Source organism: Ixodes scapularis, unplaced genomic scaffold (assembly GCF_016920785.2).
Source record: "Ixodes scapularis isolate PalLabHiFi unplaced genomic scaffold, ASM1692078v2 ptg001934l_1___fragment_3__unscaffolded, whole genome shotgun sequence".
Taxonomy (NCBI): Eukaryota; Metazoa; Arthropoda; class Arachnida; order Ixodida; family Ixodidae; genus Ixodes; species Ixodes scapularis.
The window spans coordinates 173,597-245,685 of record NW_024610211.1 but is presented as its reverse complement, the minus strand read 5'-3'; the positions used below and the strand labels follow the sequence as shown (position 1 = coordinate 245,685).

The 72,089-nt window shown below is 46.3% G+C and overlaps 1 protein-coding gene and 1 pseudogene across 1 annotated transcript; both read left to right on the top strand.

The window, feature by feature from the left end:
• The first annotated feature begins 4,124 nt into the window (after positions 1-4,124).
• On the top strand, positions 4,125-5,272 carry LOC120836527 (annotated as a pseudogene).
• A 33,768-nt stretch (positions 5,273-39,040) lies between these two features.
• On the top strand, positions 39,041-40,111 carry LOC120836519. The gene has a single exon (XM_040205472.2). The coding sequence runs from the start codon at positions 39,057-39,059 to the stop codon at positions 40,008-40,010; it is 954 nt and encodes a 317-aa protein (XP_040061406.2). The 5' UTR covers positions 39,041-39,056; the 3' UTR covers positions 40,011-40,111.
• The last annotated feature ends 31,978 nt before the right edge of the window (positions 40,112-72,089 follow it).

The following is a 72,089-nucleotide window of genomic DNA, read 5'->3' as shown; positions in this document are numbered from 1 at the left end:
TACCCCCTCATATTTTTTTCTATTGTTAAACTTCTGTTTTATGGCCCAGTGGCTTGGTGTAAATCATATCCCTTTTTGTGTTATACGTATATTCAGATTTTTTTTAGAATGGTGAAATGACTGTGGTGTTGCATATTGTCACGAATGACAAGTGATGAGGTATGAAATAACTGAGTAAACTAAACGTTTAATCGGGCGAACTTGTGCCGAAAATAAAGAAGGGAACAAAAGATAACAGTAGAGCGTCGCGGGCGTCGAAGTCGGCGAAAGAGCAGAGTCGAACGCTGGGGCGAAAACTGACTCGACAAGGTTGCGGGTGGCCTCTTATCTATAGTGAGTCACTATCTCGAAGATTCGGCGGAGAAGGTTCGAGCGTAGCGCGCTCGGGGCGAGAATGAACACGCACTTTCTAGAACAACAAATATCAGGGATGAACGATAGAAGGTATGTCCGCAGCAAGAATAAACAAGAATCTTCTACAAGTCCGTGACCCTGCGCGCGGCAATATTTTGATTATTTAATATCTTTGTAATGCATACATAACATTGTTTTTTGGTTAAATGTTCTCTGTTTTCATGTAATTTTATTGGTTTGTTTCATATTCAAAGGTGCCAGCCAATAAGAAGGGTGGAAGGTTGTTTCAGGCTTCAGAAAGTATCATTACTATAATTATTATAGTTTGATAGACCAGTGCTGGAAAAAAACTTCTTTTGAGATTTACATTTGAACAATGATTCAAAAGTCCCTACAAGGTTTTTTAAAACGTTTAATTATTCCTTAAAGGAACATATTTTTCAATATAAAATTGTATGTCAGGTTTGGAAAATAAAAGAATTCAAACAATTGCCACCTAAACATTTTGCCTCCATGATAGGCATTTTAAATATATATATATATATATATATATATATATATATATATATATATATATATATATATATATATATATATATATATATATATATATATATATATATATATATATGTATACATATATATATAGTACAGTTTTGGATGTAATTCCTTAATGTTTTAAGCTTAATACATTGTTTATATGAAGTGTCCCTGTGCTTGGGAAGTGCCAACCTTTTGTTGTCATCACAAAAATAAGATAAAATATTTAAAATATTTTTATAGGGTGTGTATGTTCTCCAAATGCAGCACATAAAAAATAATCGCGGCAATGGTACTTTATAAATATATGTATAATTGTACCCCAATAGTTTTTTTGCTTTTTTTTACATAAGTTTAATTTTGGGGTTTCTAAAGTATAGAGCGAGTAGAGCGACTCATCGGTCACTCGACCAACACGGGAAAATGTGCCGCCAGCGTTTGCCTGCTACAATAAAGGGAAAAAAGAACGAATTGAACAACACAAGACTACGAATTATGTTACCTTTAGCCGATTACTGTCCAGGAATGCAAATATTGTTGTAACGTTTGCTGCTGTTGCACGCGCGGAACGAGCGCGAGGCAACATTACTTAAGTAAGCTTATCACTGCATGAATCTGAAACCGAAACTGATCGGGAGCATGGCGTGTGGTGTTACTTTAGCCGATCGCTATCACATTATGTTGCCCTTCGAAGCGCTAGATTAAGAGAGGTGTCCAGCCTGCAAATTTAAACACATAGACCACTTGTATACCAGTAATACTTGCAAGCACTTTTCGTATTCATCTAGTAAACAGTGGCAGTCACTTCCCTAATCCTTGTCAGAATATGGTAGTGCATATATACGAATCGGGTCGGTAAAGTCGTTTTGTGGGAGTTGTTTGTGCCATGCTGCACTGTTGCAATGTGTGTGTGTGTGTGTTCTTGTATGTGTAGTAGGTAGTATTTTTTGTGCCATCTAGTGGTTACTACTATACTTCCTAGCTGGCGCAAGCTGCCACTTGATTCCATAAGCTAAGTGTCCAGTCCTGTAGCTACTGAATTACAAACGCTGGCCTGCCTGGCCTGCGATCCAGAAGCCTTCCTACGTCCTGCTTCTCATTTCGATAACAATCGTAATAATTGTGCCACTGAGCCACCTAAATGCTCCTTTTCTGTCCAAGAGCTGCGAAGTGCAGGCACACACCCGCACAAATGGATAGCCACGCCGATAAAGGTAAACCCAAACTAGAAAAGAAAAAGAAAATAGCGGTAGCGTTGGTGCGAGTTGAACGCCTCTCGTCGGTGTGGACGAAGGCACCCAGTGATTCATCACCGCATACGACAAGCATACGTTGTGTTCAATAAAGTCAGCATGCCCATTCCTCGTGTAACGATTTTTTTTTTTTTTTAGCGTTCTCCGCCGGTGGTAAAAATAGTCAATCTAGTGAGATGCCGTCGGGGGAAATTGCAGCAATTCCGTCACACACACTGCCGTTTTTACAGGAAATTGGTACGATACCGGTGTCTGCGGACGGACGTTTAGAGCGTCTGAAGGCGCTTGGAATACGTCGAATAGACGTATGCGCTCTTTTCTCTCACTCTGCCGAAAAGCCGTGCTCTTCACTAGGCCTCACCGGGGAATTCGAGCCTCGCTAACCGGCCGCCATGTTGCTTTAGGGGGTGGTCAAACATGACTACCTGCTTTTTGACTGCGTGTGGTTTCGACATTTTTACCCTGGGGGTCGTTATATTTGGGACAACTTTTTACCACCTCAAAGGTAGTCACATATGACTACCTTTTTCCTTAGAGTGTATAATAAAGCCCAACATTGGAGCATGTAAACACCCACAAAAGGCCATAGTACCTTCCTTTAGAGGGTAAAAGATATTCCAAGTGTGCACTTAACCTGTAATAAGGTGGTGTACTGGGCCAGTTTGTTGCTGTTATACATGATGGGGAAAACAGCTCAGAAAGTGCGGACTACGAAAAATAAACACGACAGGACAGCACTGTCCTGTCGTATTTGTTCTTCGTAGTCCACGTTTTTTGAGCTGTTTTTCTCATCGTGTACATTTAACCCCAAAGTGGATCACAGTTCCCCCCATAAGGGGGTAAAAGTTGAAAATAGGGGCGTGTACTATTTCCCCCAAAATGGGGCCACTGTTCCCTCTCTATGGAGCGAAAACCAGCCCCCTATAGCAGGTGCTGTTGCCTCCAAAGGGAGGTAAAAGCAGCCCCCTCAAATATGTCGTCTTACCTCTCAAGGGGGATGAAGTTTTTCCTAAAGGAAATAAAAGCTCACCTTGAAAGGATGCACTTTTAACCCTAAAAGGAACTAAGGTTCCCTCCAAAAGGAAGCAGTGTTGCACTCTAACCCAGGGGCTAAGTTTGCACCCTCGTTGATGAGGTAACGTTCCCTCCAAAAGGGGTTTCCCTGTGTGGAAGTCGGTTACCCCCTTAAGGAGGGCACTGCAGTACCCTTTTTTTTTTAAAGAGTGTGAGAGATAGAGCTAGGCCCAAAAGCACACCGCAGGGTTCAGCAATGTCCCCTTTTCTGTTCAATGTTGCGATCATGGCTTATCGAAAATCTTAGAATAGATCAACGCCCTCAACTACAGTCTCTACGCTGACGATGTTACTCTATGGGTGACAAGCGGCAGTGGTGCTCAAATAGAAGAAATGCTATAGCGAGCAGTGGAGGCATTCAGGCGCTACGCGACGGAGAGGGAACTCAGTTGCTCGTCGCAGAAATCAGAGCTCCTGTTGGTGTATCCCACCACTAGAAAGCAGTACGGAGGGGCACTGAGCACTACCAAAGAAGCGAGCAGGGGCCCGATACCCGTCATGGAACAAGTCAAGGTACTAGGACTCCAGGTGCACGCGGAGGCAGAATCAAAGATACACTAGAGGCGCTGGGACCTAGCACACAACAAACAATTCGGCTGATCAAAAGAATTAATTGCCAATAGACGTTACGGTGAAAGGGAGGCCGGCCTAATTCGCATAGTGTAGACCGTCATCATTAGCTGAGTCGTCTATGTGGAGCCGTATCTAAAATTCGGGACCGCCGAAAACCTCGAAATTGAAGGACTGATGCGGAAGGCTTGCAAGCAAGCAATCGGCGTCCCCATCACAACACCCAACGACAAGCCTTTAGAGTCAGAGATACATAACACTTTAGATAAAATCGTACAAGCGCACACCGTTGCACAATATGACAGACTAGCGCAGAGGCCCATGGCTTGACACATTCTAAACAAACTTAACATCCACTACGAATCACAACACGGAGCTAAGGGAGGCATACTAAAGAGTTTCAGGAGGGAACTCAAAATTCGTCCACTGCCCAAGAATATGCAACCGGAATATCATAATTACAGACGGCCGGAGGCAAGAGCTCGCAACATCGAGCGAAGAGACAAGACTTAGAAGACGTGGTCTACGTAGATGCCGTGGAATAACGAAATTGCAAGGGAATGTTCGTCGAAGTGGTAGGCGCGGGCGAAGAGCGCCTCGTAAGCGGGACCATGGCGAGGGACAACCCCAAGGCAGCGAGGAGGTGGCCATTGCACGAGCGGTGGCCTCCACCAAAGCTAAAATTATTATAAGCGACTCAAAGATCGCCATCCACAATTTCGAAAAGGGGCGCATCTCGTCAAAGGCCCAGAAAAGTTTAAGAACTTGCGGTGACCATTACCAACAGCGGCCACACGGGACGATCCAAATTATTTGGTCACCCGCGCACTCCACGCTCCGAGGCAACGAGGCGGCTCACACAGTAGCTCGAGGTCTTACACGCCAAGCCACTGAGCCCGCCCAACCGGGAAGGCGAGGCGACCGCGTAGTCACTTATCGAGAAATTACGAATCACTGTCGGCTGGGACGGGCTTTGCGCACTCACCGGCTCCTCCTCAATAACTAAGGAGCAGGCAGTTGCCTGGCGCCTCCAGCAAACCCATGTACCCAAACCCAGCGTCCTGTATCCGGTTCTACCAACACCACTAGGAGAGAAGACCTCTGCACCTTCATCACAGTCAGATCGATCGAGGCTTGAGATTGAGCACGAGTGCTGTGTCAGTATTCGGCTAGGGCTCGTGTCCAATCACCGCATCGAAGGTCGGGCTCGGGCCCAATAGCCGAGTTAGCGCCATCCGACTCTGATGACGTTTCATGAAGGATGGTATTGGCTCTAAAGGGGCAATATGAAAATACGTGCAAAATTTGTAAGAATAGGGCGGATCTGCCAGATGTCTACGGGCATGCTCTTGGGCGGCACCGCCATCGATGGCCGCAAAATCGAAGACCGCGAGCAGTGGGAGGCCCCAATGATCAGCTCAGATACCTCCCGGCTAGCCGAAGAAGCCGCCGAGGTCCAGGGGATCTCGGCCGTCTTCTAGGACGGCGGTGGATGAGGCGTCTGCACCCGTCACCCCACTGACAGTGCTGAAAAAAAAAACAAAAAAACTTTCAGCCTTTTCAATTTGGTGAAGAAGGAAGAGCAGCGGGGTTGTACTATGTGCCGCCATCTATGAGCGATGGCGGCAAGCAGACAACTGGCAAGCCGGTTGTCTGCTTGCCGTCGTCGTTGACAGATGGCGGTAGCTATCCAAAGGGTTGTGTGGTAAGTTATTTGACCACGGACACGAAACCAAGGAAACTAGCCCTTAACAGCTCCGCTGTAATAAAATAGTATTCTTCCTTTTCCCTGCCATTTGGCAGGGACGCTAGGTACTTTCATGTCCCCATGAAGCATGTCGCGTGACATAAAAACCCCTCTTGACCGCAACCGCGGCCGCAGCCTCGGGATGAGAAAGCCGGCCATGTGTTTTCGCATTTACCTGAACGTGCCATCTACAAATAACAAAATGGTACTACGTCCGTTCCCAGGAATCGAACCTGGGCACTTTTCATGGGAGCCAAGCACGATAAGAGTTCGGCCACCCCCTTTTTGTTTCTTATTTTTATGAAAACACGTTTTTTTTTTAATGCATAATGTCAAAAATACCCGGAGACTGTACGACATACAATGCAAGCTTTCAAAAAAAACAAAAAAAAAACAAAGGGAAACAATACAATATCTACAGTCTACAAATCCAAACAAAACCAACACTCGGGACCATACGGGAACAAAACTCCAGTAAGCAACTGGCAGTCCTCACTCATTGGTGTTGCATAACCCACGCATTTCAAGCCGAGCCTTCAGAGTCTCCCAACACTCTAGACCCTCATGCGCTGTAGCCGCTACGAGTGAACCGGCATTAGAAAAAAATATAAAAAATGCCTCCACGCAGGTTTCCCTCCTTCGACAAGAATGAGGTGATCCGTCCTTGACCGCCACAGTGCATCAAGGCCTAGGTTGTCAGAACCTCAAAAGCTCTATCACCTTCTTCGCGTGACCCATACTCAAGGAAGATCGCACTTCGCCATGAAACATACAGATCCACTCTTATTACCGCACGCTGTAGTGCATAAAAGTGCAATAAAGGATAACATGTTCCAGCGCTTTCGGAAAAGGACAGAGAGCTCATCCGGTACGGGTACCGCTCGGCAACGGACGCGCTTGCCCGGAGACGCGCGTGGCAATATTTCGAATGCGAGCGGCTCGTTGCAAATTGCAATACAGCCTGGAATACGACTCAACCGAGCACACGCGCACACGCGAGCTGAGGGCAGGACAAATCACTCCCTCAGAAAAAAACAAAACAGAAACAATAACATATTGGGTTGCTTTTTAGATAAATATTGCTGTATTATGTTGTCTCTCCGCGAAAAAAATGAACACTTTTCGACTATTCTTACTTGTTTTTATCGCCTACAAAAGCGTACACATTTTGTATCAGCAACGTTTGCAATTACAACGTGATGTCGCTTTTTCATTGGTCGCATGCCGTCCTGGCTGCTGGAACCATGCTCCTTCCGTCACCGAAGACGACATCGGTGTTTTCAATCTTTGATTGAATTTTTATTAGGAAAATCGGCCGCGAATCGTTATGATTTATGGGTTTCTAGGATGCTTAGAGTCAACAGAGAGAGTTTTCGCCACATTCAGGCAATCTCAGAAACCTCCTGAAGGCACCTTTCAAAGACGAGAGCCGTCTTCGCCAGCACCTCTTAGACACCTTTCATGCCTGCGCGTCACGTTACATGACGTCACGTCCCGGTGGCCTATGATAGGAAACAAACCCCATGCGAACTCTGACGCGACACTCGCATCCAATCAGTGCCCGTGCAGGCCTCCCGGACGTGACGTCATTTAACGTGACGGGCAGGCGTGGAAGCTGTCTATACTCTGTTTCATACTTACTGTGCAACGCTGTCACAGCTACTGGCGCGAGCGCGTGGCTTCATCTATGGTTTCGTTTGCGCGAGAACGCGTGCAAATGATCAACGAGATTAAGACCCACGCTCGCGCCAATAGTTTTGACAGCGTTGCACGCTAAGTATGAAACAGAGTCTAGGAAGTGCTGGTTTCGCGCTCTCTAATATAAGGTACCGAAGGCAAAAGGGCAAGGCACCAGGCATTGTGGTGTTGTCAAATGCCACAATATAGTCTTAAACAGAAAGAAGAACGTGTGTCCTAAAACGTTTGATTCTTCTCTCCTGAGGGGAATTCAGAAAGATCACCGGATGGTGTGAATAGACCTAGTGCTAAATTAAAAAAGCATCAAGAATAATGCAGTGAATGGTGTTCCACGCGAAGTAAATAACCACGATAAAGCGTTGACGAACGCGGGTGCAAGATGCCATTTGTTTTAGGCATTTGCTTTATAAAAGTTACTACTGCTGACGCCAGCACGTGCAGCGCGTGGAACGCTATTCTCTGCAATCTCCTTTAGGCCTGGGTAATGGACCTTTTCCGAGAAGCGTTCTGCGCACGCGCGAGCGCCCGATGCCAAGCGGCGGAAGTCGGAACGAAAAATCGAGGACATTCGGAAGGAGGCTGTATATCAGTGAGTAGAACACGTAACTGTAGCATATATATAATTGTGTTACACAAAAAAAGAACGTCGACGGAAAGGAAAACACGACGTTTGGGTGGACGCCACGGATGCCCCTCTTTAAAGTCGCGTTGGGCAGGTGCCGCTGCTTTGAGAGCGAAGAAACTGGTAGCGTAGCTCCCATTATCGATTGGTAGCGCAGGTAGGTCACTTCCACGATTTTTAGTTCGTGCAGCCACCGCCTGGTGCCGTCGGTATGTGGAAAAGGTCCATTTAGCAATATGTATGTTAGAAGTGTGCAGTGAATTCCCTTGATGTGTTGGCGTTTGTCTTGCAAGTAGCGTCAAATGCGTCAGTGCAAGAGGCCCGTGTTTCGAGCGGCCCTCGTGCACGTCTCTTGCGTGTTTCCACAACAGTGGTTGGCGGTATTCGTAAGCTTGTAATGGTGTATCCACACGAAGGAGGAATCCGCCACTTTGCTCCACGGAGCGCGCATCATGTGAGACACACGTCATCCTAGGCACTAGAATATTCCTGGGTCGACCAAGTGGAGCGTGCTGGGAAAGGAAGGCAACATAAAAAGGACGGGAACAGGACACATATCACAAAGGTAAATATATGAATATTTATTACTGGAATTCGGAATTAACCTTCTTTTCTCAAAGCTATGTAGAGAGAAGTAATATTGAAGTCCTTTCCTAGTGCAGAAATCCTAGAATATCGAGAATAACTGGGCCTCAGCAACAAACCAAACAAGAAATTGCACAAGAAAGCTTATTTCTAGTCAAAAGCAACTCTGCTCAAAATTATTATTCTGGGGTTCCACAGAAATAAAAGGGCGACAGTATATTGATGGGAGTGTAAAACGCTCGGTTACTCATAACAGTATGAGTGGGTATACGCAGATCCGTTAATTACAATTCTCCAACTTTGACGGTAGCAGATGTGCGCAAACAGAAAGAGGCATCACGGTTTGCAGTAGAAGTTCTCGATTTTTGTATTTATTTGGCCCTCTCAAAATGTTTGCAAACAGATTAGTGGTGGTCATGTTCACGTCCCGTTTCGGTCTTCGGACGGCCTTACTTACAGTCGTGGTCCGGCTATACATGTGCTCTGATTGTTGCCTCCGGGCCTTGAAAGTAGAAAAAAAAAGAACGAATTGACGTCAATTGCATAAAAAAAAAAATAAAACGCAGCATGCTTGGAGCAGTCGGTACTCGGAGTTTGCAAAAGCACTTGCCCGAGTTCAAGAAGCGTGTGCGACTGCGCAACATTACACAATTGAAACAATATAGAATTTTTATCTTTGTTAAAAAAACTCTGACTTCCAAGAGTGAGCGTAACAATAAAAAAAAGCTGTTTTAACCTTGAGGCGAATGTCGCAAAGTTTGATGACTAAGTACTGCACATCGCATTGTTAACAACGCCAGCAATGCAATCCATGCTGTCTTGCACTTGCGAGACGCGCTTGGCAGTCGACAAATGTTATTTTCCCTTGAGTATATCTCTTCTAGCCCGGAGCCCTGGAACGCAACCAACCTTCCATTGCGAAAATTCACCTCCCTAAAAAAACACGAAAAAGCAACAAATATATTGAACATTTAAAGCCAGAATAGTATTGCTGCTCGCCAATGCAACGAAACACTTCGGGCCATAAGACTTTGCTACATACATTATATGCACACGGTGTGCAAGATATTGCCTCAGTGATGATCGAGAACTTTCTCAAACATCTTTATCAATGAGTCGTAGTAGGTAGACAGCGCTCTAGCCCGAAGACACTTACGTCAGGGGTGCCACAGGGAAGCATCCTCGGACCTTTTTTTTTTAGCCTGTGCATAAATGATATAGGAAATATATACGGCTGCGCAGATTTTATAGTATGCGCAGACGACACCAGTTTGCCTATTTCGGGTTAAGTTGCTCATCAAGTTGTGTGCGTACGACGAATAGCCAGCTACAGAAGATAACCGCTAGGACGATTTCCAACTATTTAGTAATTAATGCAGATAAGACGAAGGCGGCATTATTTCGTTCTGGAAATCCATCTTGTTCATTTACTCATGTGCTCTATCTCGGAGAACACAATGTCGATTTTGTGCCAAATGTAAAGGTTCTTGGTGTTATATTTTACGGCTATATGAGCTGGGACGCCAAAGTGCAATGTATATCGGGCAGACTTTCAAAAGTTTGAGGCATTGCGTATAAATATCGACCTATACCACTTCTTTGAGTCATAATACTTTTTTTATAGCTCCCTGTTTTACTCGTGCTATGAATATTTCTTTTCGTATGGCAAAACACAACGGCAACAAATATGCAGCGCTTAAAAGTTTTGCACAAAAAAAATCCTTCGAATTATGTGCAGTGCGGAAATTAATATTAACACGTTAACATATCAACAGAAAAAACTTGGTATACAATCAATTACAGAACATTTAAAATATAAACTGCTTACGTATCATGTGTTTTTAAGCCAAACACCACTTGGTTTTGTTATCCATCGCTAATATAAAATAAAGGCTGTCTGCATCTTCCAGCCGGCGGGATGATGTTTGGGCAACTACTCGATCAATAACAGGCTACGGTGTCCGTGTTCTCCAGTTTTTGCTGTCAAATGTACTAAACACTGTTCAGACATGTGGAATAGATTTCCTAAGTTTTAACAGAAACGATATTAGATCCTTCTGCCTTTAATAATTAAGTACGTTTATTTGAACAGGATAATCCTCGTGTAGGGGAATATTTTATGGTTTATGGTATGTGCCGTTGTTTGGCTCTGGCTCTGTCTTGTCGCCGGCAGCGGTCGGAGTAAAAGGGAGTATGAAAAACACGTCGACACACACACAAAAAGTAAACGCTTGAGCTCACGGGGAACCCTGTGAAGACTTGTAAAGTAATCCATTACAAGTAACGGATTACTTGTAATTCGTTACTTTTTCAAGTCATTTTGTAATTCCCACGTTGCTCTCTTAAGGGCATTAATTTGTAATGTAACTTCGTTACAAATATTTGTAAAAGATTACTTTAATTACTAGTTACTTTTAAAAAAATATATGAGCACACTATAGAAACTGAAGCAATATGAGCAGAATAAAGATAGTAAGTTTAACAAAAGAATAAGCAAAAACGAGACACGATTTTTTTTTTTTTTTGTATGACTCGTCACTAGAACCACTAGAAAAACGTACAGGGCATATGAAAATATGCGAAAAACTAACATCAAGGGGACAACGCCGAGTAAACGGTGTTTCCTTGATCTCTTAGCGGAGGTAGACGCTGCTGCTGAGCATGCGCGCCGCTAGCTTTGTCTGCAGAATTCTAGGGATCATTTTCTGTCGCCTTAAAGGGACACTGACACATCAAAATCATATATATATATTTTTTATTATCCGAAACGATTGAAAACGATGCGGGGACATTATTCTCAAAATTCAAAACTTGGGAATTCAGTATTTGTGAAGTAAAAAAAAAAAAAAAAAAAAACAATTTCCAAAGGCCGAATTTGAAGTTCCCGCGCGATCCGCGTCGGTGCGTTGACGTCATATATTGTGGAGTCCTGAGAGTCTACTTTGTTTCACGACTCCGTGCTGTCGCCATCGCGACCCAAAGCGAGAAGGAAAGGAGCGAGCGCCGGCGGACTGAAAAAGAAAAAAACGGTTTTGAGCGGATTCGCCTGTTTTCCGACGGAGGATACAAATCCAGTCTGTCTATGCTGGAAAAAGAGATGAAGAAACTTCATCGTGACGTCGCCGGTGGGAGGAGCCTAATCTCAATCGGCGGCGAACTCAACTGGCAGGGAAATTTATCGCGGAGCGTTGATGACGTCGACGGAGAGTGGCGATTGAGTTAAAACTTTATCGCGATTTTTTGGAAGAGACGAAGAAGAAGTGATTCGAAGTCGGTTGCGTTTTTGAGCCTCGCTCTTCTGGATCAACATTTTAATATTATAAGACGGCCTAAAACATTCGAACTTCATTCGAACGTTGCCTACTCCTGTCCACGGTGAGGTCTGCCGCACTGGGGCTTGCCCTGGTGCCCGTGAATCGACCATGGCCACGTCTACTGGGCCAACGCCACCTTCGCCACATTCCAGTCATCGCGCCTCCACTGACCAGTACAGTCTGCCTTCGTCCGTCTGTGGCAGCTCAATCGCTGAATCACAACAGGACACACCCATGAATAGCACAGAGGACATCACTCCAGGTCAGCAATGCGCTACAACCTCTTCGCGGCGAGTCATTGTGCCATCCAGTGACATAGAACTCTCCGATTTTGACGACTTGGATTGGACTGATGTCGCCAGGAAAAAGCGAAAAAAGAGCAGCCCTAATTCCAGCCCAAGCGCTGAAACAGTCCGCAGTACTGCAGTAGTACCTGAAGGACTTACTGTTATATTTACGCCAGTCGAACAGGACCAAGTTATTACGTCGCTGAGCAGCCTGAGACTCTCCAATACTCTGGCGAAGACGTTCCCGGAATGCATCCTGGAGATCAGGTACAACAGCCGCCTCAATCTCGTTGCCGTGGACGTGAGAAACGGACAGACAACACGAGGATTGCTACGCTGCACAGAGCTCTGCGGAATCAAAGTCAGAGCATACGAGCCTCTCCCCAGACAATGCGCCACAGGTGTAATCAAAGATGTGGACACTACGCTGACTGACGAGGAGATCACCAACAACTTAAGATCTCCTGAAAACAGAGTTCCACGTTTGCGACGGCTAGGTAAAAGTTCGGCAATTAAGATCTCTTTCTGCGGATCTTCGCTGCCAAGCTTCGTCTACCTTTGTCTTGTTCGGCATCCAGTTACTCCATTCCAAGAGAAACCTGTCCAGTGCCGCAAGTGCTGCCGCTACGGACACCGTGAGACCTCCTGCAAGCATAGACCCGTGTGCAAGCGCTGCGGTAACACGCACGAGGACAGGGACTCCTGCACTGCTCAAAAGAAGTGCGTAAACTGCGGAGCCGCTCACTCTGCTACATCAACATCCTGTACTAAATGGCAGCAAGAAAAAAAGACGAGGAATTATGCCAAGGAACATGCAGTCGATTATTATAGTGCCAAAGCTGCAGTTCAAGCATCCGACTGGCCCGAATTGCCCAGAAAAAAGTGAAGGGTCTTCTTCAACAACGCAAGACACCTTGACTAGCAAAACTGAAAACCAGCGGCCTGAGAGACCGACCTATGCTACACTAATCAAGCTTCCCAGAAAGGACAAACCAAAGGCACCTCTGACTAAAGAAGGGCCCAGTTCAAACGGAGCAAATCCACTCGAGGATCCGAAAACTACAGGGAGCGCGCCCACCGATCCAAGACAGCGCAGAACAACAAAACGGAGGACTCTGTCCGTTTCAACAGACACAGCTCCAAGCAAGGGGTGGGTCTTGAACCTTCAAGCAGCAGCAAACTTCGCCTGCAGGTTCTTGGAATCTGTTGATGCAGAATGGGCCCGTAGCATTTTTACACTTCTTCAACTGGCCCTTCCCCTTATTCGATCCTTGTAAATGGCGACCTGTAGTACCCCTGCATCCACCACACCACGGTCTTCTTCAGACCTCACGGTATGGCAGTGGAATTGCCGAAGTTTCCGAAAAAAACGCTGCAGTTTCATCCAGTATATCCAATCGCACACTCCCCCACCCGACATCATCTTTCTGCAAGAGCCTCGTACCCTTCCCAATCTTCCTGGATATGTCACATATGTGGCACATAATGATCCTGATAAAGACCACCTTGTGGCAACCCTAGTCAAGCGCGTTCATACCGCCGTCGACTTAACCTTCGACAGCCAGGCCGTTCCACATGTATTACTTGAACTCCTTCCTGCAAATCCACGCACGCGTAACACCCAATCCCTCCGTCTACTCAATGTCTACAGCCTCCCTCAAGATCGTCATGCACGGTTTGACAAGTTGTTTGAAGCCGCACGCTGCAAGGGTTGCGCCACATTCATTGGAGGCGATTTTAACGCTCCACATCCGACTTGGGGTTACCCTCGCGACACACCTAAAGGCCGAAAGCTCCATACTCTGATTCACCAACAGAATCTCACTTTACTTACTGATTCATCGACACCCACACGTCTTGGAACCAGCGTTGCACGAGACACGTGCCCAGACCTTACCATGTACCGTGGCACTAAACCCTGCACCTGGCAGAACCTTGAGGAACAGCTCGGCAGTGACCATTCGATTCTTGAAACCCGTATCCACACTAAAGACTTCTCAGGGGAAGCACGCCACATTCGTATCACAGACTGGCCTGCCTTTCGCGCATCGTCCTCCTCTTATACCTCCTCCAACACACTCATCGATTGGGTGCAAGCACTGCAAACCCGGCTAAACCGACACACGCGCACCCTTACTACCACTCCAGAAGCACCGGATATAGACTCCCACCTACTCCATCTGTGGGAAGCACGTCGTAGCCTAACCAAACGGTGGCGACGTCAACGCCGAAACAAGAAGCTAAAACTACGTATTGCTCAACTCACTGTTGATGCTGCAGACTATGCTGCCAACCTTACTGGTGAAAACTGGCACGCGCTATGTGACAATCTCAATGGCACGCTCGGTACCGCACGAACGTGGTCCCTACTCCGTCACCTCATACAGCCCGGTCAAGCCAAATCGGACAGGGCCAAGGGCATTCATAAACTTCTACGCGCCACTAACCTAACAGACGCCCAATGCCTCACTCAGCTACGACAACGCTACCTTCCCCCTCCTGACGCTCCACGTTACGCGGACTACATGGGTCCCCCCAACACACTCCCTTATCTTAACGCACCGATCGCAGCAATTGAGATTCGCGCTGCACTGACCGACATCCGCCGCAACACATCCCCTGGTCCTGACCAGGTCCGCTACTCTCTTCTCTACAACCTCTCTGATTCGGACACCACGCAGCTTACTACCTACTTGCACGAGGTGTGGGAGTCGGGTACCCTTCCCAAGGAGTGGAAGGAAGCAACAGTGGTTTTGATTCCCAAGCCTGGCAAACCCCTCTCCTTGGAGAATTTGCGCCCGATTTCTCTTACCTCGTGTCTGGGCAAACTGCTTGAGAAGGTTGTACAGCTTCGCCTCCACAAATTTCTTGCGGACACATCAGCTCTTCCTGACACCCTTTATGGCTACCGTAGCGGCATTTCTACCCAGGACGTACTGCTCCTTCTCCAACATGATGTTTTAGACTCGCCGAGCACTGCCCAATATCGCGCCGTCCTTGCCGCAGATCTTAAAGGGGCTTTCGACAACCTCTCGCACGACCTGGTCCTTGAACAGTTGGCAGTCACAGGCTGCGGAGTGAAAGTGTACAATTACGTCCGCAATTTCCTCCGTGACCGATCTGCCAGCCTCGTCCTTGGTCGTCATCGCTCTCCTTCCGCGCCAGTGGCAAACCGTGGCACACCGCAAGGCTCTGTACTTTCTCCGCTCCTGTTTAACCTTGCCATGCGAGGTCTTCCTCCCCTTCTGGATCAGATCTCGGATGTCAGACATGCAATTTATGCAGATGACATTACTGTCTGGGTAACGAAAGGCTCCCTCGGACACATAGAGACTCAGCTACAAGAAGCCGCTACTACCATCGAGCACTACGCCCGGCTTGGAGGCCTCACCTGTTCCCCCACGAAGTCAGAATTACTAATCGTGACCAAACACGCTCGCGGACAGACCGACCTCCCCATTACCATCACATTAGACGACAAACCCGTCCCGCGTAAATCGGCCATACGGGTGTTTGGCTTTGTGTTACAATCCAACGCCAAAGCAACTCAAACCCTCCATTAACTCACCACCCAGTGCAACCAAATTATGCACATGCTTTGTCGCGTCTCAAATCGTCGACATGGCCTTAAAGAGGCGGATGCCCTACGCCTTGTCCAGGCCTTGATACACACTCGCTTAACCTACCACCTTCCTTACCACAACCTCACCCAGACCGAACACACTCGTATGTCTGTATTGCTGCGGAAGGCGCAGAAACTTGCTCTCGGCCTCCCAGTTCGCACAGCCACCGTTTGCCTCGAGAGGCTTGGGGTGACCAACACTCTGGAGGAGCTCATGGAAGCTCATCGGGCTGCCCAGTTGACGCGCTTGCGCTGCACGGCTCAGGGGCGGGCACTCCTTGCCACCCTTGGTTTTCCACCCTGTCCCGCTACCCTCGCAGCTGAGGGTCTCTCCCCCGCTGCGCGTGCCAGACTCACTGTGGCTCCCATCCCCCGTCATATGAATCCTACCCGCCACTCGGCTCGGCGCGACCATCGCTCGCGCTACCTCCGACGCGCGTATCCGGTGGGTTGCGATACCGTTCGTGCCCTCTTCACGGACGCCAGCCCACAGGGTGTGCGCGGGGGTATCACAGTTGTCGTGGACTCTGATCTCAGGACAGTCCACGCGGCAACTAAGCGTGGTCTTACCGACGTTTCCATCCTGGAAGAACGAGCGGTCGCCAGGGCAATACTTTCTACCTCCTTTCTCTCCTCCTCCATGCCCATTCACAGTCTCACTGATTCGCAGACGGCCTGTCGGCACTTCCTATATAACACCTTACATCCTTCCACTGCATCTTTACTCGACCCGTTCCTATCCTCCACCTCCCACAATTTCCGGCTGATATGGGTGCCTGGGCACGCAGCCGTCCCCGGTAATGAGCGCGCTCATGCGCTCGCCCGAGACCTCTCACACCGGGCGCCAGGGGAAGACTTTGTCAACATCCAACCAGCCCCTTACTCCTACAGCACTCACCTTGCAGAGCTACGCCTCGCTCGGCAGCATTATCCGCCTCCTCACCCTTCCCTTACTCGCAGAGACGCCGTCATATGGCGACAACTACAAACTAACACTTTCCCGACCCCCCTCTTCTACTCTTACCTCCACCCGTCACTCAGCCCGCCTCAGTGCCCGCACTGCGGCGACCGTCCCAACCTTTTTCACATGGTCTGGCAGTGCCAGCTCATTCCCGCCGTCCCACCCAATTCCAATCCCACCCCCACCTCCTGGGAGGAGCGGCTGACCGATGACACGGCCACTGGCCAGCAATCGCTGGTGGACCGCGCCAAGGCGGTCGGCGCCACATATGGGGCCCCGGACTAGGGGCTCCACCCGAGAGTTTGTCACACGTCGCTACAATAAAAGTTTATTCACTCACTCACTCATCGCGATTTGTCCCCAAAATATGCCCCTAGAGGAAAATGCGCAACGCCGCATCGAAGGGTCTTGTGAAAGCAACATTTTTAACTTATGAAAATGTAGAATGCGGTACAATTTAAATACAATTACCGGTGTCAAGTCTAGCTCGCATCAATTATGTCTTTTCACACAAGTGAAACAATTTAGATGATCGCAATGAGTGAGCTGCATCGCGATCGTGATGAGTCGTCATGGCCGACGGTGGATGTCGCGCGTAAAGTGCTCGTGTGTCTGTACGAAGATTTGCCTCAATTTTAGAATTTTTGCTGTCCAGTCGGGCTTTTTCAAAGGTTATCACGTCGCGATTACCACTCGGCAGTCTGGTGGGGGACGTGAACCAAGTGTCCTCGCTGAACTCGAGGAGTAGGACAGAATCTTGGCCCATAAGAGAAAGGTTCCTCGCAAAGACACGGAAGAAGGCGCATGATTTCGAGGGCGGACGCGCCTCGTCCGTCGCCACACGGCATCTCGGCTGCAGTGTCGGTAAGTGCATGCATGGCATTTCAATGGCCGGTCTTAGCGTACCGTTGCCGTGCGCAGCGAAATCGCGACTGGGAGCTCGCGCTGTAACTTTGAAGCATGCTTTTCAGCGCGCTTAATACCAGCCGTACCGTGGCCACCGCAGAGCACGGTAACGGCCTTCTAAAACTTGCTACTTGTAGTAAACAGACACCGTGTTGCTTTTGGTCTTATTGACTTTCCACGAGTGTGCTGCCTCGTGATGTTTCTTTGAAAGCTCGGATCGGAGCGCTCAAGCGGACGAGTTAATTTCTCTAGAGCTGTGCATGAGGCAGCCCGATACCTGAATTCTAAAATGTAGGCAATGCGCATCACATCACCGGGGAACAAGAAAGGCTGCCAATTTGTTCTGCGTTAACTTGTGTTTGATTGGATGATGCAGGACTCATCTGCTGTGGCCAAAGGTGCTAGTGAGGACCCAGCACAGATGGCAGCTCCACCACCACCAAATAGTAGGTATAAAAACAAGTCTGGATTCATATCCATAATACGTGGTTTGCGCCTGTGTCAGAACATGTATTATGCATGAGTGCCGTCGGTAGCTCCATGCTGGCGGCCATTGATGTTGTGGGGTTGCAGCTTTGCTACACTGTGATCATGGTGAACTGCGCTGGCTCCAGTAGCCCAAAGTGACAGCTTTTGTACCCATCTCAGCAATTGCACAAAAATGTGAACATGACCTGCATTGTGCATAACTACGAGGAAGGTAGAAGATGCTGTCATTAACATATCGTGCCTGGTCGGTAGCTCCCAAGGTGGCTGTAGGTCCAACCGTGTTGATGTTTCTAGCAAGGTGACACCTCAGCAAGACTCACAAAAACTTAAGTGTACACATGGTGCAGAGACAATCCACACATGGTTAGTCGAGTTTTGTGTCGAACAAGACACAGATCCAATTAATGAGACTGTGTCAGTTAGTAAAAAGAAGGTGCCTCCGGTCCTCTTTCCCAACAGCAACCTGCTTCCACCAAACATTACCGGCAGCACCACATCTAGCCACCGCCCTGAAATTAACAAGGGAATGACACTAAAACCAAACTGGCTCACCAATTTCAAAACCGGTGTCTGCTATTTATATAAAAGGTCCACTTCTAAAAATATTTGCTGCAAAGGGCTGTGGAAGCAGGACGCACCTGGCTGGGCATTGCCTGTCGAACTCGGCAAAATCATTGGCGTGTAGTTTTGTATACTTCTCTTAATTTTTTGCACTCAGGTATTCATGTCCTCCACCTTAGGCTAGATGTCACAATCTGTCACAGTTGAGAGTGTAGGAAATCGCGTACCACCGCCGATTCGCCATTTCCCACGTGGTCCGTCAACAACCCGAGTCCAGCCTGGTTCTTTCACGGGAGCGGGATTCCGCTCCCAGTTTATTGGTACAATAACACACAACGCTACAAAACACTTAATCTAAACTACAAATACACGCGACATTACACAAATATTTACAAACGCACGTTAAGCCCAACGCTAAACACAAAGAAGGCCCTTAAGCCTCGCGTTCCGCGATATCCTAGATCCGGTCGCCACCCACCTGCCTGCCTGCGTCTCGGTCTCGTCCGGAGTTCTAAGAGGCCTCCCGCCCCCTGGCCCACCGAGTATCTATCACGATCGATGGGCGAGGAGGTTTTCCTCGCCCGCCACGGGGGCGCCTGCAGCGCCATCCAGTGGCTAGGAGAGAAAGCGGCACGTCGGGAGCCGAATTCGAGATCCCGATCGACCCCGCGGCGACACGACCATGTGATCGTGTCTGAGTCGAGGCAGCTACTTAGCTTCCTCGCGGCCCAACTGGCAGAGTGGTTTGATAGGCGCCCTCGTGAATGCACGGTGCGCCATAAGAGTAAGTAGCAGATGGTTCTCGCCACCACACAGAGCAATATTTTCTGCATACTGAACTGGAAAAACACGGACAAACTTTGTCATAATCACTTGACGGTTTAAACTTCTGCCTAGGCTTACCAAAGTGCCTGCGCTAGCACATATTTCCCCACACGTCTTCGAGCAAGCGCGCCCGTGGCCGAATGGTTCTCGTGCTTGGTTCCCACACAAAGAACCAAGGTTCGATTTCTGGCCGTGCATGCACCTTTTTGTTAATGTCCCGCACCTCCACCAAAATTTCACGAATGACAAATAATCAGTTGATGAATGAACAGAAACTAAACGTTTAATTTGGCAAACTTGTGCCGAAAACAAAAATACAAAGAGGTAGCATCACAGGCGTCGAAGGTCGGCGGAGTAGCAAGATCGATCGCAAGAGCGAGACTCTCTTTGTATCGCCACGCAGAGCCCCTCATGTACATGCGTGGACTTCTGGAACAATCAGCATAGAAAGTTCGGTGCGTAGAACATTCTGACTTTGAAGAAGCAACGGGATTCTTGAATTAAACCAGAATGCAACATTTTCAGAAATAACAAAAATGTGCATGTGCGGCCAGGCATCATACCTCAGCCCTTTGTGTGCAAGCTAAGCACGATAACCATTCGGCCACGGGCAAGCTTGGCCGGAGACGTGCATGACAATATGAGCAGCCTCTGCCATTAACCACATCTGACATGTACGAAGTGGTGGTCACCAACACGGTGTTTTTGCAAGTACTCAAAAGTCTTGTCTTTTATACTGACATGACTTTACCTGCAAACCATGCCTGTGTGCTACTGAAACTGTGTCATGTCAGCTGTGCACCAGTCATCAGGTAGAGCTGCAGCGGAAAAAGATAAGCACAAGCGACCAACGACCGGAGCAGAAAAATCGCGACACACGATGGTGGCCGGCTTAAAGCAGCCCATCCTAAAGCTGGCATTTCGAAAGCTATCTTATCCCTCAATTTTCTGGCAGCCACCCACACGTTGAGACATGGAACATGACTGGCACTTGCTATCGGCGCGCTTGGGAACAATGGCACTGCCTGTCACGATTTTGCTACTCCGGTCATCGGTCACTTGTGCTAATCTTTTTCAGCTGCAGCTGTACACTGCCACCCTGGATGGTGAGGGCATGAACTGCCCCCAGCTGCACTGTCTAGCACCTCTCGCCCACTCAGCAGGAGCAGCTGGTTTCATTGCACATGCTGCTGGGCACCCAAGATTGCAGCATATTAAGTGCCCTAGTTGTAGAGAAGTGCAGTCAAGGTCTAAAATTGGCTGGCAAGCATTGTTTAGAGAACCATGGAAAGAAAACCTGTGTCATATGGCACTAATGAATTATTCCAGGCCGAGTTTCTTCGTCCTTGCTTTATTCAGTTACATCCGGAGCAGCTTGTGCTCACAGTCTTTGTTGTTTGCTCAATGCAATGCAGAAGAGCTGGACTTCCACAGCGCCAAAAGCATTGACGGGAACAACAGTTAACTTGTCATTGGAAATCAGTTATGACAGACAGTTATAACACAAAGGAAAGTGAGTGCAGGACTCTTCTGTTTTCGCTCCTTTTCATTTTCGGACCTTGTGTTGTGTTTCGAAGTGAGTGATTTCAAACTTCTCGCTTTCCATTTTTCATGTGATTGACAGAGCAGGCCTGTCTGCTGCAAAGTAATTAGATCATGCTAGGTGCACAATGCTCAAGGCTGCTCGCTTCATAGGTTGTGTGTTGTACTGGAAGACCCACAGCATAAGTCTACTGGTCTGAGCAGTTCCTTGGTTAGGAAGGTGCCCACATAAAAAAAATGTATTTCAGGAGTCTCGCATTCTTGATATTTCCAGCACTGCATGAGTGTTCTATAAGGTAAAAGCAGTGGTATGCCATACACTACTGCTCACCACACCCCTGGGATTCTCTTGTTCTATGTAATTTCTGTAACATAGTCATTAAAAATGCTTGTTTTTATAAACATTCACCCTTTTCGTGTTCTTTGTTTGCAGGCTGTGGAGGGACAAGCAGCTGCACATGCCCAGCTGTCATCTTCACTGACCACACTCGTGGTGCCCCTCATGGGGGTGCAGAATTTACATCCACAATAAAACATGCTCCCTAGGCACCATTTTGCATCTGTCATGATTTCAGTATAGCATGGAAAAAGGATTTGCAGCACTACCTTGGTCATACCCGACAAAATTGTCTTACATCGAATACAAATTTTGGGTCAGGAAATCTCGGTGCAATTGTTTATGTGCGGGGACTCGTATCTCGACTTCAGATGTCGATGTATATTTCATATACAGGCAACCAGAAATTTCACAATTAACGGTGACACGGCGGTGCAAGTTAAATCGTCCAGATACCACCAACCACGGTTAATTTTTCACCTTTTCTTCCTCTATGCTTGGAACAATATACTGCTAGAGCCAGAATGCTTATGCAGTCAATGGGAAACAAGATGCCACCCATGAGGAGGCCTTCCTTTATTCTCTGTTGCAATGCCTCGACGTTTCGCTTATGCGGTTTGCATTTTTGCCAGGTTACCCTGCCAAAAGCATTGTGTTAAAAAGCTTTTTCGGAAACATCGACTTAGTACAAACTTCCATTTTAGGTACCATACCAAAACTCCAACAGCACACGCTTGGTGCGGTGTTTCTTCAGCGCAGGCACAACAGCAATAAAAGAAAAATGCTTGTCATGTCTATCTATTTCTGTCTGATATGAAACACCATTTTATGAAATACCAAACTTGTCTGCCATAGGCTTGCTTTAAGTTGTTTTGATGCGTAAGCAATTGCTTCAGACCAGAAAAAGTGCCCTTCTATCAAACTACTCTCGGGGTCTGCAAAAGAACCCGAGAGAATTGAATGCCGCTTTATCTGTCTGTTAGGTAGACCATTCTGCAGCCAAAGGGACTTACCGTGTCTACTTGATTTGGCAAGTTACAAAGTATGACAAAACATTGCAAGCGCATACACACAAGTATATTTCGCAGATGTGACGAGAGACAAAGCTCGTAGTAGCCTCAACAGCTGCCAGGCTTCAAGTTTGAGCAGGGAGACCCTGATAGGCAGCACATACTTGCAGAGGCGGCCACCTCTCAGATTTTCAGCACTGCACAGCGTGTCCTCTGCTGCCGAAGCTTCCATCGTCCTCGGGGTCGGACTCTTGGGGCTCAAGGGGGAGGCCTCAAAATAGAGCTATACAAGCCCGGATTGTGCAGAAAGTCAAATGATGTTGCTGTGCCTAGCACCTTTGCAACCACCGGAACCTGCTTTTCAGCATCCTATTCATTGCTCTACGACAGAATCTCAATCAATGCTTTTTGTTAAGCTTGGCCTCAGGACAGCGCAGCATCCATTAGGGTTAGAGGAATTGGTGTGCGAGCATGGCTTCAGGGTTTTGTCGCTGTCACCTGCACACAACAGTGAGGCGGTATCTGACATGAATGTTTCATAACCTTTTCAGTTGTCCAAAAGCACATCAAGACTAGATAAAAATTCTATATGATAATGCAGCCTCTACTGGGAGCTAGTAGGTGCATAGCACCCAAAAAGGCTGAAAATGTAATAATAAAAAAGATGAAAAAAAAGTGGAGGTATTCCACTTGTCTTTCACAATACTCAAAATTGTGCCTTCAGGGCAAAGAGGTGTCAATTGAGTTTATAATCTCTTTACTTTCCTTTATATACAAAGGTGGGAGATGGGGCAAATAATGTCAAACGTCAAGCTGCATGGCTTGCAGCTTGACGAGGCGCCCTACCCGGTGTGGCAGAAACGTTTCAGACAACACAAGCAAAGAACAAGATACTGTACGAGTTTGAACCTGCAATCGTAAAATGAAAACGTACACAACGTGCTGCAGCAGAACAATTTCCAGATGTTAAGGCCCGAGGCATTTGGATGATACACATGCAATCACGAGTAAGCTTGAATCCGTGCGACTATCTCGCACGACACTCATCACGGTGAATGAGGCACCCGTCTTCTACTGAGAGCTCTCGTGCAAGCGCATTGAGAAAATGTTCCATTCAGACTGTATTAGAACACAGCGTATTGAGCACTTACCGACAACACCGCTGAATTCGCATCGCTGAACTTCTTGGTCGTCGTCTTTCCGTCTTCACTTGGCGCGCGAAGCCCACCCACCTTCAGCCCGGGTTATCGATTATCCTCTCTGTAGCATCCAAAGCATGCGACTCGCAGCACACCGACGCACGGTGACGTCTTCGTCGCAGCAAAATGTGCCGCCAGCAACGCACAAGGAGAGCACTTGCTGCTCGGCGGTCACCATATGGGGCCCCTCGCGACGCCGCCAAAGCTTCCACGGCAAATGTGAGCACCAACGAGTGTCGGGCAGCATTCCCCGATTACGTCCCTGACGAACCTTGAACGGCGAACACATAAAAAACGTAGCGATAGTCCGTGAAAGCTCGCTTTGGCCCGCCCCGTCCGCGAGCTTGAAAGTCGCCATCTTTATTGACTTTGGCAACTTTGTCTGCCCGACTACTACAAAGTTATCTCCATCGCCAAACTCAATCGTGACCACATTTTGACGTCACCGAGAAATTTATTATTTCACCAGCATAGCTCGAACTCCATCGGAATCCGCAGGGAAAAACTCAATCGCAACGTCACATCACGTGACCGAAAGGGCAGCCAATCAGCGACCGATTAAGTTAACTTCATCGTTGAGTTTGCGATCTAGCTAGGCAGACAGGAGGCGGCACCACAACGGACTCCGATTTCTGTATTTCGAAAAGAAGAGCCGTAGTGCGTTCGCCATTGCGTCAAAAACATGTTTTACGATTGCTTTTATTAAACTTTATAGAAATGTCGCCTACAAAAGCTTCTAGATTTCATGATTTTTGACGTCACGAAGCAAAAGAAGCGAGGAGGCGAGGAACGGCAGAGGAGAACGCGAAAAATAAAAAAACGCGCGCCCGCGTGAAAAAAAAAAAAAAAACATTTTTTTCCCGATGCGTTTTTTTTTTTTTGGGGGGGGGGGGGGGGTCTATCCGCCGAACTCAGAAACCTCACTCAAACTACACTCAAACTGAAGAGCCCCTCCACTTCCTCGAGGAAAGGCGCGAGGGCGGGCGCTGGCCAATCACGACGGCGGATCCGTCCTCGCGATTGGACAGCGCCGGCCCTCGCGCCTCTCTCAAGGAAGTGGAGGGGCTCTTCAGTTTGAGTGTAGTTTGAGTGAGGTTTCTGAATTTGGCGGTATGACTACAACTTGCATCGTTTTAGACAATAAAAAAGAAAAAAAAAGGCCCTTGTGGTGTCAGCTTACATTAAGCTAGCTGGATGGCGGGTGGTATTTGTAGCTTTCGCTGCCTTGTCTGCTTACAGGCGAACGGAATGCACTAATATTCGTTCTCTTAAGTACAATGTATTATTTTTACGAGGGCTACTATAATGCGGGCGTATCAAACATGGGAAGTAGCGCTTAAGGGGCGCGACTGGTACTCCTGGCAAGACGCGCCCATATTATACTCCGTTCACCTTAACCCCCCATTCACACTGGAAGCGGATCCGCGTTCGCGAAGCGGTTGCGAAAGCGGTTGTATAAAGATCCAGTGCAATTGCACGCGCATTTGATGTCATCGTGTGCGCGTGCAATTGTACTGAATCCTTATACAACCGCGTTCGCAACCGCTTTGCGAACGCGGATCCGCTTCCAGTGTGAATGAGCCCTTAAGGTGAGACAAGAAGCTCCGCCTTGAGCGCGAGCTTGCTGGCTTTCACAGTGGTTTGACTGAGCGTGCCTGCGCGCTCACACTTGTGTTAGCAAGGGCAGAAAGGTCGCGCTGAAGGCGGATCTTCTAGTCTCAGCTGAAAGGACCATGAAACGATTTTCAAATGGAATTTCGTCCATCGCACGTCGTAAAAGGCGTCAAAAGAAAACAAAAACAGAAAAAAGCGAGCTAAAAATTGTTGTTTTCGCCATATAACTAAAAAAAAAACGGACTCTTTTACACCTTTTCACTGCAATTCATCCGCGGTGCCACGGCACGTCAGCCAAATCCACATCTATTGGATCAGAGCCTACCTCATCAGCACCGCGATCCTAAACAATAAATTGCAGGCGAATGTTTCTTTAAAGTTTTCTTAAAGAATATTCTGGTTCACATTTTGTTGAATAATATGCGATGTGACGGAAATCGACGAATTTAATAGTGCTGTGATGTAAGCGCCATTTATCGTGTGGTAAACGAAGGAAGCGAAAGATCAGACTGCGTCTGCGCATAGCTGCCTGTCTGCGGAAAAAAACATGGCGTCGGTGGTGATCGTTGACATGGTCGGCGTGTTGGAAGTTCATTGTCCTGCGTAGAGCGTTATCCTTGACTGAATTCTCGTCGCGTGTAGCGATGATAACCCAGTACGTCCTGGAAGGAAAGATCTATCTACTCGTGCGGTGATGTTGTGGCAGCACCTTCAATACAGCAGAAACGCTCGTGACGTCGCCTTTGTTTACTTCGACTACACTGGTGCTTTTTCAGCATTTGCCTCCTCAAACACCGCCCGGTTTTTTTCTTTTATTTTGCGCAGTCTATACGTGGGATCAAGTTCAAGATATTACTGGTGCGTACTGTATTTGTAAGGTGTGCATGAAGGATGCGAATTTTGACGTGTTTTCATCACCCGAGAAAAGTGATTAGTGTTAGCATTCCTTGAACGATCGCAATGTCTATGTGGCCACGAAATCATATTTTTGTAATGATTTATTGAAAAGAAAAGAAGAAAGATGGCTTGTGAGGCGCGTGAAGCTAGCTCGTGCTCATGATGAGCGCGGGTTAGAACGGGTGTAGACACCAGCGAAACTTCTGTCAGTTCTTGAGTCTCCACATTGGCGCCCAACGTGGAGCCCCAATGTGGAGACTCAAGAACTGACAAAATTGTCAGTTCTTGAGTGTTAACATTTGTGGTCTGAAGCCGTTTGTTTCTAGAGATGTCACCCTTTAAGGATACCCTAACGAACTCAGTCCCCTGCCATTTTTCGCCACCGGAAGGATCGTTCACTGTAAAAAAGAATCCCGTCAAAGTACTAGATATTGACGTCAAATTTGTGATGCCGGTACAATTACCGTTGTCTTTCATTACGGTCAAAACATTAACTAGGTATCACGAGCATGACAGTCATAAGGCCCTGCTGTTTGCCTCGTAACCTGACCCGTAGAAGCAAGGCAGAAAACCGTAACGTTCGGTCACTTCACTGCCCGTGATGGACGACCCAAGGAAAGAGTTCCCCGCATTCGCACCAATTGCACAAAACATGACACATCTGTCAACAAGAAAACTATTCCTAGAGCGAATGTTGCTTATGCCGCCGCCGTCATGCCGCCCCTATGGCGTTTTGCCCGCGCGCGACTCTCATGGCGCTTTCCAGTTCTGAAAAAGGCTGTTAATTTACTTTTTTTTTTACAGTGTTGCTCATGGTTATTTTCTATTCAGGCATGCCACCTCGGCGCAGCAACACCCATTAATTTGGGCGATCACGAAGCCGCTGCCGATCCTCCCTACGCCCCCGATCCTCCCTACGCCCCCAATCCAACCCACGGGGCCACTCTTGCAGCGCCAAGCGACATTGCCGCCGTCAGCGACGGCGCCGCACTGCCGAGGCTTGCACCTGGTGCGTCATGGAGGCCAGGCGAATCGTCACATTCGCGTACCGGATGGCCTGGGAGCACGAACCTCAAGTGCCAAAAGGGTCTGCACCAGAGGGCGTTCCCCATCCCTTCGGCGACGGACAGTAACGGAACGCTGTGCTGCAGACCCGCCCGCCGCCTACGAGTAGGAAGAATACACCAACATCAGTGAACTTTAACACGACCCACTCATTTCATGCGAACAACATCTTCAAGGAGCACTTCACCGCCACCGAGACGACCGCCAGCCAACGCTGGTGCTGGCTGGATCGCGGGCCTATACCTGCCCTTATATATAAGGGCAGGTATACCTGACGACATCGAGGCCGCCTTTGTTAATGTCAGCCGGGCCTGCCCCGAACTCCTGCGCCCAACACTAACTTTACCACCAGAATTGGCTAATGTCAGACTTAGCGACGACGAGATGTAACCACAGCGTTAAACCTGATACCCTCACAAGCAAAAAAAAGACTCAAGCGGTTCCGCTACGTCCACGTTAGAAGACATCAAATCCCTGCGCGACGATAGACTATTCTGAAGACGACGGGAGGCCACCGCCCGTCGCCAAGGCCTCACCGACGGCCCCCAACGGCGAGTGGTGATCAAGGAAGCACGTCTGTCCTGGCCACCCTAGCATCACTTGCAGAGGCCACTGCTCCCAACAGAACCCTATCGTTGACGGAGGCTGTGCAGCGACTGGACGCACAGCATTATTATGCCACCTCCCAAAGAACTCCACAATCATGGCGTCTGCTCTGAAAGGCGACCAATGAAAACCACCTGCAAAAGAAACTTCCTTCTTCCCCCTCCTCCTCCTCCTCCTCCTCCCCCCCCCCCCCCCCCCCCGAAAGGGGAAATGATGTGGGGATTTATCGAAAAGAGAAGAATAAAGATGGCTTGTGAGGCGGGTGAGGCTATAGGTCGGGCTCATGACGAGCGCGGGTTAGAACGGGTGTGGACACCAGCGAAACGGTTGTCAGTTCTTGAGTTTTCACAGACTATACATAGTCTTTTGCAATCGTAGAAGAGGCGTGTCGTGAGATTTGCACTATGAATAAAGTCATGTTTTAAAGTCGTGATCGTCCAAGACGGCCTACTGTATATATATATATATATCTTTGTTTTTTCATCCACTCTGCACTGAGAGCCTATTCCGGAAAAATAAAAGTTTATAAAGCTTGAGCTTTATAGAAAACTCTGGGCATTTTTTTGCTACGCCAGTGAGTGACAGCGCGTCTCCTGCTTTTTAGAGATGCCACGGAAACGGCTGTCGTGCTGACGACCTGCTGCGCTTCGTACCGGTGTATGGGACCATGCCATTGTTATCGCTGTTGCGCAACATATCTCATTGAATTTCGCTCCGGTGTGTCCATGGCTATCGCGGTGATGAGAGGCGCCGATTCAGAAAATATGTCAGTGGCTTCGGCGCCATCAGTGTTATAAAACCCTGTGGTAAAACCTGCCGGCACACTCGCCAGCTCGCCGTTAACGCTCCTATTCTCCGACTGCACAGAGTATTTTCGGATCCGGTGAAGGCGCACGTCACGACCGTCAAAATTACGCCGCGGCTTGTTTTCCAGTGAGCTGAAAAGGAAGAAAAACTTAATATTTCAATAATTTGTCGTGTAGAAGTGAATAAACCCATACGGAAACGGATGCCGGTTCGACGTTCAGTGAACATTGAAGGTTTAATTTGAAAGTTATTTGGAAAAAGTAAAAAGATCATTTCAGGGTTCCTTTAAGGATGAACGGAGTATTGGCGACTGCAGCGAAATCGACGCCGCGTAGCGGCAACGCCTAGAAGCTCAAAGGAGGTTGTTTTGATTCTGTGTCTGCTCTCGCTGCTTGGTTCTCATAGGCAGCATAGAAACAAACATCGTTTCCAGTAACTATTTTTATGCTTCCGCCGTGTGATCCCTACGCACTGAACATAGAAGAAGGTTTCTACCGTCGAAAAATCGCTTTGCTTTCATATGTAACACCGATTTTATGCAGCAGTGCGAGGAATTTCTGGTGGTCCGCGTGCTGGACGACGAGAACGACCTCCTTTTGTTCGCTATTTTGCCTGACCAGTGCGCCGCCTATTCGCGATTCCAGCGACCTATAGGGGGCGCCACCACCAAACAAACATGGCGGCTGGGTCCAGGTCGCGTCGGCTCGGCCGGGCCGCCTGAACGGGTGGTGCATTCAATTTAACAGATTTTCTTTTGTTTAATGCCACGGTCCCACAGAATGTGGCAGTTTAGGTACTTTTTGGCAGGTCGTTACTCATCTCCTTTTAAACACTGTTTTGTGGGATTGATGTCATTCGAAAGGTAATGTAATCCTCTTTCATTTGATATTATGTATGTGTTGGTTTTTACTGTTCACGCGCGTTTGTAGCGTTGCGAATGTGATGGCGCGGACCCTCACCTGCTTCGCTAGTTCATGTTTTATGAACGATCCATTAAAGATAGCACGGTTCCAATATAGCAGTTTTGTTAAGATGATGTTGGAGCAGAATGTAACGATACACTTTTTTGGTATTTGCACTACTTGGATTTTTTTCATCCCTCTAAATATTGCCCTAAAATTGACATTTTTCAGCACAATTATGTTTTTAATGACAAGCGCTATGGCAATGAAATTAGCTACAGATCAGTACTTACAATTGGTAATATGCAAAAAGAAAATTTAGTTTTGTGTAATTTTTTTTTTTGTTTAGATATTTTATATCAAACGTAGCACTTTTTTGTGCTTCGAGTCATGGTACCTCAAATGCCGCTGCGGAAATAATTAAACTATGATACAATTTTTTATAACATTTAGAGCTACAATGGTTGCCCAAGAGATGGACGATGGCTTTTTTTCATTTTCAAAGTCATAACGCTCCTGAGCCCTTCAAACTTACCTGTTTTTGACGCATATCTTTTTTTGGACATCAAACAGATTTATTGGCATCTAATAACATTTATTGTTTGAAATAGATATACATTGCGAGGTATTAAATTTTCACAATGATCTTGCTTTGATTTCTTAATAGGTTTAGAGCCTAGCTAATTTTAAAAAAATTAAAAATTGTTTGGGTGTTTTGTTGCGCTACTTGGCAGATGGCCGACAAACTGCTGATTTCTAGTGTTCAAAAAATTTCCGAGGGCGGCGTTGGCGTCTGCATCATCATCAATCTCCGTGTCTTTTCACCTTCACATTTAAAAAATATATTGGAAGATTTATTATCGACAAATGAATGGTTTAAGTACTGGGTCAGGTTAATAAATCTAAGACAAATAATTACACACGCGTAGCGTGATATAATATGAGTTCATTATTCGATATGATTGAAATCAATAAAGAATAAAGACGAAGAGGAAAATAATATACCCGAGTTCACTTCATGCCTAGACTCACTAAATGAGCTATAAAGTATCGGCACTCCGTTCCCCAAAATTGTTTTGGGCACCGCCATTTTGGGTCCTGTTCAGAGCAAACGCAACTGCCGATCGTCATGATCCAAAAGTACGACTTCCTCAGCATTAGATGCGGTACTAGGAAGCTGATGCAATATTGCAATACTCTGTCGCGGGTTGTTTAAACATTTGTGGGGGACGGAAAAGCGTTTCCTGTGATTTTAGATGAAGCTTCAGGTAACTGGCAACCATGATTTTAAGCCACAATATGGCCAAGTGTCGTTACTCTGAACCATAGCTAATTTACTGGCACAAGCGGGAACAATGAGGAAGAGGCAGGTGTCGAAAGGTAGCGGCTTGTGGAATCCACGGGGCTTACGTCATGGCCCCTCCAGGTATTACAAGCCTTTTGAACAAGAGCATGAATAGTTTCATTAAAATGTTAAATAAGCTACGCGTCAGAGTAGCGACACTTGGCCTTAATGTGGCCTAAAATCATGGTTGCCAGTTATTTGAGGCTTTATCTGAAATCACAAGAAACGCTTTTCCGTCCTCCACTTTAAACAGTGTGCGACAAAGCAAAGCAACATTACATGAGCTTTCTAACACCAAATCTAATGCTGAGGATGTCGCACTTTTGAATCATGACAATCGGCAGTTGCGCCTGCTCTGCAAAGCAACATTACATGAGCTTTCTTACACCCAATCTAATGCTGAGGATGTCGCACTTTTGAATCATGACGATCGGCAGTTTCGTCTGCTCTGCACAAGCACCAGAATGGTGGCGCTCACAACACTGTCGGCGAAGAGAGTGCTGATACTCTAAGCGCAGCTAATTTATTTGCTCTAATTCCCGCGAAACGCTTTCTCCCTGACTGAAACTGAAAGTGAATATGAATAGTACACCATTATTATAGCTTATTTAGTTATAACCAACTACAGATAATGAGAGGAGGAAGCGTCCGGGTAGGAGAAACGCGGGTTTTATGTGCGACCGTTCTAACCGTCTCAAAAGAGAGAACGCGCGAGCTTGCGCTGGTTTAAAACAATGCATCCAAAGAAAAGAGGCGGCACGCTGTGTTCTTTGTTATTATGCGTCTAATTGCAAATTGTTGTGTGTATGTTTATACAGCCGGAAGTTAGTCCGCCTTAGTGGGCGTCTGACTCTCAGCTGTAGATGAGCAATTTAGCCAGTGCGGTACAACCGCAAACCTGGGGTCTTCGACGTGCACCACGCAGTAGTGATACACAACCGCACGCCGGTAGGATACTCTTCCAGACTGAAACGGGCAGGGGCGGGGTGGCTTCTGCAGCGCGAGCTCTCGCTCCAAGTGCTCCGAGCTGGTGCGCGCTGGACCATGCACTCGGCCACCGAACCCCCCCCCCCCCCCCTCCCTTGTGCGTCTAATTTACATACAGTTATAAGTATATGAAGATCGACGATGGACGTCGATCGTCTCGGGGTAATGTAACGTAATCACATTATATAAATAATAAACTTGTTGAAGGACTGAACGACTCAATTTTTAAATTCTGGGATTGTAATATGGCGGTAGCCTATTGTACTTACTGTTGATGAAGAGCAATATGAGCTGACGAGGTAATGATTAAATGATGAGGCTCTATAAGGACGACGACATTAGTGGGTGTCAAACCACAACGTAGAGTGCCAGACTTGTTTCAAGACTTTCTTCACCCGCAACAGAATATGGTAGAATCAATGATGCTGCTGCTTTACAACTGTACGTGGAACAGGAAAACTGCACTGTGCAGAAGTGCGGCTTATTTGTTAAGATGAGGGACGGATTTCTATCAGCATTCCCTGATTGAATACTTGGAACAAATGGCCTCATTGACGTAAAGTGTCCCCGTTCCAAAAGATTCTTGAAGCATACTTAAACCGCAAAGGAGTATGAGGCGAAAAATAAGAAAAAGGAGCCTGGTGTGAAAGGTCCAAATCACCCCCATAGCTTCTACTATCAAATACAAGGGCAGTTACACAATACACAAAGAGAGTTTTGTGATTTAGTTATATTTACACTCAAGGGCATTGATATCCAACGTATTCAGAGAGATGACACCTTCTGGTCAACCAACATAGAGCCTTTTCTACCAAAGTTTTTCATGCAAGGCCCGACTTCCGCTGAAATTCCTTACGTAGACAAGTTGTCCGACCGAATAAACTGCAATTACTCCCGATCTGGGAATCTCTCGATCTTCGTTCGTAAGCCATTAGTATCATGAGATCGAGGGGTGTTGTACACAAACGAGACGTAGGACATCTCATTCCACGTCTTGTGTTCCACGTCCACGTCCATGGAGATCATTTAGGCGATGGCCTCGTTTAGTCGCTCTGTCAGCCCGCTCGTCTGCGAATGGTACGCCGTCGTTCGATGATGGCTGTTGTGGCTGCGCCGGAGGATCTCCTGAGTTAGCTGTGGTAAAAACGACAATCACCTCTCTGTAATCAGTCCTTCGGGGGCACTGTGCCTGAGGACGATGTCTTCGACGAAGAACTTGGCTATTTCCACTACGGTTCTCGACGGGAGTGCTTTTGTCTCGGTATACGTTGTGAGGTAATCGGTAGTGACGATGGTCCACCGGTTTCCTTGCGTCAATGGTGGGAACGGACCAAACAAGTTTTTTCTGATCTGCTGAAACATTGTAATTGGGAGAGTAATCGGCTACACACTGTTAGCAAGTCCCGTGTATTTCGCGAATATTTGGGGTGAAAAACACGCCATTTACACAAATTACCATAAATTTACACGATGAGTAACGGATAATTCGTTCAGAAATCATGCGAGGTTGTAAAAAACGTGTTTTGGTTCGGTCATACACGCATAACCGTGTAGCCGACCTCGAAAACACGCATCGCCCCCGGCGACGACCGCGGCATTGCCGGCTATCGAAGCACCGGAATGCTTGGGGACACACTTAGAAAGGACCGTCGAGACAAATGCCGCGGAAAGAAACATGTCTCGGAGACAGATATGCACCAAAAGCAATTGCGCCATGTCGCAGGACGTTGGCGAAACCCACGCTTACCGGGCTCGCCGCCATCTTCTGGTCGATGGCAATGCGGCTTGCTTCATGTCGCCCATGTTTGTATTTAGTTTAGGAGTCCTGATAACAGTTTCTTAGACACAAATAAAGTTATGGGTCTAATTATTCGTTCCAAACAGTTAAAATGGATATAAAAAGCGTGTCCTCGATGTGAACACGTGACATTGCAGTTGGTTTCGTTTTTGCTTTAACCTTCAACTGCAAGCGATCTGGCCACGGCGCAAGCGCAACGCCGATGTACGCTGGAAGCAAGCGCCGGTTGGCTTTCGTTGTTTTTGTTTGACCGGAGAAAATCTGGCAAGTACGCATGGCGCCGCTACTGTTTTGGTTTGACGGGACGCGAGAAGCTTCGCATAGAGCTTCGGAGTTTGCGAGCACATAGTGAAGACGTGACCGGACAAGTGCCCCTGTGATGTTCCTGGAAGACGGAAAGTAGCATTCGTAATCGCCGTGTGTGCTTTGAAAGCGAAGGGAGTCACAGGGTCCACGAGTTCGCAACCACAAGCCAAGGTTCACGACAGCGCGGCGTTGACTTCGGCGATCTCGTTCTGTTTGGTGCAACCCGGCGATGCAAAAAAGAGCTGAAACATTCGTCGTGTGTGGTGCGGTGCTTTGTATTCCGGGTCTGTTTGAACCACGCTTTTAACACGGAGCGCAAATTGTTTGTTGCGTGGTGGAGGTTCAACGGGTACAGTCCCGTCGTCGTCAGCTGATCCGGTCCAGCTGGTCCGGGAGGACGCAGCGAGCGTTTTTAAAAGTAAATCTTCCCTCGTTCCGTTTCAAACTGTGGAAGTATCCCGACACATACCGTGAGTAAGAAGCAGCGGGCGTTTTCAACAAAATTACGTTGTTTTAATTGAATAATGGACTCCGGATTGTTGTCTTAAATCTTCCGTTTTTTATGCTTCGTGTTGGACTGCGTTTGCATAGCGACGCACACCGCTCGAGTATGATTCGGTCCTGCAACGAGTTTGTTGCGGCAATCATGCGGCGTGAATAAATAAGGGCAAGGTTTCCTACCTGCCCACAGATGCATGTACTGAGACCATTTTTTATGTTGTGAACGTAGTGCTCTTTCTTTATTTTGAAAGACGCGTTGGTGCATTTATTATGGTACAATCACTTGAGAGTTGAGAAATTAGAGAGCGAGCAAGCTTTCTCAACTTTGTCTCTCTCTCTGGCACTGCCCTGTTTCAGTTTCAGTAGGCATATCTACTAGCAGGTACAAACTGCTCTAAAGCAGATAAAAAACGGGAAGCTTAGGACGGTGCTGACTCCGTGTTTCGCGCTTTTCGCAAGGTGACAGGGTAAATGCTTTTGTGAGATATGCGGAATATGCAAGCGATTTGTTATGCCCGTCGTTTGCGTCTCTCCAGAAAACGAATAATATGATCTACTACAAAGGCGCAATCACAAGCCAAGATTTAAGATAGCAGGGTGTGTTCAGATAAGATCGAACACGCGAGTCCGGTTCGCATTTTTGTTTTTCTTCATATTTTTATATGTTACTCCCCAATATGTGGAAGGAACGAAATCACAAATGTTTAAAAACAAAACAAATATATCTAAAGAAAAAAAAAACATGACTGCCCCAAGACGGAAACGCCGTTTTCGGGCTTTGTCTGTTCTGTCAAGTTTGACTTCATGTAATAGGCAAACTAAATATACCAAAAAACTGAATATTTTTCAGAAAGCAGGGGATTATAGTTACTACATTTTTTAACGTTTACAGTATTCTCAAAATTATATATCGCGCGTGCCAAATTCACAGATGTGGCTGCTTTAACGTTTTGACCCCATTTTTGTGACTCGTTATGTCGTTATATGTTAAGGATATTAAACTGAAACTTTTTTTATATGTCCTTCCTAAACTTGTCCTTTACCAAAAAATAAATTGCTGCTCTAGTGTGTGATGCAAAATATATACAGCGCTTCAAACATATTCGAAATTGAAAAGTTCCGCAACTTCAACGTGCAATTAAAAAAAAAAGCCATCTTCGATCTTTTTAAAATTTGGAGGAATCACTCTCCTCTACATCCTCATTAAGTTCCGTTAAAAACATGTTGCATCATTTTGTTTCCGTCAAAAGTACAGCGCTTTGAAATGTACCTCCCCACGTGGACATGTTCGCCCAAGGTCACGGCCGCAGTGTGGCCGCCTTCCATTTTTTTGTTTAGAACTTCTCATAAGGTCCTGTTTTTTTACTTGTGCACGAGTTCGAATCATACATGTGGACCGCTCTAAATGCATGTATAAAGTACACGTAGCTCAGGACAGCAGCCCGAAGCATCGAAGATGCGAACTAAGACGAGCCCGCCCTTCGTGCTTAATTGTTGCATATGCCGCTGCACGGTCGCGCGAACTGAAACACAACCACCCGCACGAGACTCTAGGGTCGATAGAAAGAAAGCACATAGAAAACCGGCCGTGTATTACGTGCGCGTTCGCCGTGTATAGCGAACACGACCTTTTGAGCCCAAACAACGGCGGATGCAACCGGAGACGCCGGGAGGGAACAGCCGGACGGCGAGCCACGGGACGCCTGGAAGCAACAGACTGGGCGCGATCGCAGGCCATAACAGACGCTTTCGTAACACCAAACAATTGTAACCTAAACATTTATATTGATACATCCTCGCACTATCCCAAATTAACCGGCACGTCACATAACTAAGAAGCTCCCAACCTTAAACACACAAAAAGGAGGAGTAGGAATATAATATAGACTTCATTATGGCGAACCTTAAAGGGGTTATGACACGCCAAAAATAAAATATTACATAACTATACTGCTAGGACCCATTGTATGTTCCTATAATCCTGCTAAATTTGTTTTGAAAAAGGCGCGATAGTTTCGTGGATAAATCGATTTATATGCGGGCCCCTCGGAGGGGCAGATCCGGGCGGACCTGGAGGCTGATGACGTAGCCAGCCTCCAGCGCGGTGTCTCCTTGCACGCACTCACAGACTTGGCTCTCTTGGCGTATCGAGCCTCAGCTTCCTCGTTTACCTTCCACGTTTCCAGCACCCGGTCTGTGACGATTACGTCTACGGCATCGATCGCCTTGTCGAAGTGTTCGACATTGATCGCAGCAGCGATGAGAGTGATTGCTATCAAGAGATGTTGGAAGCTGTTCATTCTGACTGCGACCCGCTGGCGACGAGTTCCAGCGACGACGAGTTCGCCGTGGTCACCGTCGTCCGGGAATGTCTCGCAGGCGCAGGCAGGCTGGAAGGTCAACCGGCCGGGGGGCGAGAGCGAGAATAGCTTTCCGTTTACCGAGCTGTTTGAGCGGTTTTGTTCGTACCGCGACGAGAAAAGCTTGGGCGATCATGGGGGCGCCTAGAATGAGAGAGTGTTCATGGTCACGTGGTTTATGGACACCATGGTGTGACTAAGTTGAGCAGTGTTGCCTGGTCGCCAGATGAAAATTATAAAAATTCGTAAATTGAATATTGCAATTATCAGAGCTCTAAAAATTGCGTAACTTGGTGTATATACTAAGTAGCCTATGAGCATTCCATTTCAAGAATAATCTATCCGTTTAATTTTCGTGTCATAACCGCTTTAACTGCGAAAGAACAAAACTATAGCCAAAAACGAACTCGAACGGAAGGAGACATAAATAAATAAAGGGAAGGGGGGGGGGGGGAGGAAGGTTTTTGGCAAGGTCGGGGATAAGTAAGTACAAGACGAGCGTGTTGGTAACAGTATGTACCAACACGCTCGTCTTGAGGAAGTATGTACATAGAAGGGGGGACGGACGGATAGCGGCACAAACTTTAAGGCTTTGAGATTACTTGGTGGCGCATTTTTGGCTCAGCGGGCGGGCTTCCACATGTGTTTTCGAGGTTTGTGTTTACGTCGGCAACTGTAAAAGGAGGGGGGTGGGGACGGGAAGGGGGTATATCTGAGTGGTGTGCTTGTGCACGATTCGACGGCGGGGGGGCAAGGAAGCGTTGCGAGGAAGTGGGGGATTAGCAGTGGTGGCGGTGCCGGGTGACAAGTCAACAGCGTGGACATTCTCATGGACGCTGTGGCGCCTAGCGTGTGTGCATGTATGTTTGTGCGAGGAGTGCTGCTGACGTGTACTGGGCGGGAGGAAGCGGCTTGACCTTCGGGACTCTGGATGTCGGTTGGGGCACCGTGGGGGCTCGCCTTTTTTAAACGAGTGTCTGACAAATAAACCTTCAGCTGTGTTTGAGACGTTGTGTTCTGTTCGTCCCTTTGTGTGTTCCTGAGTCTCGGGTTTTATCACCATCTGTCGCGCGGCATCAAATAGCAAGTCAAAGTAAACGTGCGCCGCTCTACACTTCACGTGTTTACGCTTGCGTGTCTTGGTCGGACTGCGCACGCACGCACTCATTTCACACCTCGTGACTTCAATACCAATAAAGTATGAACCATTCTCTCTCTCTTTCTTTTTTTCGGCGTCGGGCACAAGGGAGCGAGTCCAGTATCTGCGTGGCATATGCTTTGCTAATACACGCCTTGTCAGAGCGGAGTCCTCAGCTATGGCAGGGACTTACAGCGCCAGCAGAGTTTTTTGTGCTGACTATCTCAGCAAACACAAAAAGAAAGTCACAATGCAGAGAAATTTTCGCAGCGTGCGAGATATCGGTGTTAACTCCTTGAAGAAGATTTTGCCCCAGGAGACATCCGGTGAAGTGAAAGAAACAGATTACCTGTGCCAGCATTATTTCCTGTACTTCAAAGCTGAAATACAAAGTGCATCAGAGAGCTCCGACAGTGGTGGGGATGCATTTATCCCAGAAAGTGAGGCCGTTGACAAGCTGAATCGCTACGTACTGCCCACAAAAGTTTCACCGCTCAAGCCACCAGGTCAAGTAGCAAGCCGCTGCAGAGAGTCCTATGGGAAGAGGAATCAAGCGGAAATAGAAGAGGCCGTGGTTTCCGATGTTCGTACGGGGATTCAAACAGCCTACGGGACATCAGACGTTTCAGGACCGTCCCAAGATAAGTGCAACACGTGCAGCGAGTGGATGACCAACTTTCGCCTGGCATACGCTGCGTGTCCTTCCCACCAGGAACGCTGCCGTCTACTGACGCTCCTTCCCCCATCCCTGACGAGGAAAGAGATCGAACGTGCCGTGCCGGAGGCAACGAGGTACCTCATCAACAAATCTCGCAAACTGAGAGATGACTACGGTGTGTGGTCGACACCGGAACACTACTCGAGATGCAAGGTGAGCGAAGAGGAATTGTCGGTGGCGCTTGAGTACTTTACTAAGGACGAACTGGGCTGCTCAAGACAAAGCCCAAACCAGAGAGATGTCATTTGTGTCTTACTAAATGACAAAAAACAGTACATCTCCAAGCGCTTTATGACGAGGTCAATCCGCGAGTCATTTCGTGTGTTTAAAAATGCACACCCCGAAACCAAGATTGGCCTCACAAAGTTTCATTCCTTGCGACCCCGGTGGGTCAAGTGTGCCCCCCAGAGAGAAGTTTGTGTATGCATATATTGCGCAAATTTTAAGCTTTGCGTTGCGGCTCTTGGAAGCGTAAGCGGTAGGGACGTCAACATATTGGACTTGGAATTATTGTACATGTGCTCCCCGCCAACCAATGAATGCCGGCTTGGCGATTGTGGACGATGCCCCAAGGACAGCCATTTTACGCTCGAGCGGCTTGGAATCCCAGAAGAAGCAGAAATTTTGGTAGCTGCCTGGGAGTCCGGCAACCTGATAAAAAAATCTTTGGATTCAATGACATTCATGAACGAACTTCAGACACTGGTAGGAAGATGGATTCCTCATAATCAGATCAGGTCAATTCAAGGAAAGGCCATATACACAGAAAAACTGTGCGAAGAAAAGGGAAGCCTCGTGCTGCATTTTGATTTTGCGGAGAATTGGACCGTTGTTCTTCCCGATGAGGTCCAAGCCTACCACTGGCATAAGAAGCAAGTTTCGGTTTTTACATGCGTTGCTACAACAAGAAAATCCACGCGTAGCTTCGCTGTCATCAGCGACGATGTGTGCCACGACTCCGCCCACGCCTGCTGCGCAATCGGAAAGATAACAGACTGGCTTGATGACAACGCTCCCGTGCACTCGCAAGTGACTTTTGTAAGCGATGGAGCAGCGAGCCACTTCAAGAACAAGTATCAGCTACACGAGTTTAGAAAATTAGAGTACCCTGCAGCCAAATGGCTATTTTCCGCCACTGGGCACGGCAAAAATGCATGCGATGGCGTTGGAGGGCTTGTGAAGCATCAGGCTACTCTAGACAACCTGCGACAGCCGGCAAGCATGGCAATCCAAAATGGACAAGACATGTCAAGAATACTGTCTCAGCATCTCAAAGGGGTCAAGCTGCTCTACTTGGATGAAACTGAACTTGTAGAGTTCCGGAACCGGAAGAAGGAAGAGTGGAGCAATGTGCGAGCCGTCCGTGGAATTCAGAAGTGGCACGTATGGCGAAGTCGCAGAACGGGGCAGAACTCGGAACTAACTGTTTTCCGGACCGCGGAAAGCGCAACGACGATCACTATTTCATAACCGCTGCTTGAACATGTTGAGTGTCTATGCATTTTTATTTATTTTACAACAATGACAGACGACGCATCAAGAGACAGCCGGAACGAGTGGACAAGCCAAGGTGTCAGCGATTTATTAAAACAGTCGCATAAAGATGTAGTAAAAGCGCTGATCCTCAATCCCACCGAGGTGTTATGTTCAGTTCTTAGGTTTACTTCGCGAACCCAGGTGTTGTATATCGTTTCGTTCTAGGCATTTACGTTCGCGCGACCGAGTGGTCGCGTGACCCGGCGTCTCCGGTTGCATCCAACGTTGTTTGGGCTCAATAGGTCGTGTTCGCTATACAAGGCGAACACGGACGTAATACGCGGCAGGTTATATATGTTCTTCCTTTCTATCGACACTAGTGTCTCGTGCGGATGGTTGTGTTTCAGTTCGCGCGACCGTGCAGCGGCATATGCAACAATTAAGCGCGAAGGGCGGGCTCGTCTTAGTTCGCATCTTCGATGCTTCGAACTGCTGTCCTGAGCTACGTGTACTTTATACATGCATTTAGAGCGGTCCACATGTATGATTCGAACTCGTGCACAAGTAAAAAAACAGGACATTATGAGAAGTTCTAAACAAAAAAATGGAAGGCGGCCACACTGCGGCCGTGACCTTGGGCGGACATGTCCACGTGTGGAGGTACATTTCAAAGCGCTGTACTTTTGACGGAAACAAAATGATGCAACATGTTTTTAACGGAACTTAATGAGGATGTAGAGGAGAGTGATTCCTCCAAATTTTAAAAAGATCGAAGATGTTTTTTTTTTTTTTTAATTGCACGTTGAAGTTGCGGAACTTTTCAATTTCGAATATGTTTGAAGCGCTGTATATATTTTGCATCATACACTAGAGCAGCAATTTATTTTTTGGTAAAGGACAAGTTTAGGAAGGACATATAAAAAAAGTTTCAGTTTAATACCCTTAACATATAACGACATAACGAGTCACAAAAATGGGGTCAAAACGTTAAAGCAGCCACATTTGTGAATATTGCACGCGCGATATATAATTTTGAGAATACTGTAAACGTTCAAAAATGTATCAACTATAATCCCCTGCTTTCTGAAAAATATTCAGTTTTTTGGTATATTTAGTTTGCCTATTACATGAAGTCAAACTTGACAGAACAGACAAAGCCCGAAAACGGCGTTTCCGTCTTGGGGCAGTCATGTTTTTTTTTCTTTAGATATATATATATTTTTTTTTTTAAACATTTGTGATTTCGTTCCTTCCACATATTGGGGAGTAACATATAAAAATATGAAGAAAAACAAAAATGCGAACCGGACTCGCGTGTTCGATCTTATCTGAACACACCCTATGGTAAGGTGACGAATGAACCCAAACTTAACGTTTAATCTGGGGAACTTTCCCGACAACAAAAATGCAAAGAGGTATCGTCGAAGGCGTCGAAGCTCGGCAGAGCAGCACGATCGAGCGCCAGAGCGAGACTAATCCTGGATCACCACGCGGTGCACCTTTTGTACACGCGTGGGTTTCTGGAACATTTGGCGTAGAGCGTTCGGTGCGTAGAGAATTCGTACCTCGATCAGAAGACAAGGTTCGGGAACTTAGGATATCGCTAAATTGAAAGAATAAATGAAAGAAGCGAGCATTTTCACGAATGCAACCTGGGGCCTCCGAGCGAAAGCCAAGCAGGGTAACCATTCGGCCACGCACGCGCTCACTGGGCGACGTGCGTGGTGATATGTCCAAGGCAGTGAACAGAGAGGGAGGTACGGAAGAGGACGTACTAAGCCTAAATTGAGAGCGGGAAGTGTTGTACTACACTCGGCCGAGTTTTTGAGCTACTTAATCCAGAGGTATCATCTGAATGCGGATGGCTTCCTGATTCCGAAATGCTACACCGCTCCTTTAGTTTAAATCTATAGTAAATTAAAAAAAAAAAAAAAAAAGAAAACTGACATTTTGTTTGTTGCCAACGCCAATACATCCTTCTTCCGAGTTTTTCCCCAGTTATTCCCGCCATCCCAAACGTGACGTCACCAGAGGTCTCCGAAGCGTGCGGACGGCGATCGGGTTCGCTCATGCCCGCTTTTCTCGCATCAAACAGCGAGAAAGCAGGGGTGTTCGTGCCATCCGAAGTTGATAATAATCTGTAGTTGGGCAAAGTATGACTTTGGCCTACGTGCTAAAGTACGAAAAGTAACCCCCCCCCCCCCCCCCCCCCTCGCACAAAAAAAAAAAAAAGAACGGAAAGAATGAACTAATTTTTCCAGCCAGTTTGACTACGCTATCGGAAGGTGCGACAACCCCGCTGGAGCTCTGACAATGTGGAGCACGAGACGGAACGAGCCCTCGCATGCAGGGCCGTCTGCCTCCTGTGAACTAAAGTTATGGCGGCGTCACGCGAAGAGACGAAAGACGCTAGGGTCATAGCAAAATTAAATGAAGGCTTCCCCAAAATCCTTGAAGTACTCACTCGCAAGAGAGGAACCCGTCCTGCCTTCATCATCTACAAAGGACAGCGACTTGCTGTTCCCGCTGCACTGCGCGACCAGATCAAGAAGAAACTTCATGCTGGCAGATGGACATGAAAAGCACACTTCGAAGAGCACGAGAGTCTGTATTCAGACCGTAGATGAACTCGGAAATGAGAGAATACACACTGTAGGGGAGGTATGCCAAACTCACTCTCACAGACATCAAAAGGAAACTATGAAGGCACACTCAATGACAAGCCAACCATGGGAGAAAGTGTGTGCAGACCTTATGGAATGCAAAGGAAAAACATTTCTTGTGATCGTGGACCACAACAGCGGATTCTTTCAAGCTAACCAACTACGATTGACTACATCAGCCGCGCTCATTCGGAAAATCAAAGCGAACTTAGCAAGACATGGCCGTCCATCAGCTGATGTCAGCGACAACGGTCCGTTATTTTCGAGTGACGAGGTTGTGAAGTTTACAAGAGAATGGGGTTTCGAACACGTGACATCAAGCCCAGACCATACGCAGTCCAACTGCAAGGCTGAAAGTACAATGAAGAAAACAGCGAAGATACTACAGCAAGCAATGATGGATGGAAGTGACCCGTACACAGCACTACACAAGAACTCCATGTCAGCCCTGTGCAGCCACTGATATCGGAAAAAGAACCCGAAGCATTCTCCCTACCACGACCATGCGGCTACGCCTACAAATACTACAAGCGTCAAAGACAAGTATTGAGGAAGAAAATGGTAAACAACTACAATGAAAAGGAGAAAGTTCTACCTCCACTACACCAAGGAGACTATGTGCGAGTCCAACCTACAGGAAAATGCACATGCGACAAAACGTAGTCGTGCAGAGGGCAAAGAAGAGGTCGTGTGATGTTAAAAGGAATTGAAATGTGCTTCGGCGAAATATAGCCTTCACGCGGAAGTGCAATTCTAAAATGGAGTGGTTACGAAGAAACCGAGGTGGACAACGAACAGGCCGAAAGCCATTACTAAGACGAAGGTCCAGCAGGAGACAGCTGTGTCGGCAAAATGTCCTGCGAAGGCAATAGCAAAGGGTCTAAGCAGCCTAAATATTCGACGAGTTCGTGAAAGCCGAGTACCAAACTACCTGAAGGGCTATGTACCTTAAGAAACGTAAAATCCCACAATGCCAATATAAAGGGGATGTTACATTACGCTATTGTGGGTGTTTGAGTTGGCTCCCGCGCTGCCGGTTGCGGCAGCGCGGTTAACAAAGCCCCCGCAATAAACATGGCTGTCAAGCACACATGTGGTCACTTGGCAGAGTAGAAAAACAATGAGGAAGTTGCTCAGCTTAAAAATATCCGGCGTCTTGCATTGATATGCACCGCTTGAACTGTGGGAGCCGCTGGCAGAACACCTGCGAGAGATTTGCGGAACGCAGCTTTAGAGCCCGTCCCTTCTATGCAAACAAAATAACAGTTGACAAAAGTTGATTTTTGTTATTTTAAAATTGTTTCTTTTGGAAGTACAATAAGAGTCTATGTAACGAGAACACAATGGAAGCGAGAAAGTTTTGCAGCAAACAACGTGCAATATCTTTAGTATCTTATGCGAGCGAGCGAACAATCAGCGAGGTAAATTACAAAGAGTTTACATTGCAGATGCGAAAACAGGTGCTGCGCTTCTACTGAAGAACAGCGCATTTTGCTCGGACAAAGTGTTTTGGTATATTGAGAACATTCCTTTCAAGATCAAATAAGACAAACCAAGAAAGAGACAATGCACGCAACAAGGTCATACGGGTCACTGCATTTACGTCAATGCTTACGACACGTCATGCTTGCCAGCTACTGCTCGAGGTTTTTTCACCGCAGTTGTTTTTGCAATAATCATTGCTCATGTTTTTGGCGCTTCACTTGAGAGTTTAAACGATGACTGTAGCACTGGGTTGAAAAAACGTGAACATTCAATTTTACTAATATTAAACTTCCTGCTGAACCGCCTCCAATAAAGTACATGCGAAAAAATCTAAATGGCCACTACTGCAAACTCCACGTAGAGTTCGGTCACTTTTTGTTTCAGGGGCTCTACCTTAACTCGCAAAAGGTGGAGAACTCAAACCAATGGTTTGCACGAAAAGCATAGGAATGAATCATTAAATAGACCCTGTGCTTAACGGTCTTACAACAGTTTAACACACAAAATGAAATGAGACATTGGACGAGAGAACTCAAGGGTCGAGTTGTTAGCTCTTTGCATAACTCTACATAAAACAAAAACAAAATTGTCGAAATAATACAGATGATCTGTGACTTGGCTAGCAACACAGGCTTTAGTCTGGTTCGTGCGCTAAGCGCGTTGAATGTTTTCTCAAGTCGCCACAAAACGGGGATGGAGCGGAACGTACAGAGAAACGGGAAGAGACGGGGGGGGGGGGGGGGGGGGGGGGGGGGGGTCAGCTGAGCAAAATAAAGGAGGAAACACTGTCATCCACTCATAGTGATGTGCAACTATTTTCTTTGATACAGGCACACGTAACGTTAGATTTCTCGAGCCCTTTCTTAGTAAGATTTGCGGTGCTCAATATTGCTCGCCAAGATGCGCACATTCAGAATAATACTAAACTGAAAGTCGTAAAACATTATGGAAGTTTTGACGTCATACTCAAAACCCACTTGTGACTTTAAGGTTTTCATCTTGAAGATACATGTTCGCAGATATATACGTGCTGTAGCGAAATGAAGTTCACTGCGAGATTTCGCAGATTTGGAAATTTTAGTTGAGGGAAGTGAGCGGTTTGTTTTTAATCTTTCCTCGCGTTTAATGTAGCCCGAGTGTAAGAGATACAGAGGACAGAATGAAATTGTTTAGTCAGTCTCGCCCTAGCTCACTCCCGAACTTTTCCGGTCAATCCTTGAGAGGCCGAGTGTAGTATATGAGGAGCCGAGCGTGGTTTCGCCGACTCATTCGCCCTCGCACAAGCCAGCTTCCACGTCGACGCAACGTCGCTCGCTGCTGCCGCTGTCGACGCTCGCTGCTGCTTTCTGGACGTTTGTTATTCCTTTTTGTCTCTTGCACAACTTCCCCGATTAAAACTTTTTTTCAGTTCATTATTTATCGTCAACCTGCAAGTGGTTTCCTCGGATGCGCTTAATTTCAGAGCAATATCAAAATGCAACTGTTCTTGCTTGCCTTGATGTGTTTATATATTCCAGCCTGTTGTTAGTTCTTCGTGTAAAAAGTATAAATATGTCGAGTAAAAAATTTAATGGAACACAGATACTTCGAATTCGAAACATGCCACTAAGCAACGACCACGGCGACTGTAGGAGGTTTCCCTTACAGCAAATTCGAAAGGTTGGCAATTCTAAGGCGAACCATTGTCCTGGTGTCGGCGTCAAGTTGCTGAGAAAAATTTCCCCGTGTAAAGACTTTTTTTTTTTCCGCGTTATTGGCTCATCCGGCAAAAGCAAACGCACACAGACGTCGAATGCCGTGACATTATCAGCGCCGCTTGATTGTCTCTATTCTATCGTAGCTTCGGCATGCAGTCGGACTTGGAGTGAGACGGAGCAGGAGGCCGATTGCATTTATTATTCGGGATAAACAACCGATTACGGCGAATTCAGTGGAAACTCAGCGCGGAAAGTCAAAACCCTCCACTACGGCACACTATGCTGAGGTGCGTGTTGTGGTCGGTTTGCCTTGCTGCATAACCGACCAGCTGTAATAACGCGGAGCCAACGGTTTGAACAAGGAGAAACTACATATAATTGGACATGGACGAGATGATGAAGAATATACTAATAGAAAACCAACGAGTACCGGCGGCGCTTGTGTCCAGCCAGCCTCTGCCTGTGCGTCGCGTCTGATCCGCCTTATCAAGACGGCGCACGCGATGTGCGCGTGGCCGGCTTGATTCCGCCGCGACGCGGGAAAGTTCGCCACCTGTGCCCCGCAGTCGGGCAACTGAGCTGGGGAGCCGCCAGGGTGCCCACAGAGTACAGCGTAAAGAAAGACATTTTCCTTCGTTTTGGTTTTTCGTAATATACTCTGTCTGGAAGGAGTATCTCTTTGCGCTTGCCCTCAGCTTGGCGCTTACCCAACCAGTGGAATAAGCCAAGGATACGTCTGCAATCAGATGACGGTATTGTAGGATATCCGCGAATATCCTAGGAGATGCAGGGCTCTAAAAATAAGACGTAACTGAAACCGAAACCAACCTGCAACTTTACTGGTTCGCCATCTTGTTGGGACGTCAGATGTTGTGTAAGCATCAGCCCACGAGCAGCTTGAGCCTGTTTCGTCCGGCGTCAGAAGCAATCCGAAGGCCGTCGCGATTGTCCGTGGGAAATAATGAACTACGATTCATCAAGCTGATCTTAGTCAAGCAATGACCAGAAATTGTTTTAAAATTTTCAGCACGAGATTTCAGACGATTTGCATTTCCCATTCGATGCGCCTGCATCGCCTTCCGGGGAACGTTCCCTGGGGCCCCCTTGAAATCTTCATGTCGGCGGACTCACAATCCGCCTACAAGTATCGACCCAGATGCCACGTCGAAGAAGAATGGCATGGAAGGCTTTATTTGCTAGCCAGGTGGGAACCGTTTTCTAGCACGACGCGAGCTGTAGGACTCAGTGTTCGCGTCAGACAGCTCGGCCCCACTTCCGTCGCAAAGACCTCTTGGTCGGAAGCCGATAGGGTGTCACTCTCTTGTATTCCTTCGTGGTGTTTGCACACCCCACAGCCCGTCACGGGTTCCCCCCCCCCCCCCCCCTCCATCGCATGCCGCGAACAGCCTAATCCAGACCCATATTCGCAGAACCACACACGTTCACTATCACTGCAACGCACAACGCCGTGGAGTAGCTAGCGAGCGTCGTCTGCTATTGGATGCAACATTTCACGTCAGGAGCACCCCTGCTCATTGTTGCCAGTAGAGCGACAAAAAGTGATCCGAAGGTTCACTTTCTTTCGCTCTACTCGCACTTAGAAATCGTTTTCTCCAAATAATATATATAAGTATATATTTTTATTTTTATCCAATATTTCGTAGACAGATTCACGGGTGTATATTTGATAAGCAGTGAAAATTGTATAAAAACCAATGACCATCAATCTTTCGCCGGAGCTCCCCTTCAAGAACTTGCACATATACTAAGTCGTTCTCGGGGACATGGACAAGGCGGCTCAAATATGTAGTCATGAAGATGCGCCTACGGCGCCTTCACGAGTGAAAGTACGGGTAAAACGTAACGGGTGAAAGTAAGCATTTATGGCGACCCCGCGACTCTAACTTCCCACAGAAATGGAGTTATTTATTATGCAGAAATGTAAGCTCGAGGAAATTTGAGATCCGCTGAAAGAAGACTGCGACATGGTTTGAAACCGCTTAAAATCAAAACAGCCTGCAAAAACGGTCATTTTTTTTTTTACGTAGACGAAAAAGAAGATTGCTAGTTTTAGCGGGAAAACCGCTAAACTGGAAACACTGCTTAGACACTCTATAACCGTCACGACACCTTCAAAGCTTCGGCGTAGGAGATCAGTTGCGGCGCATTCTCTGTGCATAATTGGTTTTATGGGTTAGAAAGAAACGCTTAAGAACGATTATCGCCGTGACGATGCACTTTCGGAGCTGCTTGATTGGCTTCCTATAGGGTCGTAGCGTAGTCTGTGGTGGGACTCGAAGTGAAACGGACTACACTGCGCTGCCTGATACGGCTTTCCCTCAAGTAGAACCTTGTGTATCTCTGGCGATTACAAAAGACTTCTCCAATCTCTGCAGTGTCTGCTCCGGTAGAAAGTGCACACAGCGTAGAATATCAAGTTTTAGAGGCTCATAGGGCTCTTTAAGAAAAAATACTCGAAGAACTAAGCAAGGCTTAAGAAAGAGAATTAAGCAAGTGCAAACCATCGGTAAAAGAAAGAAGAAATAAAAAATATTTTTATACGCAGATTGTTTACTGTATTTATTCTAAGGGCGGGACAATGCCCACCGATCCGAGTGTAAGGGCAGGGTTTAGAGGTGGAGTCTTTGTCTCCTCCCGCTTGGTTCCAAAGCTACTATTGGCGAGAAAATTCTCATGAAACCGCCCGTTGCGAGGAACACGCCCACAAAACTGGGATATAAATAAGGCAGCAAAATTTCCACAACTCAGACGAGCAATCGCCCCATCAAGTCCCTTGAAGAAAGAAAACCTTACGTAAGTTCTCTTCGAAATTGCTACACTTTTGTATCAGTTTTTGTCGCAATGCAGTGCTGTTAGAGGCCCCAGGAGTTCAATGTGTGCTCGTGAAATAGAATTCATAATACCGTACGTTTAAATACCAGTCTGTTGTAGGTAGATATTTTCAGCTACGTTTTAATGCTGTTCCTGCCATTTTGGGTAATATTTGCTTCCAACAATATATATATAAAACCAATTTTGTCTCTAAATCAGTCTTGGGTAAGTTACTTTAAAAATGTAATTCGTTAAAGTTACAGTTACGTTCAGAAAAAAAGTAGCGAAGTTAGAGTAATGGAGCTTACTTTCAATGGTGTGTCTCGCAGTTGTAAGTGGCAACGGTGACAACACGACTCCATGTTTTTCTTGTATTTGCTCTGGAAAATGCCTGTGTAAAGCGTTCGTGTTCTCGGCGGTCTGGAAATCACTACGATACTACGTTCATCAGAGCCAGTATTGGATGAAATTTACGTGAGACGTGTTTTTCACTCCTCTTATTATCGAATTGTTCTTCGCTTGCCGGCGAATTGAGAAGACACGCTGGAATTTAGATGATCGCAACGGTTTTTGCCGGTGCATGGAGGGCACCTGTGTTCTCAAGTTCGAGGTCTCCTGTAAAAAAGTTAGCGCCGAATTCGGCGCTGAACATAGCGCTTTGCTAAGGTGAACCGAGCTTAGAAACTAAGGCTGGCTGCTACACAGAAAGTCCATGCCTGTCTGGTCCCGTTCAATACAAATTGCTATTGCGATGAGCTACTGCAAAGCACAACAAGGAGGAAGGGTCTACTCCTGCAACATTTGACGTCACAATCAATGCCGATGCTGCTCAGTGATGCCAGAAGAGGCGCAGTTAGGGATTGGGACGCGTGAACTTCAAAATTTCTTTTGTCAAAAGAAAATAATTTTTGATGATATATTTCGCAGCCTTATCCAGGGGTAAATATTCAGTGCACGCCGAATGTTTCATAAAAAATATGACCATTAATGTTTCGCAGGAACTCTCATTTAAAAAAGTTGCCTCTACATTCCGAGAAAAAAAAAAAGATTGCGCTGGCGAGTTTTGCCGCTATATTTATGTTATATTTTCTCTTTTAGGAGGAGGATCCCGTTAGACTGTGATATTATATTGCAATATAATCAACATGCTCCTCGTACTTTTTGCCGTGGTGCTTATTCTACCTGCATTTCAAGGTAAGTCGTATAAAGATATAAGTGTTTAGCAATTATAACATTTTTTCTGCTTTCTTTCTAAATATACTTTGCCAGGTTTCCTTCTTTAAGAAACACCTGTGATTGGATACGACCGGTGCTCTCTGAACGTCGTTTGGTATTGCAAACAATGCCAATGAACGTCTGGTTTCTGACGAGGTTGACCAAATGGAAGTCAGTGCATCGCATGCCATTTAAAGGTGCTCTAAGGAGATTTTTGAGATCGCCTAAATATGGCGATAACTCCCTGTGCGCACTCTAAGCATCCTATAAATTCATAAATCATTACGATGCGCGGCCGATTTTTTCTATTGGCAAAGCAATAAAAAATCGAGCACACCGAAGTTATCTCCGGCGGGGTGGAGCATTGTTCCGGCAGCAAGGACGATATGTGACCAATGAAAAGGTGACATTTCGTTGAGATTGCAAACGCTGATAGTAGAAAATGTCTGTATCATTTTTAGATGATAAAACCAAATAGGTGTAGTCGAAAAATTTTAGCTTTTCGCCAAGAGAGAACATTTTATTGCAATATTCGTCTAAAAAAAAGGCGCACCATATTTTTTTTTTTCTTTTTTCGCGGGAGTGATGTGTCTCGTCGTCAGCTCGCGAGCGAGTGCTCGCAGGTTTGAATCGTAGTGCGGGCTGAATGGGCAACGAGGCGCGTGCATTGAAGATATCACTCCGCGATTCGGCCGGTCGGAGGTGCCAGGTCCACTGTCAGCTATTGGCTGACAGCGGTCCTGGTTTCGGAACATGCTCTTCCCATCGCCGGAGACGAAGTCTTTGTGTCGCGATTTTTTATTTCACTTTTAGTGGGGAAATCGGACGCGTATCTTAATGATTGGGGGATTTCTAGGATGTTCACAACCAGCAGAGTGAGGTATCGCAATATTTAGGCGAATTCAGAAACTGCTTCAGGTAACCTTCATGAGATGCACACAGGCTACAGTGTTAAACTGATAATATTTCGTCTAGACATGTGTTCAAGAAATTGGAGAATCTTGACATCGCAAATGAAGTGGTCGCGACTTTCCGGGTTAATGCGGTTTTGGAAGCTGTTGAGGGGGTTAAGCAATCAGTTACTAAAAATTCAGCTAATGTGTAGTGCTAAAAATAACTGATGATGATGTTTATCAATAACGTCGAATGTTTTGTGCTGATGGCCCAATTTACAAATTCCCCATTAAAATGTTTTGGTGGATAACTTAAAATAATTAATTTTACGAATAAAAATGATTGAAAAAATAACTTAATATCACATTTTAATTAGGCGAACTTGTCCTTACAATCTTAGAAAGCTACCAGCATTTTACGCAATGCTAACGCAACGGCACAGTTCATGCTATGATAATGCAATTAATGCAGAGCTGCAAGCGAACAAGACAAGAATAACGATAGTAATTTCTGGAGCTCCTTGGATTATTATTAGTGCTTGCGCTTGCTCCGGTACGCGATTCTAAAACTCACAATAATCTCCTTTCTTGGCTGCACCTTCATAACATTTTTTTTTTTCAGAGGAGTTTTTGTCTGAGGCCTATACAGGTGCTGATTGCTACGAAGTTGTTAAGGAGGGCGGAAATATATTCTGCATAATCAATGGATATTTTGTAAGTATTGCGAAGAATCAAATACAAATCCGATATTTTTAAATAATCCAAAGCAGCCTTCTAGATTTTGTTTTATAAAGCAAAGATACTTAAAAATTTTAATCTGTTATGCTAAAAGCCTCTGTTTGGCGTGAACACCCGGAACATTTTAGAAAACGCTCACAATGTTACCAAGTTTGTGACACATCCCGTAAACACGGGGTCACATAAGGCGAAAATACTCGGCGCTCTTTCTATGTCGACATTTCTACAGCTGCCAGGTTGAGCGAGTAACTTTACAAGCTCGAAAGCAGCAGGTATTCAAGAGAGGGAAGCTCCTGTACCTAAAATTTATAAAGTTTTTTTTTTTAACCATTTTCTTGCGTAAAAATTAGGGCTGGGCGTCGATTAAACATTTTAACCCGATTAATCCCCACCCCTTAATCTATTGATTAAACGATTAATCGGTTGCGTTAATAATTATAATTAATATATTAAAAGAATGCAGCACCTCGTCTTGCCTGGGTGCTTCGCTCGTAGGCGATAATGAACCGAACTTACGCTTCCACTGTATGAAAACGGCTTTTTGCAGATGATGCAGTAGACTTCCTTCGAGGTAAAAACTTTACCGCTGGAGTTTACTTTAAGCCTAAACTTTCCAGCGAGATTGACTTTCATACTCGTGAACTCGTCCATTTTTACATGCCGAACACTGGGACAAGTAACCATGGCGTTGTTAGCTTCCCTGCGTGTTTGTCTGCTTGTTTGTCTTGCCTGGGCAGGATGTGTAATATATCCTGAACATGTGAAGTTTCGCGGTCGCGCGGGGATTAGTTGCGGGCCTGGCTTGTTCGTCTGGCCTCGGCAGAAGTGTAATGTATATCCCCGAACACGTGACGCTTTTCGAGCGCGAGAAGTGAACCTTGCTCATAGCACCTGGCTGGGAACGGACTCAAAAGAAGTCCGTTCCCAGCCACGTGCTGGGAACAGACTCAATCGTGTTTTTGTTTTGTTTGAAGAATGAAAGAGCACTCTTGTTCACTGCAAGTGGCATATAAACAATGTACACAAGCTACACCTTAGATTATTTCAAGTTCTGTCATCTCTCTTTAGTGGAAAGTGTTATCCGTCACTTTGAAGTCTTTTTGGTTTAGACGGCACCGTGTGACAAGGCGGCGACCTTTCGACAGTTGTCAATGGGGCTTTGCATCGATTAAAAATTTTAATCCCATTAATCGGCGCCCATTAATATACAAATTAATCGATCAATCGTTCGCGTTAATTTCCAGGCATTTAACGACAAAATAGCAACAAGTCATTTCTTCTTTTATATATGTTCCTTTTGCCATAATAAACGCTGCAATATGCATTTTCAGTTGTGAATGATAGTGTGCAGCTTCGTACATTCGAAATATACTCAAATATTAGTTTCACACTAGGAGAAGAAGATATATATATATATATATTTTATTCTCTGATATCAGCGAGTTTCTTGCTTCTTCACAATCATACTTGTTGCACTAAGTAGGGCCTTAAGAGGGGTTGCACCAACATACATATCATTTCTTTTTACGACGAACATTACATCAGAAATGAGGAAGCCATGCGTTCGTTACTGCAGTTCGGCATTTGTCACGTCGGCTGCAGAAGCATAGAATGACACTCTCAGGCATTTCGGTCGGCAAGTTGACATCGTGGCACGACGCGCGGCTGGAACATTGTGAAAGGCTGCCGCTTCGAGAGGATTGACAAAGTCCGTAAATCAACCTCAACAACGGATTTAAAAAAAAATGCGTTTCCAATTGCCACCTTGAGCTCTCCCGAGTGGAGGCCGTCGACGCCAGAGGATTGAGGAGAAAAATGGGCCGAAGTTTTTGCTGCCGTTGGCGGATTTTCAAACAGATGCGTGAGCATTTGGCGCACCGCTCAAATATAACAAAACATGGCGAAGGCAACCCCTCAGGCGTTTTCAGCGGGGTGAACATTCCCGAAAACCCCACTTCTCCCTGGCGCAAGATAGATCAGTTCTCATACCGTGTGCATGAAGGATGGGCATGCGGTGGGCATGAGAGGACAAAGGCAATTTGTTGTGCGTACTTATTCACAGGGAACGCGTGTTTAATCCTCAGGTGAATAGATGTGCACATGAGCGGCCTGTGCAGCGTGAAGTATGCCACACATAGTGCCGTTTGAATGATATGTACATGGCGAGTAAAGATCAAATCTACAGTGGTGCCGTTGCGCGACGTGACTTTGTTAGAGTCCGTGCGCGGTCGAGGCACTGCGACGCAGCCCGTGTGCGTCCACACGTCTCCAAAGCCGGCGGCAGGAGCCTCCGAGGGCGTCCAAGGCGCGCGTCGCGCACCCCAGAGGCGCACCGTAGGTAGCTATACAGGAACTCTAGCGCACCCATGGATGGATGGATGGATGGATGAATACGGCTGAGCCCTTTGGATCGGGCGGTAGCTTACGCCACCTAGCCATTTTGCTTTACCATTTAAGCTTAGAATATTTAAATGTGAAATCTATATTCACACCGCAGTGCAAAGAAAGTGAGGCTATGAAACCCCCTTGCCATCAGTGGATAAGAAAATACCTAGTTTTCTCTCGATTTCTGCCACCATTCACTTAATCTTTGCTTGGTAATCTCTACAGATTTGAAATCCACTCTCCCTTCGCTGTCTCTAAATCCCAATGACTTTATTAAATCTATGTTGTCTTCGGTAGGCATAGGGTGAAGCCCTTTACAGTAGAGTATCAAGTGTTCAGCCGTCTCGTCCTCCTCTCCACAAGCAGTGCACACTGTATCAATTTCCTGGTACTTCACTCTGTATGTTCTGGTTCGCAGAACACCCGTTCTTGCCTCAAACAGCAATGAGCTTCCCCTAGAATTGTCATAAATGCTTTCTTTGGCAATAACTCTTTTGTTTAATCTATAGCTTTCCAGAGCCGTCTTTGTCTGCATTCCCTCTAGCCACCAATCTCTTTCTGTGGCCTTAACTTTCTTCTTAACTGAGACTTGCTCTTCCGTATCTTCGCTATAGCCCAAAAACTTTCCTCTTAATTTCCTAGTGCGCTGTCTCCACTTTGTGTCTACACTCCTCATGTATAAATAGCTGAAAACCTTTCGTGCCCACTGCTCCCCGTCCATTTGCCTCAACCTATCCTCAAATTCTACCTTGCTCACCGCTTCCCTGCTCTCAAATGATGCCCATCCCATGTCTCCTTGTACTCCCTGGTTTGGCGTTTTGCAATGTGCCCCCAAAGCCAGTCTACCTACTCCGCGCTGTTTTATTTCTAGTCTCGCATGCACTTCGGATGTCATGCATAGCACTGCGTTTCCAAAAGTCAAGCCAGGCACCATGACCCCTTTCCAAATCTCTCTCACCACCTCATACCTGTTGTAATTCCAAAGCGCTCTATTTTTCATTACAGCTGCATTTCTGTTGCCCTTACCTATTATATACTTTTCATGGTCTCTGAGATATTCTGCACCATCACATATCCATACTCCTAGATACTTGTATTTACTAGCTCTCTCAACTGTAATATTCTGTATCTTCAGCCTCTCAACTTCATCCTCGTTAAAAACCATGACTGCCGATTTTTCGCTACTGAATTCTAAACCTAATTCCTCTCCTTCCCTACCACAGATGCTCATTAATTCCTGCAACTCTGTCCTGTTGTTAGCCATTAGTACAATATCATCCGCATACATCAATCCCGGTAAGGATTGCTGAATTTTTTGGCCTAGCTTACTGTAAGAAAGGTTGAACCCAAGCCCACTCTTCTCTAGTCTACCCTCCAATCCTCTCAGATACAACATAAACAGCAAAGGCGATAACGGGCACCCCTGCCTAAGGCCTCGTCTTATCTCTATTTTCCCTGTCGCCTTTCCTTCCCATGTTATAATCACCTTGTTATCTTTGTAAATGTTCCTTAATAGTGCTGTTAGTCCTTCATCTAGGTTTAAGTTCTCCATTATGTCCCACAGGTTTCTTTGGTTCACATTGTCATAGGCACCCTTGATATCCAGAAATGCCAGCCAGAGCTGTCTGTTTTCTTTTTGCGCTATTTCTATACACTGTGTTAGAGAAAATAAATTGTCCTCCAACCTTCTTTGTTTTCGAAACCCGTTCTGTAATTCGCCCAGTATGCCCTCGCAATCTACCCATTCCTCCAGTCTGTTCTTTATAGACCTTTGTCCGGAAGTGCTCTTTTTAGCCTCGACCGCAAGGAGCAAAAGCGAACAATAATCTCGAACCCAGACGCTCACGGGGAGGGGGGGCTGCGTCTAGAGTTGGTCGTGGCTGCGTCGGCCTGCGCCGCCAGCTCCCGTTGAGGGCTTCTTCGCTGGTGTGCCGACAGCCGTTTCGCCGGCATCGGTCCTGTTTACCGCGGTATGTGAGTATAGTGCCCGTAATGTGAGAGCCGTGTGTCCATACGCCACTTTGCTGTTGTTGGTTTTCGTCTAGCCGAGCCAGAAAACATCTCGCGACGAGTTGACCGCGCCGCGAGTGACGAAGAAGAAGCAAACATGGCGACGGTTTGTGCGATTGCTTTGGTGGCTCCGGTGTTGAGTGTCTTCAACGTCCTCGTGAGAAGGTTACCCTGCCCTTCGAAGTTATTGCAAGCACCACGAAAGATGTGGAATCATCGTCTCAACTACAAATAAGCAGGCCTTCACGAGCAACAACCGTGCCGAGCAGGCGCTCGGCACATTTGTGTCAGGCTCACGCAGCCAGCGGCACAGTTGTGTTGGTTGTGTCGTCAGATGTTCAACAACGCCGAGGTATTTTCATTTATCATTTGGAATGGCTTCAAGAGTGGGAAATTAATCTATTTCGCGGATTGTTAACGCCGAGGCGAGTGCCCTCCGTTGCAGTGCCGTCGTCGCGCAAAGTGCAGAGAAAACCGGGTGGCGATGGCGGCGGTGCTCTTTGATCTTGCGCCGTCGGGTTCATGAAGTCCGGAGTAAACGTACGTACGTGCGTCTGCTGGATCGGTGTTTTGGACTTCCTCAAAACTCTTTCTCACGCGCATTTTCCTTGTGAAGCTTTGTAGCTCATTACACCTCATCGTCGACTGCGCTCATTTGACTACGACGGACGAGCCTGCGTGATGTGAATTTCACTGCCTAAGATCCTTGGTGTGCTGTAACGAGGGCTAATAAAATATCACCGCGAACTTCTGAACAAACGAGTCGAAGTTTCGTCTGCTATCATAACTGATCGCCTGTCACAATATTAATCAGTAGCGTTCCTAGACTCCGCCCCCACAGGCACCGTGCTTCGTTGCCCGATAGTAAGTGTCTCCTGGTACCTCGTATAATTCCAGCTCCCACTTCAAGTAAGTACCATCCTTTAGAACTGGCAATTAATAGTTTTGAACCCAGACGCTCGCAGTGTGTGTTTGTGTGTGTGTGTGTGTGGGGGGGGGGGGGGGGGGACGGGACGTGTGCTAACATACTCGGAGCCCTCGTTTACGCCGCTTCGCAGCGGCAGACAAGGCGCCACATTACAAAAGAAAGCTAATCCGAGCTCTCTATGTAACTAGACCCATTCGCTAGTCATTCGATGAAACGTCGTCGTCTCGTTTTCATTCGCTAAAACTGCGTTCGATCAAGTGAACGCCTCGCACTTATTTCGGCTTGGCAGAGCCGCGCTGCCCCAGAAAGGCAAGCAGATCGCGAAAATCGGTCTCAAACGTGCCACGAATGTAATGTCGTATACAAGAAGCCAACAATCAAGCATTTGAAAGCTACAAGAAAGCAGTAGCGAAATATTTACTACGCAATGAACCCGGACTGAAACGCGGATGTCAAGGGTCAGCAGACACCGAGAACATCTAAGACAAGAAAGGTTTTCCCTTATTTTCCTTGATCGAGATGGGTTCTCGAATGTTCACGACATCTTGCCTGTTGAAGAACGGGCCGCAGGGGCTTCTGGTGAAGACATCTTTCACGATGTGTCGGTGCATTCGGACAGCCTGCGGCATCCAGCTACCCAAAGCAACGCCGCCAACGCAGCCCCCCCTCCCTGCCTGCCAGTTCTTTCCGCGTGGTGGCGCGAGCGTAGATAAACATGGCGGCGCCCCGGAATTGGCGCGGACACTGGTCTATAATCTGCATTACGGACGGGGCGCACCCACACCCCGCCCGCCATCTGTCGGCGCTTGCAGAAGGTGTTTCCTAGCCAGTCTCCACTATCAGTGCGGCTGTGGCGCCATCCCGTGGCGACGTTGCAACTTTGGCGAGTGCAAACCGGTCCAAGGTCAGCCCATGTACCTGGGCAGTAATGCGAACTCATTAAAGGGAAGCTGAAAATGTTCTCGAAAAAAAAAACGAGTTAGCGGAGAATTCTATAGTATTTTTATCCCGTGAATTTGAATAGCTCGTTTTCCCCGAAGATGTTACTAAACGCGAGAAAACACGAAAAACCTCCGACTAGTCGTTACGTCATAAATGATCTTTCGGCTCCCAAGGGTTAATCGCTCGTGTAGGCAACGCGTGGAATTGCAAGCTTGCCATTTATATTCCCCCACACTGACACCAGTCGGGACGTCTTTTTCCTACCTTTCTGAAAATAGCGAGAGTGTGCGTGCATAGCTTTGATAGGCGCTGAAGATGTGCGAGAGCGAAGATTCTGAAAACTCCTTGTATGACGTAACACTCCGGGAAGGAGTGTTACGTCATAAGTTACGTCATTTCAGAGTACCAGCGGTACTTTGAAACTATTTTGTGCAGCCTCCGTGCATGAAGTTAAAAAAAGAACTCAATATTCCTGATTCTGGAGGCCAAATAAAAATGTATTTACTGATATACAAAACCGCTTCAGTTTTTTTTTTTTTTTTTTTCTTTGCAGCCCTAATTTAGGTGCGCAGGCAGATTACTGAACGTGAAGCTGCGGGACTTAGTTCCATTTGGGGAATCTCCGTCCGCCCGCAACCTGCTGTCCTTGAGGAGCTCCCTCTCTTCGCAGGACTCCGTGCTCCTGTGTCGCGGACGCCTAGAAAACCTGACGGGCTTCTCGTAAATCGGACACGCCTTCGGACCGGGCTTAGCCGTGATTAATCTTGTCTTTATTTGTGAGGTTCCCTCTGACTGAAGAAATAACGTTTGCGTCTTAAAAATAAAAAACACGGCAAAAAAAAAAAAAAAGAATAGTAAATTTTTATTTTGTTTGGATTTAATTTTAAACTTTAATTGTACCCACACCAGACTTCCACAAAAATATAAGGTGGGCGGTCAAAAAAAAAAAAGAACAAGTTAAAAAAATGTCGAGTAAAAACGAGAGGTGATTCAATCCCTTTATGTTGTGGGAGAGTTGCCGAGAAGAAAAGTGAGGGTCGGGATCCTTTTCCCTGCTTGAGGGCACCTCTTTATATTCACCTATCAAATTATTTTGTTTTGTTTGTATACTTTTCATTGGGCAGAGCTTTATTTTAAATCTGATTTGTGACATTGTAGGGCTATGAACAGGTGCGATATCTTTATTGGAGTCCTAGAGACTGCGATTTCGGGTGCAACAGCCGGAAGGTCCAGTTGCCAGAGTCAGCTTGCCCCCCCGGTGGCTATAAGGTAAGTCACGAGAAAATGTTCTCGCTGCCTTCGCACTCTTTTTTTATTTTGCGATTGTTAGAGTACTGACAGTTGCCCTCTTTTATAGATTTTTCAAAAATGTATTTATCATTCAGTTTTGCTTTACAAAAAGCATGCCATAATTATGCTGTTTAGACAAAACACAACTGGCACTTATTGGCTCTCTGTTTACTCTCTGCAGACCCAGTTCGCGAACCATTTTTTACATTTGCAAGACCATGCGTCTTTCTATCGAATCTCCTGGGAAAGACGTAGTCAGTCACCTTTGTTATATATATATTCAGATAATCAGGTATTTTCCTAAATCCTGTGCACTGAAGGCAGATATAGCATGAAATAATTTTAACGTGCAACAACTGCACAACATTGTTGACATTTGTTGTATGAAATCGAAAACGCCTCTTATATTCTACCCAACTCCACATGATCACGTACTAAAGAGGCTGGAAGGACCAGCAAACTAACGATCCAGCCAAAATTCCTACAGCCTCCTAGTGTTGCGTTTAGGCAAACAACCATCTTAACGATTACTGGTGGACATAGGTGCGGAGGCAATGGCCACTTTCAATACCGTCCGTCGCTCAGCCTGGGGATGAGGCACATTCCTGCTTAATATTTACGACTGGTCCTCCCCGTTGCTTTGCTGCAAGAATTATTAGAATATCAAAATATAATTGCGAAAGCAGAAACTGCCCCATGAAACAAAGCCGGCGATATCCCATGTCTCTAGCTGCGAAAAACGACACCTAAATACTCATTGGTTGAGCGAAACGAAACCTAAGCACCCATCGGATGACCGAAACGGTACATAAAGTCCCATTAACTGCAAAGCGGATGCGCCCCCCCCCCCCCCCCCAAAAAAAAAACAAAAAACACACACACACACACAAAGAAGAGCACAGCAGCGCAGACGCGTCGTCACGGAAGCCGTGGAGCCGGCGGGGCTGCCGCGCATGCGCAGTGAGGGAGCGTGACGTCACTGCCGGAGCGCCGTGGAAAAAAAAAGACGTGGCGCGCTGCTTGCAGGAATGCGCTGCGTGTAAGAATTCTTTCGCACTCCTACACGCCAGGAGTGTCAAGTGTCTTCGTTTAATTTTATTACATAGTAATATAAGTAGTAAAGGGAATTGCATATTTATCAATAGAAGCAGGAATAAAAGCAAAGGCATTAGCAGTGGTAGCAACACTTGCCACAGTAGCAAGTACGTACTAATATTGATATTTAAAATACATTGAAACGATAGGGAAAAAGCTATATAGGGACAGAATACATAAAGTACACTTTTTACGAATGTGCTCTTCGTGTGCTGTTAGGGTTTTCATTCTCTCTGAAGTCTTTACGCTAAACCAACGCACTGACCTCCAAATAAATGACATTATGTTGGGACGTTTTTCTTTTTACACAAACATACTGGCACTTGTGCTATCCTAGTATACCTGCTCGCAACGCCACTGACCAAGAAGCGTCTTTGCCGCTGTGTAAAGTCCATGATACGTGTGAACTTCTTCCAACTTCCCCTTCGCCAAACATAATAACGGAGTAGCGGGTATCGTAACGTTGTCGTAGTCGCGGGACTATCTTGTAATAAATATATTAAATGCAGCTCCTATAGATTGCACACGGGTACTACGGGAGCAAACGGCTTTGCCTCGTGACAATCAATGCGTGAAGAAGTATTCGGGTCGTGAATAGAGCCAAGTCGCTGCAGCCACGGGAACAGCCGACTCCTAACACTGTCTGCAGCTTAGCACGTGCGATGTGGTTGCCAACCCCAATGCACGACTGTGAAGAACGTTGGGCGGCATATAACCGGCTCGAGATCATCTGGCTGCCCATTCTGCCTTTAACTTGAGAATGTTAACGCCACTCTTTACTCTGATTGTGTTGAGTCTGCCATTACGAGATATAATTAGGGTTCCGTATTTTAGGATAAATCCGAAGAACATTCGCCGATAAATGTCCCGTCAATTCGGATATATCCGAAAAACTCCGAATTTCAATGTCACAGCGACATAAGAAACAACAAAAAAGACGGAGTTTTACCGCTAAACTTTATAAAAGCACAAGGTCTGTGGTCCGGAGATTTCACTTCAGTTTCCTTCGAAATGTGGAGCTAGTAACAAAAAGGGGATAGCTTTTTAGCGTGTCGAGGTCCCTTGGCGACAACGGGTGATGGTACCCGGTCATTATTTATTTTGTTTTTGAATTTTTAAGTTCTACGAGTAAAATAAACCTATAATTAAAAACACAACATGGGAATCTAATGATAGTAAACTTGGATAAACCCCAAATCCTTTCCGAAAAATGAAGTCTGAAAAACACCCTCCTAGTTTCACGAGAACTAAACTCCGACAACACAAAATCCTAGGCATAATTTAACCTATATATTGTACATTGCGACCGCCACAGATTAATGCAGCGCGATATTTAGTGAAAGCCCAGAAATAGTGGCACGGCACCCGTGATAAAATATTCAAAGGACTAAAAGTTTACCTCTTCGTTCGGGTAACTAAACGAAATATCCTCCCAAGCACCCAAATTTCATTTAAAAAAAGTACATTTTAGTGCCTGTTTTGGGGTGAATCTTTCATCACGTATTTTATTATACAACAAATGCAATGCAATTGAAAAAAAAAAAACTAAAAACGACGATGTGTTTGAACGCTGGTGTGTGCATTTTTATTGTTATAAAACCAGTGTTGCATTTTCTTTCTTTACAGGAATGCGATGCAAATGCGATGGAAAAACTCGGAAAATGGAGAGACGACATGAAGAATAGAAGAAAGATAATTCTGCAATATTGGTGCCGTGGTTAATATTCTGACCTGAATTAAATAAAATGTGCCATGTGCCCTTGACCTGAATCTATCATTTATAAAAATGTATATCTCCTTTTCAGTTCTTCATGCTGTGATGTTAAGTAACTTCAGGCTGGGCTGTATTGCGATAGAAGGGTTCCCTCTTATATCCTTGAAATATTTTTCCCAGGGCATATATTCAGACTTGTACGTAACGCGTTACAAGTAATTGATTACTTGTAATCAATTACAGTTAAGTGTAATTTTGTGACGCTTCAATTACATTTGTCAAGCTGTAACGCTCGGAGTAATTCAATTACTTTTTTTCTGTAATCAATTACAAAATCAATTACACAATTACCAATTACATTTTTCATTCCACAATTTTTTTCTCACAAAAATCAACATAGTCACTCAGCCATGGAGCAAAAATGATTGACATTTTTTTAACATCTAAAAAAAAAAAAACTAGGATTAGTCGGCAAATCCTTTTTTCGTTTACGCCACGCTCTTCTACAAGCGCGCCACCAGCCTTGGCTGGGGAGTTCCGGATCTCGTTGCAGATTGCTGATAAAGTCGACGGGAAGCGGGAACTCGCTATTGACTTTTTAGTGGGCTTTGTTCCTTAGGTCGACGCGTCAGCTACACGACAAGGTCCGGGTCTGAAAACAAAAAAGGGAACAATAATCAAACAAAATTGTGTACGCAATATTTTACTGTGTATTTGTCTATTTCTGTCATCGCAATAAGAAGTAACGTGAAAGTAACTTGAAAAGTAATCAATTACTTTGCAGTAATTGTTCAATTACTTCTGGGAGGCAGTAATCAGTAACGGTAATCGGTTACTTTTTTGACTGTAGTAATTGTAATTGTAATCAGTTACTTTTTTTCAGTAACGTGTACAAGTCTGCATATATTTAAATCTGTAAAAAGATAAAATATGTGAACGGCATCTGTTACTGAGTAATAAAATTGATTTAAAATTTTCCATGATTTTTTAACATCTTCCTGAGCTTAGACGTTGACGTTGATATGTCATACTAGCTATAACAGTCATACGAAACCATTGTTTAAAAAATTTAATATTGTGCAAATTACAAGTCACTATAGTTACAAATTAGCCCTTGCCTATAAAAAGTCGTTTTGTACCAACCGTTTACTTTTATCGATCTCAAATCTTCAGCTCAGGGAAACGCTCTACAACACTCGTTCTGAAGATGCGTGGGCAGTACCGCACTCCAGGACCAATTACGGCGATCAAATGCTGAGATATGCACTACCGCGCCTTTTAAATTGTTGCAGTGAATTGGATATAAATATTTTAAGTGGAACTCGGAAGGACGTGCTTTCTGTATTTGTTAATGATTTTCTTAAACACGTTCTGGAATAGTTAAAGTATGAATCGATTGTACGATTTACCTCACTTTTTTTCTTTTTTTTTTAGTGGTGTAGAGATTGTGAATTTGTATGAGTTTGTGTACGTGTATATATTTTTTCTCTCTCTGCTGCGGTAGGGAGGGGATTTAGCTCACTTATTTTCGTTTTATTGGTGTAGAGATTGTCAATTTGTATGAGTTTGTGTACGTGTAAATATTTTTTTTTTCTGCTGCTGTAGGGAGGGGGGCAGAGGCTCGTCAAGCAACACTGAGTTGCTTTTTTCTCTGCCTCCCCTCTCCAAACGGAGAGAAAATAAAGACTTTTTGACTTAAAGACTTTTGACTTGACTTGCCTTACATATGGTTTCAAAAATGAGCGTTCCTGGTTTAAGAAAAGAAATGAAGACAACTGTTATTTCAACTTTCGCAGTGTCTACTTTAGAAATTTGGAACATGACCCCGGCGCACCAAAAACAAGACAAAAAGAAGATAAGAAAGTAGTATAAAAATTTTGCTCGAAGACCTAACTTGGGTCCTAGCTTTAAAATCATTCGTTGCCCTCAATATTTCTGGTGTCGTCCCAATCCGGCTGAAGCCTCCATTCGGCTATTGCCTCAATTCGGCTAGAAGTTTCAATTCGGCTGGACGTTCCAGTTCGGTTACATCCTCAATTCGGCTAGAAGTTTCAATTCGGCTGGACGCTTCAGTTTGGCTAAATCTTCAGTTTGGCTACAAGTTTCAATTTGGCTGCATGCTTCAGTTCGGCTAGATCCTTGTTTCAATTCGGCTAGACGTTCCAAATTTATCAAGCTAGACATCCAAGCATAAGGTGCCCCCAATTTTTTTAGAGAGATGTTAACTATATCTGCATCTTGCCTTAACATTGCAACATGCAAGCTCAGATCAATAAGTTCAAGCAGCTACGAAGGCTTTGGGCACAGAAACATTTGTGTTTGTGTTGTTTGTTCTGTGGAGCTGCTGTGCAAACACCAGGTCTCTGCTTCAAAGAAATTTATTCACTTGCCCAAAGAATGGATTACAGCAGTCCAAAGATTGCTTCTTCCAGTGCTGGCCACTGTTCACGTGAAAGGGACAGGACGCCTTGGCAGCTTCCACATCGAACTGAGTTGAAGAAAAAAAGAATATACTGCATCAGTTATGAGACAAAACAATATGGTAGGGGTTCAATCCAGTGATTTACATCTTCAGGAGGCTAAGGAGAATGTAACAGTATACCTGTAATTTTTTTTCAAGGTCACAAATTTGCCTCAAAATTGGCAAAACACACCAGTAGCTATGACTGACCTCGTAACCAAAACCTTACGTCCGCAAAAAATTGTTTGGTGACATTTAATTTTCAAATTCGGTCCTTATATTTTCAAAGTGAAAGTTTCTACTGGCAGTATTAAAAATATGGAGGCTCGGGCAATCTGGTGTTGCATACTCCTCCACAGCGCGAAAAATTCGCAACCAAGCACAGGGACACACAAAAGGAAAAGACATTCATGAAGCTCTGACTTGCAACTCAGACTTGTATTTTTTCTTCTCTGCCTGCGCCTGTCTTTTTAAACAATAAGATTTTTTTTGGTTATTTTTGCTTTCATCTGGATGCAACATAATCTGATTCTTTGTTGTAATAAATTTGGACAAGGTTTAGTGACACAGTTTTCTTCTAACCTCGAAATCTTTTCAGCTTCAATAATTTCCCTAATTAGTTGATTATTATTTTTACTTATTACGGGGCAATGTTTTAAGTTCTGCTTGACATCTGCAATCTTGGCAATGTATGCCTTAGTGTCCAGAAGTGATTCTGTTTATGTTGTAGTTGTGTTCCCCTAGTCCATGTGACATCAATATTTGTGACGTCGGGGTGGGGAGGGGTTGGGTTTTGGCAGTAGAACTTGTTTCCAACTGATTAGAAGAATTTCGATGGCAACAAGTAAAGCCTGCGGAACCCCAACAATAGCTTAGCAGCACGAAAAAACTATGTTCCATTCTGTTCTCTGATGTGGTAGTGCTAGCCATGCTCCAAACAAATAAGAGTTTTGAACGAACCATTTGGGCTTCGTAACGTGAAGAGGGGTACAGTTTCTATCATGAAGGAAGCCATTAGCCCGCAGATTTTGTGGGACGAGCGAAGGCGGCGGAACCTTTCTAGATTTCACACTTCATGCCGCGCAGCACGTTCCCGTGGCACCTACGGCTGTGAGTAGCAAGTATGTCAGGGAGCCTTTAAAAAGGTGGGTAAAACAAAGTTTTTCAGTGACTGAATCGAGGAGACTGACAGCTTAATGTACCGACACCTGGATAAGTAACCCTGTTGTTGCTGTTGTTTATGGGTTTTATGGCGCCAGAGCTCCGACGGCCATACAGCGCCAAACTAGGTAGGATAAGTAACCCTGGCTTGCAAGTTTTGTCGTGGGAGAGTTGGTATTAACTGGGGTGTACTGCGAGTTGTAGAGGATCTAGAGTCACACCGCCATATTCAGCTCAAGAAACCTCGTCTAGGCACAGGCAACTCCTTCCGCAATCATTGAGACTATAAATTAATACACCTGTGTCTGGTTATTATTTCTGTTTCTTTTGACTTTCTGAGAATCAGGAAACTCAGCAAGCAAATTTAATATCTAAATTATTCTGAAAAACTGAGAATTTAATCAAAACAAGCTCTGAGAAACATAAAATTTTCCACGAAGGTAAACTCCAGAAAACACCCTCCAAATGCCACAAAGGATTACGTTCTTTTCCCCTGTCTTTCTTCTCCGACATTGTTTCCCTGCTTTTACCAGTCTCGGGTTTTCTACATTATGATCGACAAAAGATTAATTCTGGAAACACGGAATGCCGCTTATAGTGATGCTGCTATATGTCACGCTAGGGGTAGCCAGGAAGGCTCTGGTGCAGCTTGGTTATGACCTTCCTCGCAAAGGGAAGTTTTGGCATTGCATATGAGGCGATACTTGCCCAAGTCTAGAGGTTACCTTGGCAAGGTTATGGAAGCACCCATGCTCACAAGTACGGTAACTGCCCAGGTCACCTTGGAAGGTCTCGGCACACTGCAGGCACCACCGTCTGTCGTAGGTATGATGTGCTGCAATGTCTGATGACACAAACTGCAGCAAAACAAAACATATTTTCCGGTGAAACAGTATCCATAGCTGCGATCTCCGTACCAGCACACTGCATGAGTAGCTAATCTCATTGTGCACTTCTTTCTACATTAGAAGCACAGTTTAGCCTGAAGGCGTCGGCATATTTCGGTTCCACGTATGAAGTCACTCATACAGATTTATGTCAAACAAACATATTTCGCCACGTCTGTGGCTGTGGCAGAAAATACTAAGAAAGGCGAGATAAATCGACGATTGCATGCTTCAAATGGTCAGAAATGGGAGGAAAAAGCCCCGAGACACTTTCCTCCCATTTCTCCTCCTGTGAACAGCAAGGTCGAGGGAGCACACCAGTGGTGCAACCGGTGGTTTGTACGCGGTGCTCGAACGTGATTAATTTACGATGTTTGGATACCATCATTTCAGCCATGTTGCGATTACATCGATACCTTAAGAACTGTCAAACGCCGATTGAAAAAAAATTGTACCGGCTCATTCACGGCTTTCTTAGCTTTGGTTGCTCCCATTACGGAATAAAGGGTTTATTCACCAAATAAAAGATGCACTCCCGAGCTTCATACAGATTGTCACTGAAGGCTTTGTTCGTGTTCGAAGCTAGATCTTTGCTCAAAAAGCACTTCGAAATTACAAACAAATCTACGACGACTCTCAGCAACCCTCGTCTCATTGAACCGCAGTGCAGTTTTCGCCCAAAGGAGCCACAAGTAACGACTCTTGAGAACAAAATAATTATCTATAAAAGCTAAACACAATGCATGGTTCCGGCATTTGAGCACAAGGTATTTGACGTCTTTCGGAGAACGCTACAAAAGCTTAGTATTCCAACAAGAGCTTAAACGTAAAAAAATTTCAGTTTTCCTTGTATCTGCCTGAACTGTGCGGAGCCACCCGAACGACCCGACGTATGCAAGATCCAAAGCATGTGTCGCAAACTGCTGTGTGCAGCACGCCGGAGCAGCCATCTTTCCGACTGTTTGCACGCTGGCTCACATTATTTCGACGCACATGTGTCTTGCGTTTAACGTTTCGATGGCAGCCTTTCAATTCTAAGAAAAAAGCTTCAAGTGCTAGCCTGGCTGTCACTAACACTGTTCACACACACAGTTGCTCAATGCGAAGTGTAAACAAGTACGCCCATGACATGCTGGAAAGGACAGCCTGGCGCCTAGGCAGTACGGCCACGCAGGTCCAATCAAAGCTCGCAGGATGCTGTACATAGACTGCGCGACACTGTTAAGCACTAGACACAACAAAGAAATAAATGCACCTTGATCCTACGAGAAAACTCGGATGACACAGAGTATAGTAAGACTTGCGAAGATTGTAACTGGGTTCACGAGCTTTTAATCACTCCCGCGACACACACCTGCACACAATGTGTCATCCGAATTTACCCATTGGATCAAGGTACATTAAATTTTTTTCCGCTGCCAAATGGAAGGGAAGGTGCGACAACACTATCCTTTTGTCTTACCCTAGCATGAACTAGCTGGTAATGGTACAATGAACCTTTCTCCAGTAAGGAGTGCCCCATGACGGTTTCGCCGCCTACTACAAATGGAGGGCAACCGGACTCGCCTTCTCCCATAGGAACAGATTAGTGTCGCAAGGAAACAGTGCCCCCCGAAAATGGCGAAAGGGCGGTCAAGGTCAAGTGGAAAGGGTGTGCGCGTGCGCAGACGCTTACTGGAAAAAGGTCCATTACAAGCGAGTTGCTTTCACTGGTGTCCCTCCTGCTCGAGCTCTCGTACAACCAAACCGCAATTAAACGCAGGGCGCTTGCCCGCACTTGTAGCCAGTCCGGCTAGTCCATGCTAAGACGCGACAAAGCATGGCAGGAAGCCTGCTACTACAGCACGTCGGCCGCCGGGCATGACTGGCGAGTGCAAACGCCACGTGAGTCACATGAATGTTCCGCAATAGCTGCGTGACTTAAAAGAACCCAGATGAAACGCCGTTCGTTGTGCCATTCAGTGGTGCAGGGGTAGAACATCGGGCTCCTAATTAAAAGGCTGTGGGCTCGATCCCCCTATAGGGGAGACATATCATTGATCTTCTTTCACTAGCTGTATTATGTGAACCCTATCTTTGCTTTTATTCTCTGTTCTTCTCATTCGACGTGCTTCCGTGACCGACTGGGTAATCCATGTCGATCTACAACAACTGGATCGGTCGTTGCATGCTCTCAACCCTAGATATATAACACACCGTATAATAAATAAAACAAGCGTCCCGCAACGCTTACCATAGGAACCATCACTGGCATCACTAACAGTGACAAGGTGCAACGCAACGTCGCATCGCTCGGATGTAGCCCATCAAGAAAAGATTGCGCAATCTGTCAGCTGCAATTCATTGAGAAGCAAAATGGCCTCCCTGTATGTTTCGATTGAATCGGTGCTGTGGGCGGACTCACTGTTCTCTGTGCGAGCCTAGCATCTGTGTACATCTTTGCTGAGTGAGTACTGTGGGCTGCACCGGAAATTATTTTCTCGCGTCCGTTGTTCTCATCAAGAAGAGCGTCACACTATCACCGTGCTCCTAAATAGCATGGATGCAGCACAGCGTTCAATATGAACGCTTTCGCACGCTACAAAAATATTACCCTCTACTTGTGCAAAAAGAGGAAAGACCTTCGGAATTTCACTAAAAAACATATCTTGAAAACATGGAACCCTAACTATAGCCACTCGAGTGTATTAAATACTTGGGCAGGTGTGGCCAGGCCGACGCGGCCTAAGAGTTGCAAACAAAATCACAAAATGTTCAAGAGCCGCAGAGGGAAGGGGGGGGGGGGGGGGGGGCCGCGGCTGATTTTTGTTTAGAGCAATAAACGAAACTCAAACTAATTTCGGTCTATCTTATCTGAGTCAAAAGCAGTCCAATTGTGCGTAAGGCAGCAGTAGCACATTTAAAACGCGTTTCATTTCTCTTTTAGGGGAAGTGTTCCAGGAGAGAGGGGGGGGGGGGAGAGAGAGAGAGGAGGGATAAGGGAGGGAGCGGTGAGCCGCACTTTAACACGCGGAGAGCCGCAGCTTGGCCACTCCTGTACTAGGGCATCGCCATGCAGGTTCTCAAGGAGCTTGGGAACGGCCTTTCCCTCTAAATTAATTCCTGGCATTGTATACTAGGCAATACCTGCTGTAGTTTATGGGTTACCTTTGCAGGGGGATGGAGGTATCGATGATCACACGTACGGCAATTGCCCATGTCGCACATCATCATGGAAGGTCTTCATGAAGCAGGCAACTTGTCCTGTCGATGGAGACCACACATATCCTGCATATGTGGGTAAAGTGCCTAAAATTTAATTTATTACAACTACAACTACTTCTCTCCAAAAGCATCATGACATCAAAGCTTGTCACTTTCCATAGATGGGGCTCGCTAGCACAGCCTGGCCTTTTTCGGTCGGCCAGGGCGTCGAGAGTGTTTTGTAGCGACCCGCCACACGCCCTCAAAGTTGAACTTGTGTCGTATTCAAATTTCGGAAGAAATGCCTACTACCAAGTATGATAGAATTGTAGCGGGGGGTCATGATGTTAGCTCCGTAGCCCCCGCAACCCAACCTCCATTATCGCCAGCCCCTTTGCCGTCTACTTCCTCACCCATCATGACTACCCGTCATCCCTTGTGGTTGACGCTTGTTCGTAGGGAAGGACTGGCTGGCACTGCTGGGCTCTGCGCCGCTACTCATCCCAATTCCCAAATGGAGACTGCGGCTGACCGGTGACATCCGTCGTCTGCTTCCTTTCTTCGGTACTTTGCTTCGGTTAAGGAACTGCTTTTTGCAGATAGTATAACGTGTTGAAATCGCTTACCTACTAATTTCAACAGCAATTCATCTTGGAAGTGCCCGCGCAAAGCTGGTGTCGCGATGTGTGGTGATATCAAACGCAGAGAGTGCCTGAAGAATTTTGAGGTTGCTCAAACGATTTGTGGATCTGTTTGGACGCACTTTATGACAAACAAATCAGCGGCAAGCAGCTCATAGTCAGATCTTCTAAATTGCCAATCGCAACACTTCCCTGATGACTTGCTAAGTGCTTGGATATGGTCAAAAAGCTTCGAGTGAAACCTATTTCTTCAGACTACGGATACCGAAGGCTCCGCTTCTCGGGCCGCGATGACCCAGGTCCCCTCTACAGCCGATCGAGCCTTCGGACGGCGCTCGAATGCGTGCTCAGAGTGCAGTCCAGTGTTACTTTGGTGTTATCGGACGGCACTCAGATACAACCTGGATTAAAACAGTTCGCTTTTATTGTTATTGCGGTCACTGTGTAGGTCACTCACTGAGGTGAAGAGGTGAGACAGGGTCCAGTCACCGCCGCGATCAACGACCAAAATCCAGCGATTCCGCAGCTCGCTGACCCTCGTAAAACCAGAACTGCCCACAAATTCACTTTACTGCGAATTGTATCATGTTGTGGGACCTAACGGTGAAATGTAATGCCTGCGGAAGAATAATCTCAACGGCCCTTGTAGCCGCGCACACTGCAAAGCCCCATCCTGGCCCCTCCGACGCGCGATGCCACATACTTTCGATTCCTAGAGCTCGCCTGTTCATCGCAGTTCGCCCAGTCTGCCGCTCACGGCTGCGCTCGCTATATCCCTTCCGTTCTGATAAAACCCACTAGACAGAACGAGTGAACGGGTGTGGTTTTACAAAACGTAGTGTCTAGAAAACTGTCCGACAGCACTCTTGCAGAGCGTTCAAATGCCGTCCGACGGTACTCCACTCGCGCGTTCAAGTGCCGTCCGAAAATCTCGTATAAAACGAGTTCTCAAAACGACTTTTACGAAGGGGAGTGTGGCGTAGTGGTGAGATGTGTCACATAAGCATGTGATCCCGGGTTCGATCCCCAGTGCGGGCTTACTTTTTTGTTTTTGTTTTCTCGAACATTTTATTTTGCCGACGCATTTGGCGATATGTACATTTATTTTTTTACCATTAACACAGGAAAAAAAAGAAACGAATGTTGTCGCCGAAATTTCGCTGAACGAAATAGTATGGTACTTCGTTTCCGGAGGTGCATCGGGTACAGCGGGGCTTGGTTTGCCGGCTGGATGCCGCGAAGCGGCGTGTACGACAGGGCCAAATGGGTCAATAGTTTTGTAATTAGGAGCCGCATACTGTCGCCGCGAAGCGGCGTGAACGTAGGCGGGGGTGTGTGTTAACGAGCTCCCCAGTAATACACGCGCCGTCAGACTCTCGGACGGCACTTTTAGACGCGATTGGAGTGTCGTCGGGCGGCACTGTAGACACAGTCTTCGGAAAGTGCTTTGTGGCCCCTTCCCGAACTTGTGCTACCACGCTTTCGTGGATACTCACCCTTGATGAACGAACTGTGAAGTGGGGCCGGTCAGGGATTCGGTATTACTTTCGCTGCAATCGGAGGCGTTGATTTGAACCGCTCGTTTTCGAAATAGGAGCTTTGTCTTGAACAAATCCATCCAATAACTCAAAGCCCGCAACCAAACAACGCACCAACCGCTTTACATGCCTTGCGCCATCTTGGCTCCCAGTGTTGCCAGGTGGGAGAAACAAAAATTGGTGGATAGAACTCAATCGAACTCCTAAAAATCAGTTAATAGAATTATGTACTTTTTGTACTCCTAGACTAATGTTTTAGCAAGTATCATAAACTATAAGATGACAGTTTAGCTAAAATTGTATGCCCAAATTGAG

Bases quoted from the DNA above. Each gene is read 5' to 3' on its own strand.
- LOC120836519 (XM_040205472.2), top strand. From the start codon at position 39,057: ATGTGCTCCCCGCCAACCAATGAATGCCGGCTTGGCGATTGTGGACGA.